The sequence below is a fragment of the Cyprinus carpio genome, chromosome A6 (genome assembly GCF_018340385.1).
Source record: "Cyprinus carpio isolate SPL01 chromosome A6, ASM1834038v1, whole genome shotgun sequence".
Taxonomy (NCBI): Eukaryota; Metazoa; Chordata; class Actinopteri; order Cypriniformes; family Cyprinidae; genus Cyprinus; species Cyprinus carpio.
In genome coordinates, this window is record NC_056577.1 from 13991326 (window position 1) to 14063414 (window position 72089).

Consider the following 72089-nt stretch of genomic DNA (forward strand, 5'->3'; position numbering starts at 1 on the left):
ACTGTGGCCAGGTCATGAGTCTGTCTTTCCATTGAAATGCCTCTGAAGCCACAGAATGGTCCAGGCTTGAGTTTCTGTATCATTTGTCCAGGTGGAGAAAATAGAACCTGTGCCTCCTCTAAATCTGTCACCTCTGGCTCAGAGCCATGAGAGAGGGGGAGCGAAGGACAGATAAAGAGAGATAGAGAGGCAGCAACAAACAAGTGGAAAGAGAGGACTTAAAGACCTCACATGTATACAAACTGATATTCATTAATTATGCCTCAAAACTATCCTGTAGATTCAAGACATGTGATGTGTACTGAGAGAGGCCTAACTGCATAGTCAGCTGTAGTTAGTAACTTCTCATTCTAGCCTGCTCATCTTGATGGTTGAGTGGCAACATAATCCTAAAGAAGGAATCATGTTTTCATGTAAAACATTGTTAAAAGTCCAATCATACCAAGTTTTTGCTTAAGAAGGATTATGGGTAAACAGGTGTCTCTTACCTTCTCCTGACCCCTGAACATTTCTCCAGTTTGTCTCCTGGTTTAACTAAAATGGTCTTGGGAGAGAATGTTTTGATGGTGCTTTAAAGTATAGTGGCCACTTGAGACTTGAGTGGGGAATGACAGATATGCACTTCCTCTTTCACCTACAGTTCTTAGAGAACATTCACAAGTCTGTTCCATTGTGCTGGAAATGACACTATCAAATGAATCTTTGCCTGGATGAATCTTTACATCAACTGACCCTGGTATCAGCTGCAATACAACACAATAATAGACATATTTTAGGTGATTTAAGGACATTGAAATGAAAAGTTAAAATTATGTGGATATGAATTTAATGTGTACATTCTTAATGTAAATTCAGTCACATTTTAGCTTGGGTAACAATTCTCACTCTCAACTAACTATTAACTACAACTTTTGCCTCAGTACACTCCTAATTTCCTGCTTATTAATATTTATATAAATAGTTGCTAGGTTTAGGTATTAAGGGATCTAAAATATGGTCATTCAGAATAAGGCATTAATATGTGCTTTATATGTACTAATAAACAGCCAATATGATAGTATTATGCATGCTAATAGCTAATAATGCAACTAGTTAATAGTGTCGACCCCCATAAGCAGATAATTATTGCAAAATAAACCCTGATAGGCCAATCAGAACTTCAGCATGAAGAGATTTAAATTGCATTTTAAACTCACAGGGTCACTACAAAGTGTTCACTGCTTCTGAAGTTGTGAGCTCCCTAAAATTCACTTCGCATTTTTGGATGCTCCAACACAATCAAATGCAGACAACACATGACTCATACAAATTAGGGGTTTCAATTAGAATGACATATTATATACTTCTGTAAACAACTATGAATCTAATACCAATTACTATACTTTTATATGTAAATGTTTATAATTTGTCTTTGTGAATTTATATGTAATATAACTATTTTAAAATATTTAAATACTATAATTTTACTGAGCATACTATATAAATGTAGTAAATGGCACTGTAAGAGTGACATATTCAGCACTTTATTTCAGCTCGTTATTTCACATGTAAGATTAATTAGGCTGAATAAAAAACACTTTTTCACTGTCTTTATTTTAAACAAAAAATTTATCATGTACTATGTAATGAATGGTAGGTAAATTTCCTTCTCTACTTTCTGAAAAGTGGTGTACTTGTACTGTATCAATGTACAGTTGTTCCTGTGTTGTTTGAAGTGGCTTTCAGACTAAATATAGCTACATTTGCATTTTATGTTTTTATTCAAAGTAATTTACAAATTAGGAACACCACAAGCAATTTGTGACAATCAGTTAATAAATGGACAAATGGACAAAGTAATTAAATTATTTAATTAGGCCTATTTGAGAAACTCAGAATGATACTGGAGGGATGAAACTACAGTTGTACAGAAAATCAGATCAGAGCAATGTAACAACTTGCAGTGTGTAACAAAGTGTAGTTTGTTAAAAGATTAAACAAACAGAACTGATGATATTCTCAGTGTTTGTACTGCTGATGGCAGTGTTGTATCAAATCACGACATATATGTTTAACTAATACAGAGTAATATATTAAAATGATTAAGGTTTTTAAGTTGTAATTAAAAACCTGCATTAAATAACCTCTTTCTCTTGTGAGAGCTAACTGTCCTTGTCCCGCTGACGAGACACTTCGCGCTCTCTCTCTCTTTTTTTTTCACATATTTAAGTAATCATCATAAATTAGATATCATTTGAAAGTTTAAAAACCCAAAATTCTTTGTGTGCAAATCATTTTGAAATCGGACATTACGTTTTCATGGAAATGGTAAAATCTTTAAGCGCGCTCCTCCCCCTTAGTAGGCGGTGTCAAGTGTCATATTACCAAATGTATTCTGATATTTTATAATCAAATCTTTTTTATGATTCTGACAAAATACATATCGTCAGATAGGTCTGAGTCTCAAGATTTCTATATTTGGTGGTTATGTTGTGATAGAAGAAATATTGTGAAAGAAATTTCTAAATTTGTGACAGGAAAATGCATAAAAAAATATGGAGTTTGGGAGTATAATGTCTAAATAAAATCTGTTTTTTATATTTATTATATTTTAAATTAAAACTTTATAGGACAGTACATTTTCTTTACAGTAAACTTAAACTCCTATAACTTTTTCTTACTTTAGTGAAATGATTTTACTTTACTAACAATTATCTACCGATTGTCTTTAGTAGACCAACCTCAGGATTGTATTCCAAAGCGTTCATGAATTACAAGTTTGGATAGTGCGTTTTTATGTCTGTGTACGAATGAAGGTGGGCGTGACAGTTAAGGGGTTAATAGTTAAGGATCTATGTAACACAACGGTTGCATTTCAATGCCAGGTAGAATGACTCCTGAACTTTCTCGTCTCAAATGTTCCTGTGTAAAAGTTTTCCCTAGCAAAAGTGTATTATTTGGATTGAAAGTTTCTTTTTAATAATTAAATAATATGTATAGGTCAATGTGTGTTAAACGTTTTGGAATAGAGTTTTTTAAGCACTGGAAAACAAAACAACGGCAACAGAATATAGCAGGGAAACCAGTATACCCCTGCCAACCACTGTCACAGTTTTTCCAATAATTTTGCCAAAGTTTTTAGTGTATTTCAAAGATTTGGTTACCACTGTATAATGAATAAATAATGTGTTTGTCAATTTTAGACAGCTTTTCAGCCTCAATTTCATCCATAAATTTGATCAGATCTTAAAATTTATACTAGTAAATGAAGTCTTTTTGAAAGCTGCCAAAATATTGGCTGCCTCTCCACATCATTGCCAAGCTTATGTAGGTGTGTTGAGGTAGATCCCATCCTTGCCTGCAGGATCCCGCCACTATGACAAGTTTGAACTGCCGCCCGTGTTTGATGTTGGAGTCTTGTTGGAAGATGATGAGTCATCAAAGCTTGTCTTTGCTCATATCTACTTGCATGTAGACTCCTTGTCTCAGGTTTATATTACTGCTAGTCTCTAAATGTGCATTAGTGTAGTTTTAGCATTGTTGAATGTAGTTTTAGCATTTAGTTTTGTAGATAACTTATCCTCAATTCACTAAAGCACTAAAAAGTTTATTATTATTATTATTATTATCTTTGTCAGTCATAGAGCAAGTACACTATAGCTGTAGTATAGCAAATGCACATGCTATTCAGAGAAAGCATTTCTCTGGGTGCTATATGATAACTAACTCAAAAATGTGTGCTTCGGATTGTTGTGACTCATAGAATGTGTAGTTACCTGTTCACAAAGTCCTGTATTATTTAAATACCTCCACCCTCTTGGAAACTTAAATAATATCCCAAAGAACTGACAATTATATTAAGGCATAATTTTTTCATTGACGCTTTAGAGTTCAACCGCTCAGGATTTCAAAGAATTTTAGATAGATAGTATGTTATGTAAAGCTGCTATAAAGCAATGTATATTGTTAAAATGGTATACAATTTTTTTTTTCAATTTAATTAAATAATAATAACAACTAACAAAAATGAAAGGTTTGTTACATATATTATATTATGGATCTGCATCTTCATTGATACAAATTATCTCATTCAATTGTCTCCGAACAATCAGAACATTTTCAACACACATAATATACTAAGATTTCCTTAGAAAATAATGTATCAGATATATGTGAGATCTTTGGAATTTGCTTTGTAGATGAGAAACTTGACAAACCACAAAACTGGAAAAAGTGAATTAATGAGCACAGCATAGATTACACAAAGAAAAGGTGCTAAAAAAAAAAACTTATTAAATTGTGTACCAGTTTGGTACATTTGTGAATGATTTAAATTCTGGAATGCAGTGAGATGTTTGTATGATGTGTTTGTGGTTATAGGTGGACACTTGGCTTACTGTAACTCCACAGGGAGTTCTAGATGTGGGAGGCATGCCTAGGGGAAGAGAATCCAATTGACCAACTCTTAGTCTGTAATAGTTTAGGTACGTACAGTCATGGCCAAAAGTTTTGCTAGTAACATAAACATGTTTTGCAAAGTTTGCTGCTTCAGTATTTGTAGATTATTTATCTATATGTTTCTATGGTATAATGAAAAACAATGATAATCATATATAATTTTATTGGCAAATAAAAAAAAAATTATATATATATATATATATTATATATATAGCCTATATAATGAGTCAATATTTACAGTGTTGACCCTTGTTCTTCATAACCTCTGCAATTTGCTCTGTCATGCTGTATATTAGCTTCTGGGCCAAATCCTGACTGATGGTGATCTATTCTTACCTTATTAGTTCTCAGAATTTATCATGGGATTGAGATCTGGGGAGTTGCCTGGCCACAGATCCAAAATTTCAATGTAATGATCTTTGAGCCACTTCTTTATCACTCTTGCTTTGTGACATGGTGCTCCATCATGCTGGAAATTGCACTGATCATCACCAAATTGCTCATGGATCATTGGAAGAAGTTGCTCTTGCAGGACGTTACCATTCTTTATTCCTGGTAGTGTTTTTGGGCAGAATTATGAGAGAGTCCACTCCCTTGGTTGAAAAGCAACCCTACACATGGATGTTTTAAGGATGCTTCACTGTTGTACAACACAGGGCTCATGGTAGCGTTCATCTTTTCTTATCTCCGAACAATCGATTTTTAACTTTGCACTAGTCTTCTGCTGTCCAATCCTTGTACTTCCGGCAGAATTTAAATCTGTTCCTTGACGTTTTTCTTGGAGAAAAGTGGTTTCTTTGCTGCCCTTCTTGACACCAGGCCATTGTCCAAAAGTCTTCTCCTCATTGTGCGTGAAGATGGTCTCACACCAACCTGCTACCATTCCTGAGCAAGCTCTGCACTGCTGGTGACATGATTCTGTAGCTGACTCCTCAGGAGGAGATGGTCCTGGCATTTGCTGGACACTCTGGGACGTCCTGAAGACTTCTTCACTGCAGTCGAACCTCTCTCCTTGAAGTTGTTGATGATCCGGTAAATGGTTCTTTCAGGTGCAATATTCTTTATAGCAATTTCCTTGCATGTGAGGCCATTTTGATGCAAAGCGATGATGGCTGCACGTGTTTCTTTTTGAGGTAACCATTGCTAACAAGAACACAATGACTGGAAGTGCTTCTTCAATCCATTTATAGCAATCAGTCTGCTCTTACAATCGGATTAGTGTGATAGTGATTAACCTGACTACTACTCATTTACAGTTTCACATCTGCTGCTGATATGATTAGTAAATTTCTGTTAGCTGGTCATTTTGTGTCAGGATCAAGAACAGTGAAATTTGTTTTGTTTTTTTTTTCCGAAAAGTTCGTTTTTGGGCGAATGAAGATTTTAGCAATTATTTTAAATGCATCTGATCACTCTACACAATAATCTAGAAACAATGTGAATGAACACCACAACAGCTTAAGCAGCAATCTTTGTAAAACACAAAATTAATTTAATTTATGCCAAAACTTTTGGCCATGACTGTATTCCTGACAAGCCTGTGATCTGTTGACCCACTGACATCTCTGTGATTTGGTGGAGATCTGGTCTTAATAGGCATTCTTCTGTTTTTTTGTGGTTTTCAAACCACAGCCAGGATGGCAAAAGACCCCAGCATTGACTCAGATTTGGTTCAATGCTGGTAAGCGTGATTAGTTTCTTGTGTGAGATAAATTAATCTGCTTTGTGTCACATTGAAAGAATTGTTCCTAGATCAGTTATTCATTTGAATAAAAGCTTTTGTTCTTTGATGACTCATGGAGTAGCTGATGTGGTAAATCATTAGGAATATGCACACTGTTGAACCTGGCCCAGTTATTTTGGTTCAGTAGGTTACACAAGTATGCATTCAACATGGAGGAAATATTCTTTGACTTAGTCATTTGTAGAGTCAGCAGGCTATGTTAGTCTGTAACTTCTCTTATCCAAATGTGACTCCTCCTCAGAGCTGGTTATATTATTAGATCTTAAGTGCTCTTTGTCTCACCTAAGAGTAAGGCACAGGTGTTTTCCGATGTTTGAATAGACAAGCACTTCTCTGTCAAGCACTCTTTCCCTTTCACTAATAATACATGACCACACACACAACCCCTGCTCTTTTCTTTCTTCTTTGGCTGTCTCTCTCTCTCCAAGTAGTCTTCCTCAACCTTTTCTCCTGAATGTTGATTGTCTGATGAGTGTTAAAGTGTTGGCCCCCAGTCATTTGTCATGTATTTCAAAAACATGTGACTGTTGGCACTATTATTAGAGACTGGCAAAAACGGCTGCTCCATGCTCCCAGTCAGTGGAAAAAGTGTGTATCTAACTGGTAGAGAGAAGCTGAATGATCCTCAATACCCAGACTAGAGTGTTCAGGGAGGAACGTTGCTAAACAGCACAGCAATAGTGGCAATTTTATGTTCTTATGAAACAGAGTTGTTTCGCAAAGTAGTTCATGACATGGTGTTTGTGTGTGTTTCCAAGAGTCTGGTCATCTGATCAAAGGGATTCTCATATGATATTCTTAGTAGCACTTATGCTTAGTTCCCCCATGAAAATGCTCCTTCAAACACCCACAGCCTTGATTTTGTGCTTGTACAAACTTGTTTCATAAAAAGCTTATTAAAGCCAGAACATAATATTCATATAACATTCTACTTGTGTGTCCATGTCATACATCAGAAAATTGATCAAATAAAGTTTAATGATGTGATGCATATTTTCTTTTGACCAGGATCAATTAATTTATTAAAAATTATGCATGCAGTGACTTAAAGACGCATCTTCTATGATATGATTGTTTTTCATTGCTAAATTAAATTAAGTTTAATATTTTGTTGTGCAAGAAGATAATAATATAGACCCCCTGTGTGTCAAAGTCGATGGCAATGTGTGAAGAAACTTGATGACAACAGCACAACATTTTTATTATTTATTTCATGAGTCAAAATTTTAGTGTAAATAATAATAATAATGATAATAATAATTTAAAAAAAAAACCCTTATGATTATGAAGAGTATATAACTAAGAACTGAGAACTAGTCATTATCCCTTTGACTTTAACATTAAACTAGCACCACATTTTAAATACGAAACTTGTGAATTCTGGTAAACATTTATTATGTTGTATTGTCCCTTGTTTGGAAAAATGACTGCAATATGCCTTTTTGTTTTAAACATTAAGGATGGTTGGATTTGGTTGCATGTTTAAGCTATGAGAAATCTGAACGATCTTCATTCATTTTCTTGATTAAGAAAACAGCAGGGACTCTGTCCTCCACACAGAAGTGCTGAGAATGCACCTCTGATGAGTGTGAAATGTTATACAGTATCTAAGTGAAACTGAGGAATCCACAGACATTAACCTGAAGAGGGTCATGAGTGGGCTGACAGCAGAATGTAGCCTGCTGCACCAAGCTCCCTCCCTTCTAATTTATTAGAGTAAACGTTTTCATTCTTTTTATAATGTAAAACATTGATCATTTATTTCCCCTTGCAAAAAAAACAAAAAAACACTTATGTATACAATTACACAGCTAAAAACAGTCTGATCCAGTCTGATCCACAGACAAAATAATAGTGAAGTGTTGTGATTTATTCATGCTGTAAGCCAGAGATCACTCTCAAAATGCTTGTGTGTGTGTGTGTGTGTGTGTGTGTGTGTGTGTGTGCATGCTCTCTGGCAGCATTTCGCTAGTCCTGAAATATGTTTTCATGAATGTCAAATAAGAAGACAAAAATTTGCTATAGTAGAACAATGAACCATTGTTGGACAGAATCTGCCTTTAATGTGCAAATTGTATTTATATTTGCATTAGGTCTGTCAGTTTAACACTTTAATTAGTACAATTAAATATATAAAAAATAACATTCAAAAATAAATTTTGTACATGAATTCCATAATAAAAAGATTTTCCTATCCATGGTAAAATAGATTTTCCTATCACAGGAACAATTCATTCTTAAAGTCAGTTTTTTATTTATATATATATAAAATGTCTTTTCAGTGATTATTTTACTCTTCACTGGGGGCTTGTCTTAGCAAATGTTTATATATAATGAATTGTATTAATAATTAAGTACATCATGTAATTATTTCTATTAGTTTGACAACACAAGTTTGAATATTAGTAATAGATGCGATCACTGTATTTTTTGTATTGTCTCACTATACGCTAGACATAATTGTGTGCGTCTGATACTCCCAGCTTTGACAGAGAGAATCCAGCAGTCTTTTACATTTCCCCTGCATTACTGAAACAAACTGAGCATGGGTGGCCCTCCACCTTCTAAAAATATGTTAAATCCATTCTTTAAGCTCTGAAAACTCAGCACTATCTCCACTGATCAAGTACAGTCTGTAGTGTGTGATTAAACACAGGGGTTGTAAAGAGGAATTTGCATGTGCCATGTCAGAAATTTCTTTGTGGTCGAATTAACATTTAAATCCTGATCAGCTTTATTGTTGTGTGCAGTTATAGACCAAATATGAGGATGGAAACTACATGAGGATAAGAATGACAAATTTTTACCTTTACTCAATTACATTCAAAATATAAGTCAAAATATATTTCTACATTCCATAGAAACATTGGGTTCCTTGTTATCTGGAAGTAAAGAAATAAATAACATTGAAAATGGAAAAACAGGCACCACTCAGCAAGCTTAGCGATTTTTTCCCATAGCTTTGAAATCTCATTCGCACTTCTGAATATTCAAACATGCTGAGACTCGATCAATCATGAAATAAAACAGCCAGTGGCATTCGGAATCACTGACTTCAAACTTGGTGCAATGCATCTTCACATGGCATATTTGCAATTAATATAACTAAATTTTGAGAGCATTAGTCCAAGGAAATATTTTCAGCGAATCAAGATGTTTTAGTCTATTCCTTACACAGACTTGTAATATAGTGCATCAAGCTTTATAGTACATTTTTTTTTACATTTTTTAGAATGGTCAAATGGTGCTATGCAAAAATACAATATCTATAATAGTATTATTAACTTTACAAATTTTAATGTTCTGCCCCAAGTGAGGCTTGTTTTCTCAAGAATATATATTATGTTTATGCTGCTGTTAAAATACATACACACACGCACACATTATTGTATTATTATTGTATTATAATTATATTCACACACACACACACACACACACACACACACACACACACACACACACACACACACACACACACACACACACATACACACACACACACACACACACACACACACACACACACACACACATTGGTTTTCCATCTTTAATGTGGACTCTCCATAGGTATAATGGTTTTTAAACTGTATTTTCTATCCACTTACCCTAAACCTACCTCTCACACAAAATTTTCTGCATTTGTAAAATTTCAAAAAAAAAGAGAAAAAAAAAAAAGAGAGAAAAAAAAAAGATCATTCTGTACGATGTATAAGCTTGTTTATAAAGGGACAAAAAGATGAATAATAAAGAATAAATAAGACAAAATAAAATATCCCGACAAGGTCAACATTTACTGGTATTAATTGTGTGGACATTACAATACTTGCCCAAGGGCAGACTTCCAGTTTTTTTATTTATTATTATTATTTATTTTTACAGCCATGTTATAAAAATATTATAGACTAATCCACACACACACACACACACACACACACACACACACACACACACACACACACACAAATGTTTTCATTCTTATTTATTTATTTTTTAATACAAATAATATTAATAGTACGTATCAGGATATCTGTAGTAGAGTTTATTTGATTTGGGCTCATTTTACTTGGTCTACACTAATACTTACACACACTGAAAAGAGAACTACAACTGGACAAAGCACATGTTGTTTACAAATTCTGTTCTTTTAGAATATCAGTTTTGCTGGTTTAGAATGATTTTGGGAAATTTTACCATTTTATATGATGGCCAATGATTTCATGTGAATTCTTTGCAACCATTATTTTAACCATTATTTTCTGACATGATGAAGTAAATTTATGAAATGGTTTAGTTAGTTTCTACAGACAGTAACCAATTACAGGAAAACTTCGATAACAAAATCAAGCAAATTCTGATACATTTTATGACACAAAATGTAGCCTATGTAGAATATATTTAAAGCTGTGATTTATGCTGCTACCCATCAAAGAAAGCATTAGCTGTGCAAGTATTTCAAACTGTACACAAGACAGCAAACACCATTTTATTTGATCTCCTCTCTTCATTCTCAACAGAAACGCTTGATTTTAAATGTCTTAGTTTGGCAGTTTTTCAAGTATCAGAGGCAATTTCTGAGAATTAAAGGATCTTGTGATATCAGGTGACGTCATTACATCTTCAATTAAATTTTACATGGTTTCACAGAATGTAGTCATAGAACATTCATTCATAGATCTTTACCCCGGAGCAACATAGATTAATCTGAAATTGATACTGTTTTTATTAACTTCACTTTTATTAACTTTTAAGCTTTATTAACATACAGTGTAAATAGAGTATTTCATTATTATATAAAAGACCAAAGCCACTTGAATATGGTTAATATTACTCTGAATCAACAGTCCGTTCATCTTAGACTGACTATCTGATAAGAGATTTAGCCTCAGGCTTCATGTCATGTGCATGTTCTCTTTAGGACAGAAGATGCGTGTAGAAGACACACACGCACAGAGTGTGTGAGAATGTTAAGCAATGCAACAACTAAGTAAACACATAAGAATTCATATGCAGCTGCCATCATACAAGAAAATGTTAAAGATGTAAAAATAATTTCCTTTTGATCTGCTTACGTCACAGTATACAAAGAATACATTACAAGTTCATATAGACTATTTTTCCAACCGGGTTCTAATTTGTTCATTACTGTTTGTTTGTTTTTGTTTTTTTTTGTGGTTTGAAGAAAGTCCTTTGGGTAGGCTTTTTGTGCACATATGGGTGTGCTGGTGGAGAGAGTGGAAGAGGCATTACATGTATATATATATATATATATATATATATATATATATATATATATATATATATATATATAAATTCCTTTAAATTAATGTGTGCCTGTGTGTGAATATCTAAACGAGTGGGTGAAAGGGTTATGGGTCAAGCATTCTTAGCTTTCAGGAAAACTTCCACTAACCTCACAGGAACAACCAATCCTCACCCACGCAAATTTCAACAAAAAAACCTTTAAGGTCTCAACTGTGAATTTAAAACAAATTCTAACAGGCCTACTAAAGACCTGCTTATTCAAATAGCAAAATTCTTTAAGTCTTTTATTTTGCATAAAAATTTATGTGAACAGATTTGAATAACAGTTTGTATTGCAAATTGTCATTTGGCTAGTTCATTTACATCAGTAAGATGTTTCCCCAAAAATTGCGTTACAGTTTAGTGGAGGTTCGCCTCACGCAGATCTTCGGCGATGGCCATAATTCAGTACTGTTGACTTTTTGTAGGTTCACTGCATGGGCCTGCCATGGTAAACTCACTCTTTGCTTCTCAAGTTGGTGATTCTGGCACAGAACACTCACACCTTAGATGGGGGCCCCATCTGTTCTGAACACAGACAGCATATCAAAATATAACAGTTACAGAACACAGATAATACAATGTCAGACAGGTCCCTCCAGAAATTGAATTAGCCCTTCCATGAGTGCTTTTATTTGATATTAAATTTTAAATTATCTGCTTATGCAATGTTATGATTTTTTATATAAAACCTATGCAAATAGGCAAGATTTTTTGGTATGCAATATGCCTAATTATGGAATATTGTTATTATTATTATTATTATTATTATTATTTTAATTTTAGAGCCTTTGGTAAATTTTTGGAAATTAGGTAGTGGAATAGTTTTTCTTAAATGGACTACTTTTTTTAAAGTATAAATGTCTCCCTCTAATTGAATTCATAGTACTTTTAATAATTAAAAGTAATTGATTCAAATTCAAATTAAGTTAATGTTCATTTATCTTAGTCAATGTTGCCTCTTTCTCATTCAGAACACAGAGGTGTAAAGTATTTGAGTAAATGTACCTTTATCTTTTTGGATACTTGGATAAGATATTAGCAACTTTTACTCTACTTCACTACATTTTTGAAAAAACATCTTTACTCCATTAAATTTGTAACGAGTATTGCAATTACACATGACATTTTGCATGGCACTTAGCTTTTTCTGCAGCAGTTTATTTCTGCTACAGAAGAAGTGATATCACCAACTACAGGGCACTGAAAGTACAATATCTTTTTCGTTTTGCCCTTACTCACCAAAGCTACTTTACATGAATGTTCATCCATTGCAAGGAGGTTTTGACTTTTTAATTTGACTTAACATTACTTTTTCACTCATCTCCTGTTTCTTATTCTGTTATTGTTGTAAAAGTTCAATAAACAAATTAAGCAATAAATAAATAAATAAATAAATAAATAAATAAATTGAAAATTAAAATACTTAAGTACTGTTAAACTGTACTTTTACGGAAGTTGTTTTTAAATTGGTTTTTCGTAACATGTAGTGGAGTCCTTTTTGCTGTAAGGTATGCTGTAAAGTATGAATTTCAGGTACTCTTTACACCTCTGAACATAGAACACAGCGATGAATGCAGAACACAGTAATGTAAGATTTTTGCAAAGATATGTATAAACATTTCCAAGTAAATAAATAATTAAATAAATGCTATAATAAAATTGATCACAAAAAATCTTTGATGAGGAAATAAATTGTGGCAACAGTCATATAGTATCAATTTTCAGTTAACAATGTTAGACAACTATTAAACAATTTTTTTAACTTATTAAAAATAAATCCAGATGTAAAATCAATATATTTAATAACACAATTTGAGGGGTGCTTCAGTGTGTTTATTTCCTCAATGGGTTGCCTGGTAAGGTAAAAGGGGTCTTGTGATGCAATTTCAATTTTTCCTTTCTCTTTGGAGTGTTACAAGCTCTTGGTGCATAAAGATCTGTAAAGTTGCAAAGACTACAGTCTCAAATACAAAGAGATATTCTTTATAAAAGTTAAGAGTCAACACGCCCTCCTAAAACAGCTCATTCTAACACGCCCCCACATGTCTACCTCACGGTGTGGGAAGCTTTGCATAACCCCGACCAAATGTTCACACAAAGAAAGAAGGCATAACTTTTATTTTCGCTGTTGTCGCCGCTGCCATGTTGTGGAGACGCTGTATGTTTCGTTGTGAAAGCGAAATTACTTTGTTTGGCCTTCCAAAAGAGGACACAACTAGAAATCAGTGGTTAAGTTGTATCTACAACACTGTTCCAGAACAGTTTAACCCAAATATTCAGATGTGTGCAGCGCATTTTATGGAGGATGAGGACTGTTTCCCGAACCAGTAGCCTACAATGCATCTGTGGCACAACGGCTGTTTCTATAAAGTGGGGCAATTCTAACTTTGCAAGGACAGTCTGGCGCTTCTGACTCACAGCCTGTAAGTATGTTTTTTTTTTTTTTTTTTTTTTTTTTTAAGAGTTTGCCACTTAATATTGAAACGCGAGTTTTGAGCAGTGTAGAACAGCGCTTGTTGTTTGTTGTTTTTCCAATCACAAATGCAGACATGGTTTTATGTTTACGCGGCGTGATATGCAACTTAACCTGTAAAAAGACAGTATAAGTCATTATAATCATGCAGTAATTATGTCCCCACTGGATGCAACAAATGCCTCATTTGTAATGGGTTTTATTGGTTTTGTCTCATCTTGCCGGGAAACAGCATCACAGTATGGTAAGGGGCGTAACATTTCTGTCACATACTTGAGGCATTCAGCCAATCACAATGCACTGGATAGCTGGCCAATCAGCATATACCTCACTTTTTCAGAACGATGAGCTTTGTAAAAATTGACATGTTTCAGAAAGGCGGGGCATAGAGGAGCAACAATAATGTACATTATATGGAATATGGAGTATATATTATATACTGTACACAGAACCATTATGTTATATTAGTATATTATTAATTTGTTGCATACTTATAATACATAATATTACAACCTAATTTAAGATTCATTGTAAAAAAACAAAAATGTATGAATTGTCTGGATCCAGCTGTCCATTAAGAACATTAATTCCAGGGTACTGCAAGCTTCCTGATGAAACCCCTGCCTCTATCAAGTAATCCATCCACATATCAGCGATATTAAACATAAGTGAATTGCTCTCCTGTGGAATAAGCTTTTCAGGATACAGGTTAAGCCTGATTTAATCATGCAGAAAGTCGTGGCAATTAATTACGAATCACTGTGCATAAACAGCCAAAACCCTACTAACAGTCTTTCATCAAACAATAAAACAGAATCTGACTTTGTTGGTTAAGCCTTTAACAACATGTAATAGATAATAGCAATCTTAAAAAAAAAAAACAACAAAAAACAAAAACAAAGGTGGACATCATTTTAACTCTCTAACATTTAACTTAATGCATATACAGTAACCCTCATGCTGATCATGAATCAAAAATATAATCATGCCAGTTCAAAAAAGTTGTATTTGCCAAGAGCCAGGACTGGGTTTTCAATGAGCTGTTTATTTAACCTTTCCTCCTCCCGAGAAACACTAATGCACAAGACCTTTTATAATGGTAGTACACATCCATATTAGTACTTAATGTCCTAAATTGTTTCATGCTGTTTAAATAGAATTTACTGTTGCATAAATACCAATGACACTAAATGATGTTTAAAAAGGAAGAGAATGCTTATAGTATCATAGTATTATAAATAATACCTTCCAAGCACCCTTTACAAGGACACAGCTAGCACTGACCTCTTATTTGCTGGTTGTTCAACTATGAGTTTTCCAATTTTTATATTGGAAGGTGGCTGCAGAAATCAGGTCGGTTAAGTTTAGCCCGGAGGTGACCAAGGAGTGTTGAGGGTGGGGGAGGTTGCTGCTGTCTTTCTACATTTTGCTTGCACATTGCCTCTCGGTTGTTGTATGTGGACCAGGTTTTTTTTGGATCCCACACCCACATGACTGTGGAACCCAAGGAGATGTTTGAAGTTGACACTTTTAATAGGGTGTGTCCTGTTCCAGTGGTGACTCATCAACCTCCCTGAAATTCACCTGTATACTGATCCTTTACAAACGTGAGAACAGAAACTTATGCTTAGTCTCTTGTGCTCAGCAAGACTGCATTTATATGATCAAATATTATTACAATTTAAAATAACTTATTTTTGTTATAATGTATTCCTGTGATGGCAAATCTGTTTATTTTGCATCTATTACTTTAGTCCAGGGGTGGCCAACCCTGCTCCTGGCGATCGACTGTCCTACAAAGTTCAGCTCCAACCCTAATCAAACACACCTGAAGCAACTAATTAAGGTCTTCAGGCTCACTTAAAAATTAAAGGCAGGTGTGTTTGATTAGGGTTGAAGCTAAACAATGCAGGACAGTCGATCGCCAGGAGCAGGGTTGGGCACCCCTGCTTTAGTCTATAGTGTCACATGATCCTTTAGAAATCATTCTAATATGTTGATTTGGTGCTACATTATTGGTGCTATGCATTATTTGGTGCTAAGTTATTATTGGTGCTCAATTATTAATAATGATTCTTACTATCAATGTCAGTGTTTTGCTGCTTAATATTGTTTTATGGAAACTGTTATAAAAGAACAGCATTTATTTGAAACAAATATTTTTTCCCTTAATACATCTTTACTGTCTCTTTTAATTGCGAGCGTATCACGGATTTCAAAATTGATATTAATGTTTCTAGCACACCAAATCAGCACATTAGGATGGTTTCTGAAGGACCATGTACTGGAGAAATGGTTTCTGAAAATTCAGCTTTTCCATCATATGAATAAATTACATTATATAATAGAAAACAATTTTAAATTGTAATAATGCCTGATGGGGCAGTGGCAACAAGTCAGCTGCCTAGGATTTTGGATGCAGCCAATCACTGTGACAGCAGTTGCTTAATAGTCACTGCAAAAATTGTGAAAATAATTCAGAGAAAAGGTCAAGTAATTTTGTCATACATTCAGTTATACATTCTATGGCTAAATAATTTTTGGAACCACTGTATTTAGGGGGGCATTGGTCTCATAGTATATAAAAACATATGCAGTTCTACTTCAGCCCATCCAACCTGGTCTTATTCGAAGACGTTCAAAAGTTGTGTGTTTTCTTGCCAGTTTCTCCGAAAGGCCAGCAGCTCTCGAGGATCACTGTGCAATGCAATTTGCTGTCCCTGTGGACGCAGGATGTTGCTGGAGACAGACAGAGTAGGCAGTCTTCACTACCTCAGACAGAGTCATGAACAGGCAGGCAGCAGAAAGGAGGAAGAGAGAACCTCGATCCTGTGATAGCCATATGAGATTCCACATGCTCTGATGAGTCATTTCTCCCTCCCTCCCTTCCTCATCCCTCCCTCCCTCCCGACATATGAAGCGTATGAGCCTGAGTCATCAGCTAGCTTTGTTTCTCTTGCTCCAACCATGCCGCCTTGTCTCTTTTCTTTCTTTCCCACCCTTTACTTCTTTCACTATTTCTGTTTCAGTTACGCTGTCGCCACTTTCTACCTGTCATTCTCATTCTCTTTCTCTACCTGTATGAAACTAACAGCAGGAGAACAATCGGTTAGAAATGAACATACTTTCTGAGCAAAGCCACTGGTATTTCCCCATTCACATCAAAAATTCCCCTCACTGTTTGCCTGGGAGACAACGGATGGCCCTATGCCAAGATGTCAAAATGCACCGTGAATGAGAGAAACAGATATTTGACATAAGAGTTACTGATTTGAATGTGCAACAGATCACAAGCATTTGGATCTGGATTTTATGGGAAACATTTTTAGTACCTGAAACATCACCAATTGTAGTAACAAACCTCAGATTCTATAAACACTCTTTTCTAAAGGATGATGTCCATAAGGAAATCACATTTTGGATCTAATCACTATATTATTATTATTATGTGGGAGTGGTTATGTTAGGACTGGTTTAAGAGCAGTTAATCGCTGAGCATTGCAAGAGCAATAAGGATTTTTAGGGGCATTATGACTGGGTCAGTATAACACAGCTGCCCCTAAAAGTCCCTCACTTTTCTTGCTGACATATTCAATTTCTTTTTCTGCCTGCGTTTCAATAAATGTTTAAGGTTTATACCATGGTTCTAAAGACTCAAACTAAAGCCTAAAGTAAAGATCAGTCTGGACTATAAAATCCCTCATCTCCCTGAACAAGTGCAAACAATAATGTCAGACCCTTTTTATTAGAATGCATTAAATGACTAAATGATTTCAAATGATAAACTGTGTTTTTTAACTGAACATAAAGTTTACAGTAACAGTCAAATTACAAACACCTCTTTATCATTCAGGCAGATTTTTCACAGTACAAAACTTTGTGTGCCCTTGCTATTATGCAAATAAAATATTATAATATTAATAGTCAATGCAGGTGCTTAATGCAAACTCCTGAGAAACTGGTAAAACGGTAAAAATGACTTGCTAATCATTGGTAAATGTGAAAATAAGTAAATATGAATTTGTTTTTGTAAAATAATTGGTAAAGAAAATGTATGTTTTAACCTGTATATTAAGACCGCATTATGGGTATTTTTAAATTCACGCTTTTAATCCCTATATTAGGTGCTAAGGTGAAGTATAGCAAATTAGATATTTTATGGTATCTTAATAGGAACTAATCTCCTAACATCTAAAGAAATAACTTTTAAATATACAATTCATTATAATTCCATGCTTTTCATGTGTGGCATTTGAAGAACTGACATACTTTTATTTTCACAGAAACTGTGAAAAATGAAGCTTATCTTTTTGCTTTTTAATAACTTTTTGTTGTCCTTGAACTCAAAATCTTACTTGCGGACACTCGATAACCTGACTTTTTTTTATATAGTGTTTTTTTAAAAACACCAAACTTAATTACTTCATGACAATAAGTTTTTGTGTTAAAAAAGGTGCCATTATTGTGAGTAATGTTTTTAGTAAACAAAAAGGCCTACATTCCTAAATTCCTCTTTGTCTGTATTTATATTTTCTATGTTTTGATTGTAAAAATATATTTAACATACATCTTCAATTTTCACAAATAGTTCTAAATTAAAAAAATAAATAAATAAATAATAAAAATAATAATAATGATATTACACCTATCTAGGTTTTATAGCCTACTGAATAACACTCATAACTACATTTTTAACAAAAGTTTTATATATTTAATTTGAGCATTTATAATACATAATGCAAGTTCACAAATCGGTTAGATAAAGTTAACAGATAGGCCTACTGTAAAACTACTTATGATGACAAAAGATTTTTGTACTATATATATATATATATATATATATGTGTGTGTGTGTGTGTGTGTGTGTGTGTGTGTGTGTGTGTGTGTGTGTGTGTGTGTGTGTGTGTGTGTGTGTGTGTTTTGCTATATTTAAGTATACATTTATCACAATTTTTTCGTATATCAAATAGTTTTAAGTGCGTAAATAATTCTACATTTAAATCATTAAAAAAATGAAAGGTTTACGAAAGTTTAAAAAAGTGTGAAGAACTAATTTAAACGATGATCAATGATCCCATTATCACAGAATCTTTAAGTATTCTATTTTCTTGTGTTCTGTTTTAGTTCTTCATTATTATCGATAGGCTACTGGAGATGAACTCCACTACACACACACACACACACACACACACACACACATTCAATTCAGCACGTTCAACTGATACAGATGGTCACATGGGCCGAAAACTGGGACTTTGTAGGCCAGTTGAATACAAGGAAAACTCACCTTGCCCGCAAAGACCCAGCCTCTGACACACTCTCAGTTGTTGCTGAATTCTGCTTCAGGTTGTGTGATCTTCTGTTAAAAGTGTGTTAGCCTGTGTTAATCTATGACATTTGCAATAGACCATCGGCATAGCCTATCTCGGAAACGCGATCATCCCAGCGCCTATTAACTTACATGAGAAATAATGACACGACGCGTCCGGTGAAGAGCGCGCGAGCCTATCCAACCGCCAGGGTCTCACTTTTTACCTGTCATTTTCACCATGTCCAGCAGCCTTCCACCTTGGAGCTTCTTATAAAGAATGGGCATCGCCTGAAGAAGAACGGAAAATGTTGTCGTGTAGAGAGAAGTTGCTGCCACTCTTGACACATTATCATCACCCGCCCCCTTATTTGCGCTCAACTCCTCATGAAGACACAGAATATCCACAGGGACCGCTTACAACACTCTCCCTTTGCGCAAAAGTGGACGAAGGGAAAAAGTCAATATTACGCGGTGGAACAATGAGCCTCGTTAATGCGCAAGCCTTTTGAAATTCTCCATGTAACGTTATGCTGTTTTAGCCAGAGCGACCCCATGTGCTCGTTATTAATGAATTATCCATCTGGCTGCTCTAGACATATCATATTTGTACATGTTGCGCTGAAGCGCCACCGACTGGTTCCTTCGAACACATGCGAAATGAATTGTGTCTGGGACTAGAATCTGAAAACCTTACTATGGTGAAGGCTTTGCTTATGAATATTAATTAAGCCAGGCTGACGTTACTTAGTAACCCTCTGGGAGTGTCCATTCACGAATTAATTTTTAATCTTTAGTTAAACCGCCTGATGGTTGACCTACCGGGTAGACGTCACTCGACCTAATTAATATTCATAAGCCAATACTTCATCGTAGTAGGACCTTACAGTCTATGAGTAGGACGTGTGTATCCGCGCTCAGGACCTCCCAAAAATGGATCGTTGATGTGACTGTATAGCCAGGCTATTTCAAGATCCTCCTGTAGACCCGATGATAAATGCACTGGACCTGCCATAATAAACCATGTTCTTTATGTGGTATCAAAACACTTACTGATTTAGTGGCATTTTATAAAATAAATAAATAAAACAATAAACAAAAAATAATTAAATGTATTAACACGTTTTGTATAGTGCTTTTACTTAATATATAATTAAAAGAATCCATTATTATTCAATTTATGTCGCATCTAAAGTCTGTTGAGTGTCGTTTAATGTCTGTGTAACACCATTTTAAAAATTTAATTAAATTTAATTTTAATTCTTGTTTTTATATGCCTCTGTTGAAATCTGAAAGTATCCTCTCATTAGGCAACAGACTGTAAATGTATGATTTTTTTGCTTCAATTATTCGGGATTCCCATTCTAAAGGCTTTCATTCAGTGCGGGGTGGAGCGGCCCCCTGTGGTGACATTAATATATACCATTCGTAAATATTGGTATTGTTCTACTTTTTCCACGACTGTAGTTGTATAGGTATTACGTGCCAAAAAATAGAACAAAAAATAAAGAGACCATGAAAACATATAAACATATAAACAAAAATATTTTAAAAGCCAAATTAAATACCAGTATTGTGTTTGTAAATAATTTTTTTTTCGTGTTCACTGTTGGTGATTTTTTTTTTTTTTTTTTTTTATATTTAAAGAGATTTGTCGTTTTGTACACAAGTTGATATAATAAACTGAAATTGCTTCTCAGTGGAAGACACGCCCTTTGCAGTGTCGTCATCACGGCAGCCGCTTCGGACTCGCGGCGGAGGGTAGAGGATTTCTGTCATACGGCCCGGTATATTTTCACAAAATATTCAACTGTACGAATGATCATCCCCGTTGCATTCGTTGTTCAGCTAACATCGGCGATCCTTTGGTGAGTGTTCATCATTGTTGATCACGCTGTTTGTGCGAGCAGGGATGTCAGCTGATTGTTATTCATCTCTCTGACGCCTCTCTCTCATCATTCCCTAAATGCTGTGGGCTTGCTTCTTTCAAAACTGTCTGATACTAACTCACACATAGCACATTTTATTCAGCACGGATGATGCTTTTGCCCATAGGAAGATATACGATGGGCCTATTGAGCTGAGCAGTAAAGGCCTGTAAATAAATGCAAAGTTGTTGTACAGTTTCTCGTGGCCTTCTAAAATTGATGACTGAGTAGGAAGAGGTACGGGCTTTGATTTGTGCTGTTGTTGTGAAGGATGCCATGTCATGCTTATATTACACAACATGTAAACATTAGGAGCTGTGAGTTGTATCTAGGCTCGTTCTGTCAGGAGGGCAGACTGACTGGTCAAAGCAATAAAAAAACGTCACTATTACAAGCAAATACGCTATAATATAAAACCGCATCTCTTTTAGTTTGTATGAAAGCCCCAGAACGTCATACAAACGCCTACATTGTTTTGATTACTTTCCATTTTGAATAATACAGTTATTACTGTAGTGGGATAGTGAAGATGCCTGAACACTTGCTCTGTGTGTTGTCGTGTGTTCCATAATAGGAATTACATATTGCATAATTATGCAAATTCTCCAAAAAAATAAGAGTCAAATAGGAGCTTGTCGTCAGCTGTTGCTCATTTAATGACATTTTACCAAGTGGTCTCATTCCAGAAAGTCATCATCAAAATGTAGACAGGCATAAAGTGCCCTTAGTTTAGTGTGAGGAATCTGTTCAGTGTTGTTCTTTTGTGACGCATAACTGTCCAACCACACATCTGTTCAAGCAGAACTTTATTTAGAGTTTTTGGTCACATGCTCAATGTGATGGCAGTGAAATGCTTTTCACTTGAAATTAAAGGTATAGTTCACCAATAAATAACTTTTTTTTTTTTTTTTTCATTTTTCCACACCTATATGACTTGTTTTCATTTGTGGAACACAAAATAAGATATTTTGAAGAATGTTGGTGACCAAAAAGCTTGGTGGTCATTGACTTCCAATGTATGGACACAATAACAATAACAACAATAATAATAAACTTAATTAATGCATACATAAATACTGAGACATTTCTGCGTCTTCTATGTTCTGCAGAAGAAAGAAAATGGTAAGGAAACAACTTGACAGTGACTAAATGATAACAGAAATTTCATTTTTGGAGAACTATCCCTTTAACATGTTGTAGATTTTATTGTAGAACCAAATAAAGTATGTAGATTATACCCAGACAATGTTACTACTTCAGTTCGAGAGTGTTTTTTAATTTGACCATGCCCCAAGGTGTTTTTCTAAAATAATTAATAAAAGAACCACAACAAAAAAAAAAGAACAAAAGGTCATGCTGGTCAAGCTTTTACTGCCTTCTGTCAATACTATTTGCTCCTCAGGCTTTTGGCATGCTGTACCAATTCTATTCTCTGTCCCATAGTGGGGGTGGGGTGAGTGAGGGCTGCTGTGAGGATCCCACACTGTGGGGCAGCCACACGCTGAATGGTGTCTCCCACAATGAAGGCTTTGGTGGATGCAGTCTGGGTGGTGTGGAGCATCGTGGCCTCAGTCTATGACTACATTCACACCAGTGCCATGGAAGAACGCATTCACTCACTGGAGAGTGCTATAACCATCCACCAGTGTGTCATTGGCCTACTCTCTGCTGGACTTGTGGCCCTCTTCACTTACATTCTGCTAAGGAAGCACTGACCCAAAATTTCAGCCATTTTTTTTGTGTGCAAGACTGCATCAGTGATGTCAGAGGAAACTCTGGAACCATGTTGATGTCAAGCAAGCTATGTTCAGTTACTAAACTTTATTAGTTTCTAATTCTGTTAATGTTTGACTACTGTATAATCAGAGTTGATGTGATTCAAAGTAATCTGGTAAACCAAAATAAGCGTGTCTCTTAATTAAAAATAGTCTTCTACCATGTCCGATAATGGATTTTTAAGGTCATTGTTGGCTACCACAGATGAAAGGATTCAGAGATGCTACCTGCCATGGTTCTTCACACAAGCTTGTTGACAGCCGAACAAACACAAAACAATCACTGGATCACCAGGCTTTTCAACCTGTTTGCTGCTATTGTCAATGGAGTCAGTTTTACGTGTCTTTATTACTTTTAACAAAACATTCAAGTTGCCAATAACTAAGCATAATGTAATTTATTTATTGTTAGACTATGACATCTCATACAGCTTATTTCTTAACTCCATGGTTAATGAGAGGCATCAATGACTGCGATTATATTCTTGATAGAGAACTTGAAGTGTCCTTAAATCACTAAAGATATCAATGTAGTTGATTTTAAATTGATGCTACCTACTTCAATATTTATCTTTGGTTACATGTTTGTATTGAACTTTTGTTTTATTTAGTGTGCTAGTGCAAGTGAGGATCTGTTGAAATAAAGTGTAAAGCATTTCTTTTAACATTAAGACAATTTCATGTCATAATAAAATGTTTATTACTGGAACAGCAGAAAAGCACAAATGTTTATGCATCAGAATGTTTGGAAAAATTCAGAAGGATCAGGGAATGAACTTGAATTCATGAATTTTTTCCCTTAACAGACTGCAACACGAGTATTGGGATTTTCAAAGAGAAATCACTGAAGCCATTCTGTGGTCCATATAGAAACAATACAGAACACACACTGAATATTTATGCTGGTTTTACACATGCCCGGTCTGCAGAAGTGTGTACTGCGTGGTAAAATGCTCAACACTTTCACCCTCCAGAGTCTTAACAGCCCTCCAGTGGAGCTTCCCACAGTTCTCTGGGTTTCCGTGCCTTCCCAACTCTTCCTTGATGTAGTCCATCCAGAGATCTAAAGCATCAAATTATTTTGGTTGATCAGTGAAATACACTACTCAAAGTATGAAAGAGACTTGCCTCTTCAAAGGCTAAAAGCACTGAATCACACTCACCTTCATCTGAGGAACCGAACTCACGAAGCGCTCGCTCATAGTAGTCTCTCAGGTTACTTATCTTTGGTGTCTCCTGGGAGAGTAATACAAATCAGTAATACATTGTATGTGTTTATATACATGTCTGCTGGTTACTAGATATTTTGGACACCTGACAGGTGCTACAACACCTTTACCTGCTCTTTCTCAATCTCAATCATCTTCATGAAGAATGCCTTAGTGAATGGTCTGTGTTCATGCAAGCTGAAATCCAAGAGAAGAGGTTGTTTTGAAATTGCTTATGCCTAATTTCTAGATATACAGTGAAGTCCCAAAAGTCTAAAACCACATTGAAAAAATAGGATTTAAAATTAAAACTGAAAATAACATTTCAGGATTTGGAATTAAAACATCTCTTTTAAATTAGAACAATACAAAATAAATATTTTTACTAGTGGCCTCAGCCTTTCAGGACCCACTGTATATACAGAAAGAAAGAGAACCATAGAGCACAGCTGTATTTGATGTGTACCTTGTGAATGTTTTTCTAGCCCTTTTGTAACCACCAGTTTTATATGACCATTCAAGGTATTTTTCCTTCATGGCAGATGACACTGCAGGTACTAGGGACAGAAGCCCTTTCTGCAAGTAAGATCAGGAGCAATTTAATTACATTATATACATTAACACTGTGGACTACATTGGAATTAAAACTTATGTAATCAAATTAAACATTATGGAATCAGGACTATAAAAGAAATGTCAAATGATCTGGATGCCTTTTTATCCACCATCAATTGGTCTTGGAGGGGTTTTAGTGCAAGCATGTCATGTCCTACCTGAAAAAAGGTCTCAGTGTCCTCTGGTCTCTGCGAGGTCATGCACCAATCTGCCTGCAGCTGCCATAATGGAAGACTTTCCTGTAGAACATATTATAGACTGATTATTAAATATATCATTGGGTTTAAGCTTCTGATAATATAATTAAAGAAAATAAGAGCATTTGCAATACTGCTACAAGGATCATATTACATTTTATTAGTAACGGGTTCCCTCACTTTTCTCCCTTAATATCTCTTAGTTTGCAAGTAACTGAACCATATTGTTTGGGGAAAAAACAAAAACAGAAAAACTAACATATAAAGAAGGACTGAGAAATGAAACAGGATAATTGTGCATGCTGTTATCACTCTATAGCATTATGTTCCCATGTGGATGGATAACGACCTCTATGCAGGGTTATGTAACTACATACAATTATATGTAGGAATTCCTGTAGCTCAAGCAGTAGAGCATGATATTAGCAACACCAAGGTCTGGACTCTGGAGTTCAATTCCCAGGGAATGGATTTACTGATAATCTATGTCTTAAAAGCAATGTTAAGTCGCTTTGGATAAAAGCCAAGAAATACATAAATGTGACTATAGTATTTTGTATATATATATATATATATATATATATATATATATATTATATATATATATATATATATATATATATATATATATATATATATTTTTTTTTTTTTTTTTTTTTTTTAAAGAAAAGCATTTAGAAGTAGTTCATTTGTTCATGTGGACTAATTAGGGCAAATCTGCTGTAAGATGTTGTGTCCCACTTAGAGTCAGCTGTGGCACAACCACTACCTTGGGATTCACGTGTTTCAAGGCTTCCTGGAATAGATGTCCCGCCTCTGTGCTCTCCAGCTGGACCAATGTCTGGAGGCTGAAGCTCCACATCTCAACTGATTGGCTGAAGCACTGGGTGGCTGTAATGGCAATCTGGGTAGCAGATACTGTATCCCCTGACGACAGAAGGACCTTTAGCTGTTTTTTGAGGAGATAGAAAGTGGCCTACATTATACCTGCAGCACCATTTAACCAAGTGCTGCATAACATGTGTAAAGCAGGAAGTTTTGCGATGAGATTCCAATGTTAAGAGTGAACATTACCCAGTTCTTGTAGAATGACTCTTGCAAAAGCTTGGCATCATGAGCACTCTGTAAGACTCGGAGTAATCGTTCCTTTCTCTGAAAAAGTGAACAGCCACACAATGTGTCAAAAAAAAGAAAGAAATGTAAATATGGTTTAATATAATAAATCAAACTTCCCAAATACAGCAAATCCATGTTAATCTGATCAAGATTATCATGAACACTGCAACACCCCCACCACCCCCCAAAAAAAGTTTATTACCTTTTCCTTGAGTTCACTGACATTTGTCTTCCGCTTATATCTCTCAAGACAGAATGTGACATAACATGTCCACATGGCCTCTACAAAAATTCATTACACAAGTAAGCAAATTACATACTGCTAGAACCATGAGAATCCACTCATATTCTACCACTGAATTCTAGTGTTACATCATGATACCTGTATTAAGGCTCTTTAGAGCCTCTTCATAAACGACACAGCAGCGTTCTTCTCTGCGGTCTGTATCAGAAGCTCTTCCTTTCGCGGACTGGAGCTCTGGAGCCCCAGCAGCATCCAGCTCACGCTTAGCCATAAAATCCCACATCATGCAGTCATCGACATACTGACTCTGCAGTCTGAACACAAACAGTATTTAAACATCACCTTTTCAGGACTTCCTGTAAATGGATTTTCCCGAATACTAGTTTTAGCGTTATTCTGTTCATTTACAATAGCTCCTACAGCATTTTTATTCAATAAAAAAAATGATAAATCAGTCAACCTCTAATTAAAGGGACAGTTCACCCAGAAATGAAAATTCTGTCATTAATTACTCACCGCCATTTACGAGAGTACCACAACTCTCACGCAGTGCACGCGTGTTCTATGTTAGCAGCACCACACACATGTTGTGGCATTCTTGTGAATGGCAGCAGATGCTGACACGGAAAAGAATAATTGTTGAATAAAGTCATTATTTCAGTTTTCTTTACACAAAAAAGTATTCTCGTAGCTTCATAAAATTAATGTTGAACCACTGATGTCACATGGACTATCTTAACAATGTCCTTTCTACCTTTCTGGGCCTTGAACGTGTGTAGTTCCACTGCCGTCTATGCAGGGTCAGAAAGCTCTCGGATTTCATCAAAAATATCTTAATTTGTTATGATGATGAACGAAGGTCTTACAGGTTTGGAATGACATGACGGTGAATAATAAATGACAGAATTTTCATTTTTGGGTGAACTATCCCTTTAAGGTGACTAAAAACAAACAAAAACAAAAAAAAACAGCAAGAAATGTGTCTACGTAAATCGTCTGATCTCAGAAATGCTAGGCAAAGGGGAAAAAGACTCTGTACTCTTGCAGGATGGTGTCCTGTAGCTCCTTTGTGAAGTCAAAGATGGCAGCAATCTGTAGCAGCGACAAGATGAATTCAGCCCCTGATAAGACAAGAAAAATAAATGTAAAGCACTCAGTTAATACAATCTGTTGAGTTAAATAGTTCTGAGGAAATTTAGCTGACCTTTAATTTTTTGTGCAGCATCCCTGTACACCACCTCAGCAAGTTTTCCACTCAAGATTTCCGGAGAAAAATTATATTCCCCCTAAATTGAGAAAACATGTTTTGTTACTTGCTTTTTAATTAGCATTTTATTTACCAGAGAAAGGGCTCAGATATACACCTATAACCCTACCACATCTATTTTAGCTTCTTCCAACTCCTGCTGCTGTTTCCTCAGTTTCTCAGCATGCATGAGCTCCATCCGGAAATACTATGCACACACACACAAATTAACACGGTTTTATTATATGAACATCAGTATGGACCTTTTATAATTCAATGTTTTATTAGTTGTTTCAGGCCAATTCAAAGAGATGCCAGTGTCTCCTCACCTCCTGATAGACTTTCTTATTCTCAGGATGAAAGCGCAAGGCACGGAGGAAGAGATGTCGGGCGCTCTCTGAAGAGTTTCTGTCCTCCATCTCACACTTAGCAGCCATTATCCACAAAGCTGCAGGTATTATGATATTATTTTATTTCTGGCCATCTGCTTTGAAATGTCTTACACCTCTAAAGTAAATTAATATGAATACTATATAGAACAATAAATATTTTAGGCAAACCAACTTAAACTAGTTTCTTTTTTAAATAAAAGCTTACCTGGTTTGTCAGGATGGATAGCTAACATGGATGACAACACCTTGCTGAGCTGAGTCTTTGTGCCCTGATATAAGAAGACAAGAACAGAATCAAATAATTGACATAACCATAAAACAGCACAGGCACTTTACCACAGATTTGCTTGTTTTTAATTAATGTTTATTAACAAAATCACATACCCATTTCTTATTAAAGGCAACCTGTGAAAGCCAGAGCTGCACATCCTCCTACAGAAAAAGCATTAATTTGATGCAAGTAAAAAATTGAACATCAAATTACAACATCTAAAGGTTATTGTTTTGTTTTTTTTTCATATCGTCCAACCTTCCATTTTGTTGTAGCCCTTCTGAAAACATGGTTTATGCGATGAATGATGGGATATTCAATTTCCTCCCGTTTAAAATGGTAACCAATTCTCTGTAAACATAACAGTACAGTTCGAGTGCATATATTCACTTTTACCATTAAACAATGCCAGAATTACCCATGACTAAAATATATTTAAATAAAAAAAGTAAACAAAAGCTCTACTCACTGCTCTCCTCTTCTTGATAAGCTCTAGGACGTTTATTTCATACTGATGAACAAAAACACCAAGTTACACGTCTCATATTAAGCTATTTGGATCTTGTAACGGGTTAGAAAGGTCATTTGCAAATGCACAGCCCAACCTATCATGTTAATGTACTAATGATTTTTGTGTGTGTGTGTATATATATATATATATATATATATATATATATATATATATATATATATATATATATATATATATATATATATTAAACAGCCTTTTGTCAATACAGACCTGTATGTATGTGATAAAATCGTCTTTACTCTGAACTGTCCGGTGCAGCTTGTATTCCAGAGCAGTAGATCTTTTTAACATAGACCTGAAACAAAAGCCTTGCTTGAGAAATATGTTTGTTTCAGAGTAGAAGCACTTGTTTCTATCTGTTGTGTTTGCGTGTGCACTGATACTCACTTGACTTCTTTACTAGTGAACAAACCGACTCTTTCCAACTGTTCAAGCGCTGGTATTCTGTCCTCTAATCGTTGTTGCACAATGTCAGCCATTTCTAAGGAGTGTGAGGTAAATCTTCAGATAAATGTGTAAGATTGTCGGAGTTTTAGTGGAATAACGAACCCTGACTTGCTTCACATCCCTACACACGTGGGGACGGGAAATTGTCACGTTGTCTACATCCGGTTGCACGTCAGAAAAAACTCCGACGTGAATTCTGCACTCGATTGATGGATCCTCGGTTATTGTTATTATTATTATTATTATTTTAAAGCTCTTCATTTTAGGAGAACGTCATAATTTAGAACGTTACAAATTAGGTATGTTTTCCTGAATTGCGAAGCTTTGTGGAGTGACGAGGGCCAACGGTTTTCAGCAGTTTTCAATCTATCATTAGATTGAAATGTAGAACACAAATATAATTTCGGTACATACTTTCATTGCCATTTTTATTTGAAATGATCATTTGCAATAGATAAGTAAACAGAGCTCGAGTTATGTGCCGTTCTTCCCCGAGTTCTCTCCCAGAATCAAAACATTCTTGGCGGCAATTTGTCTCCTCTACCAATCTTAATCTCGCGTCTATCAAGGCGAGTCAAGCAAATAGAAATCCTCGATGTCACCAGACGACGTCTCCGATTGGCTGCCACATGGTCATGGGCGGGTTCTCACGGCACTTTTCTCAAGGGCTCGGGCGATACAGTACTGTGTCGATATACATCACTGTATTAAATTTTTCCCATCCAAAATAAACGCAATTTCGGGCGCAAATAAGAGATATTTATATAAACCATAACGTTTATCTAAATCAGTACGTGAACGGCTGCCTGTATGGATGGATAACCAGGTGCAGTTTAACTGTTTTCGTCGCTGTGAAGGACCGCAAACTAACGTGCTAATTTTCATCTTTTGAGGATCAGCGACCAGACTGAGGACGTACATCTATAACATATTTACCACTCATATGTTTTATTCACATGAGTCATATTAAAACATGTACTAGTCACAGAGACTGGTGACCACCGATATCTGATGTTTAGGTGATGGTAGAGAGCTGGCTACAGAAGCAAAGGCAGCTGTCTGTCATTAAAGTGCAAATATTCATTTCTCCTGGTGTTGTTTTGGTGTGAAGTTTCAGTTAGTTGTTAGTTTATAATGGCTCCTCAGAAATACTCGGCTCAGGTGATGAACTGTAAAGCCAATGGTGCTGTATACCCATCCTCTGGCGTGAGCTCCATAAAGAAGCCCAAGATGGAGCAGCTGCAGGCCGACCATGAGCTCTTCCTGCAGGCCTTTGAAAGTGAGTCGATATCTGTCTCATTTAGCACACCATGTAAAATAGATCTCCATTGGGAGATTATATTAACAACACACTTACATCTGTCACAAATCTTTATCATGACAAAGTTTTCTGTTCTGCTATTACTGCCGTTAGATATGTGGAGTCATTGGATTTAGCCTTGTAATGTCCTATAGCTGTTTTTAACATGATGCTGTTTTTCATCACTATCTCTAAGTAATAACTAATTTTGCAGACAGTTACTTAAAACCTTCTAGTTTATTGTTCATGAAGGGTTCAAAAGCGACAGATAGAAGTTGCTTTCACTTTGAAGCTTTAAAATTGTATGTTTTGTTAATACTTCTGCATTTTGTCTTCAGAGCCTACTCAAATATACAGATTCCTACGAACAAGGAACCTAATAGCTGTAAGTATACCTTTATAAATTAATCAAAAGGCATAACACCGAATTTATATTAACATCTGGGCCCATATTCACAAACCATCTTAAGGCTAAAAGTAGCTCATAACACGCCGATTTAGGTCTTAAAAAAATTGGGCTTGTCAATACTAAATTTAGGACTCCTAAATTTTTGCTCTTCGAGTATTTCACAAAGCGTTTTAGCTCTGAAATAAGCTCCTAAATCTGTGAAAGGTTAGGAGTAGTGAAGAGGACTCCTAAGTCACTAAGATCAAACCACAAACTATCTTAAAATGGCTGTTGCCGGTGTTCTGACGGAACACCATACCCATCAGAATGGGATACCTTCGGTTAATGCGCATGGGCAGCAGTGAAATTGGTGGAATTTAATTTAATAAACTGTATTTTTATTAAACCAGGGGCTATCAAAACAGCATACCCCTTTATAAACTGTATTTTTTTTTTATTAAACCAGGGGAAATCAAAACAGCATACCCCTTTATAAACTGCATTTGTATTAAACCAGGGCCTATCAAAACAGCATACCCCTTTATAAACTGTATTTTTTTTTTTTATTAAACCAGGGGAAATCAAAACAGCATACCCATTTATAAACTGTATTTTTTTTTTTATTAAACCAGGGGCTATCAAAACAGCATACCCCTTTATAAACTGTATATTTTTTTTTTTATTAAACCAGGGGAAATCAAAACAGCATACCCCTTTATAAACTGTATTTTTTTTTTTTAAAACCAGGGGCTATCAAAACAGCATACCCCTTTATAAACTGTTAATTTTTTTTTTTATTAAACCAGGGGAAATCAAAACAGCATACCCCTTTATAAACTGTATTTTTTTTTATTAAACCAGGGGCTATCAAAACAGCATACCCCTTTATAAACTGTATTTTTTTTTTTTTATTAAACCAGGGGCTATCAAAACAGCATACCCCTTTATAAACTGTATTTTTTTTTTTATTAAACCAGGGGAAATCAAAACAGCATACCCCTTTATAAACTGTATTTGTATTAAACCAGGGGCTATCAAAACAGCATACCCCTTTATAAACTGCATTTGTATTAAACCAGGGGCTATCAAAACAGCATACCCCTTTATAAACTGTATTTGTATTAAACCAGGGGCTATCAAAACAGCATACCCCTTTATAAACTGTATTTTTATTAAACCAGGGCCTTTCAAATAAAATAAAATTATGTTAAAAATAAACATACGTTGATACAGGTCCTTGACAGTACTTGAATTTATTTTATGCTATAAGTTTTCTGGAAAAATTTCCATATTATTCCCTCTAGTCCGCTAATGTGTTATTTCTCCAACACTTCGTGGCCTATGCGTACTAGCTTGCTTGACTTACATTAGTTAGGCACATTTACGCTTTACGTTAAGTGTTTCCCACGTGAGGTACTTTGTGTTGTACATTGCCATGAGGTTAGAGTGACCATATTTCCTCTTTTTCCCAGACATGTCCTCTTTTTGGACCTAAAAAAATTTAGGTCCAAAATTTGAATCACCCAAAATGTTGGGCATTCTGCTTTTACTTTCTACAGTCGATTGTGTGCATTTTTGTATTAGAGCGCTGCAAGGGACTGTTTTCTTAATCCCGCTCCCACTGAATTTCTGACCATTATTGCCCATTCCCGTGATTTTTGTGTCCAGTCCCGCCTGCTCCCGTAAACATTCTAACATTGCATAATTTTCACGCATCAGGGAGTATCTATCAATATGCAGAGTATTTAAATATCTTTGAATGAGTTCTCGCTGTTCACTTTCACTTCACACCCTGTGTAAAGATCAGATATTTGTCATTAAGCTCAGGATCTGTTGAGCAGCAGATCCTCAAGCATGGTCTATCAGCCATCTTTCTCTTCTCAACACGTGATCAGTCAAATCTGACTCCTGCAGCTCGTGTTGAATGCAGGGTTGGCAAGTTTGCTTTTTATTTTTTTCCTATGGCTACTTTTAAACTGTTAATGAGTTGATTTCCCCCGTGGGTTAAAGGTTTGAAATGTTGCTTAAATTATATTTGACTGAAATGCTTGTATTGAAGCATTTTGCATTCAGCCTATTATAAAACTGTGCTAGATGTTAAGTTTTGTGAAGGAGAGCCACTGGTAGGAAGCTTTTTACCTGTGTTTATGATCAATATGCATAACAGTAACTGTAAAATATTTATTTTAGGTATGGAAATGACATTTTCAGTTTTGATATTTGGGATATGGTCAGTGCACTACTTTGGGCACTACTTTATCCACCAACCAACCACACCCCAGCCTCCCGCCCCACCCGCACCCACTGTCCTCTTTTTGAAATACTAAAATATGGTCATCCTACACGATGTTCATGCGCGCTCAAAACTACTAGGATGGTACCTCAACGTTTCACAGACACACCGTGAAATTAATGTTGAATTGCTTTGCTTGTTAAGATAATGTAAACCCATGAGGTAAGAAAAACTTAAAAGCATATTCATATATCTTAAAACTTCTGGTTACATGAGCCTAAGCTTTTTACAATAAAATTTTAGAATACAGTATAGGATGTACCGAATATTCTTCAGTTTTATGCAAAACAACAAATACAGCAAATAGAATATCAGATCTCTGTCATGGCCAAAAATAAATGCAAAAAAAATAAAATAAAATTGTGTATGAGACACGAAAACTGTAACAACGTATCTTACAAGATAACACAATGTAACCTCGCTCTCACTTGAAATGTGTCCCCACATTAAGTCCTTGAATTGGAGGGTATTGGACCTGGAAAGTCCTTAAAAAGTTGCTTGAATTTGAAATTAAACAAGGTGTGGGAACCCTGGCATGCTGACATGATCCATAGCAATGAGGTCAATTCACAAATGTTTTGTGAATACGGGCCCTGGGCTGGTTGGACTTGGTTTTAACTTTTTTCTTGCTCTTTCACAGCCGATATTACTTCATAGGACCCTCAACTTTATGTCTCATAGAAACTCTCGAACAAATGCCAAAAGGTAGGTCTTCTCTATGTTCTAATAATTGTTATCTGAAAATCTGCTTTGCTTTGCTTACAATGTGTTTAATAAATTAACTGCTGTTTTTCTTCAGGAAAACATTTAAAGTGGATGATTTGCTGTCCAATGTGGATGGAATGAAAGGGGAGCCTGGGTCTCAGAGGTACTGGTCTTCTACAGATGTTTTGCATGCTGTGTTCTTACACAGATATGAGCGTAAATGTTGGAGTACACTACACAACTTTTAATACCTGAATAGATTTTCAAGCAATAGGCAGCATACACTTGACGACCTTGTAACTGGTTACAGAGGAAAAACTGGGCATTATACACTAAACTACTGAGGATCATACAATACCTGACTTTCAAGGTGTTCCCGACACAACAAACTGATGCAGAAATATGTGCCTCGTTGGTAGGAGACACATGACAAATGAAAACAATATTTTTCATGAAATCATCTCAAAATATCAACGTTTGATATTCTCCTACTGAATCGAATCATAGTCTAAAGCTAAATAAGTCTGTGCCCATCACATATAATGCAACTTCCTGTGCAATTTGTCAACTCCAATTGCCCGAAATTTGCAGAGCGGTTCTGATTTTTGGCAACTGGTGTTGACTCTTCTAGTCAACAAAGTGGGGCAAAGATCTGGCCAAAAGTTTTGTAGTCAATTAAATTGCTAGATAGAGAAGGTTTTGGCCCACTGTTTTAAGATTGACTGTGTTTCAAAGTGAGTAACTGAGTGGCTTTCAGTTGTGTTAAATGAAAATGTGATAGGATCATTTGGCTCCAAATGGTGATTTTTAGTAAAGTTTCATTTGTGATTTCAGTTTGACTTCACATCTGCAACTGACATTCACTGGATTTTTTCACAAAAATGGTAAGTCTACATTTACGTGTACAGCACCAATCCGTCTGAATTATCTTATTAATATCTAACCATTATTTTAGGGTTCTGATATAATTTTGTTCTTTAACCAGACAAGCCATGTCAAAACTCAGAAAATGATCAAAACTCAGTTTCACTTGAGGTGCTACTCGTCAAAGTCTGTCATAAAAAGCGTAAGGTGAGCTCCTCTTTCATTTTATTTCATGTTATTTTGGGTTTGGAGCGACGTGGGTAAGTAAATGTTTAGTTTTGATTGAGTTGTCCCTTAAAACATACAAGTGGATAAAACAATTAAAGTATGCTGCTTTAAAGATCTCATTCTTTTTGTTATGATGGTCATTTTGCTCCTTTAGGATGTCAGCTGCCCTATAAAGCAAGTGCCTACGGGGAAAAAGCAGGTGCCTTTGAACCCGAATTTCAGCCAAACCAAGTCTGGTGCCTTCCCTTCCCTGCTGGTGTCCAGCAATGAGTTTGAGCCCAGTAACAGTCACATGGTCAAATCCTATTCTCTTCTCTTCAGAGTGTCTCACACAGGGAAAAGAGACCCCAACGGCTTCATCAACTATGAAGCAGATGAGAATTTTGGTGAGTGGCAGCGTATGTACACAATGTGTGACACCTGTTGACAAGTGTTAAATGCTGTGTAAAGGCTCTGCAGACTCCATCCTCATTTGTTTCATGGCTTTAGTGTGTTAGGTTAAACAGAGTTCACCCAGAAATGAAAATGGTGTCATTATTTACTCATTGTCACTTTTCCAAACCTGTACGATTTTCTTTTGGTCCATACAATGAAAGTCAATGGTGTCCAGTGTTCTTTGGACCCTACTAACTTACATTATGAGCACAAAACTGTTCTTTAGTCGATGCTGATAGCCTTGTGGTTAGTGCGTCGACATACAGCGCAACTGTGCTCACGGCGACCCGAGTACGATTCCCGTCTCGAGGTCCTTTGCCGATCCTGGTCCCCTCTCTCCACCCAATGCTTTCCTGTCATCTCTCTACCATCCTTTCCCAATAAAGGCGTAAAAGACCATTAATGTAACTAAAAAAAACAAAAAAAAAAAAAAAAAACTTGTGTTCCACAGAATAAAGAATATCATACAGGTTGGAACAACATGGGTGATAAAGCTAAGACAGCATTTTAAGTTTTGGGTGAACTAACCCTTAATATCCATTTATCACGAAGATAGATGACGATTTAAGAAGTATCATGTTTTTTCAGAAATTCTGATGGTGTGACTGACTGAAATCGAACCTTTTCTGTCGTCTGTCCATGATGATGTGAAGAGCAATTAAAGTCAGCACCCTACATTTTCAAATATAGTCAATACAGTTAATTGAGCACTGCCTTCTGCAGTTGTTGTAGCCTCAGCCTCACAAATGCTAGACAAATGCTAAAATGGAACAAGACAGTCCAAATGCTTTTATTTGTAGATGTAAAAGAGGAACTCCCATCCAGAAAGAAGAGAAACTCATCCCACAGAGGTGACGGAGAGACCCCAGAAACATTTGTGGCTCAGATGACTGTTTTCGATAAAAACAGGTTAGTAATAGTAGTGCTTTCAGATTGCTTCATTTTACTTAGAGGTCCCAGAAAAATTCCTTATGTGATGGAAAAACTGCACAGTATAGCTGTATAATAATTGTCCTTCAGACGGCTGCAGCTGCTGGATGGAGAGTATGAGGTGTCCATGCAACAGATTGAAGACTGTCCAGTCAGCAAGAAGAGGGCCTCATGGGAGACTATACTGGATGGAAAGGTTGGTTATGTGGTGGAAATCTAGTCATACTTTTTTTATAAAAATTAAATACAAAATAAAAAAAGCTAGCTTTTAAAAACAGAGCTTTATTTCCCAAATTGTAGTAGATGTATGATTTCATTCAGTGGCAATGTAGATTGCAACTGTTGATTCTTGTATTTTGAAAGGTTGCCCCCTTTTGAGACCTTCTCTCAGGGACCCACTTTGCAGTTCACTCTTCGCTGGACAGGTGACCCTTCAACAGCCCCTGTGGCCAAACCTCTCTCCACTCGCAGTTCTGACACCAGCACCACAGAGAGCAGACCCAGCACTCTCCGAAATGCACCTGTTGGTAAGGAAGCAAACTAGCATCTGTTTAAGTTTGTTAGCAATCATGGCCTGCTTTGTCTGTTTAGATTTTGTGAAGTTTCTGATTCCGTAATGTCTGGTCAAGGCTGTTTATCATTTTATTATCTCAGTGGCGAAGGATTTAGTGAGCACCAGCATACAGACCAGGAGAGAACAGTCGCCCTGCGAACCCATACAAAAACTACGCATCTTTTATCAGGTAGGAATTATGAACTCTTTATTATAGTACATTTATGTATTTTGCATTGTTTAAAGTCACTTGTATACTACATCATAGAAAACACAATTTACTCATTAGGTTTACTCCAAAAAACCATCTGCAATGTAAAAACAAATATTCAGAACTTTATGCAACATGCTGGTATTTCTGTTTGTCCACAGTTTCTGTACAACAATAACACTCGACAGCAGACTGAGGCCAGAGATGACCTGCACTGTCCCTGGTGCACGCTCAACTGCCGTAAACTCTACAGCCTGCTGAAACACCTCAAACTCTCCCACAGTAGATTCATCTTTAACTATGTGGTGAGCACAGTAGGACATATTCATAAATCTCTGCCTGTTTAATTTCAACAGATGAATAGAATCAACGTATTAGGTTAAAAATTCTTTATATAGTTATACATGGGGCTGGGTGGTATGATGATATATATTGTGGTAACGATATAAAGTGTTTATACATTGAGATTTTTATCTTGGTATGTAAATTTTTATCTTGGTATGTAAATATATCCATATATCTGTATGCAGTATTATAAGTTATTGATATATTAGAGTGAAGCAACATGCATGAATGAGAAAAACTGTAATAAGTGCAAAAAGCTGTTAACAAGTGAGTTCTTTCTGCTATAAGTATTGTTCTTGAATTTTATGTATTCCAGCCTCATCCTAAAGGTGCTCGGATAGACGTGTCCATAAATGAGTGCTATGATGGCTCATATGTTGGCAATCCGCAAGATATCCACAGCCAGCCTGGCTTTGCCTTTAGCCGCAATGGCCCTGTTAAGAGGACAGCTGTCACTCGCATACTTGTTTGTCGGTATGAAAAAATGCAATTATTGTTGACTAGAGGGACATTTTATTTATTTTTTTAGATTTATGTGTAAACCTACCATTAAATCAAAATGCACATTTCTCAGTTAATAATGGAATGTTGCAGCTTTTATTATAAATGATTTATCCATGCAAAAAAGTATTTTCACAATTTCTGTTTATTTTGAATTTAAACCTTTGTTATAGGCAATAAGTGTTTTTCCATCACTGACATCAATTTAAAATTGGCTCAACTATTTTTTAAATTGGGTTCTCCCCAGGGTTTTGGTGTAAAAATAAATACAGGATGTGCATATCGAATAAGCTGCCAGAATGCCTATAATGATTTCTTTGAAGGACAAAATCAGGGTTATGTGCTAAAGTCTTCGAATTGTGTTTTGCTTAAACCATTATGAGTTTTACTTGATTAAAAAAAAAAAAAAAAAAAAAAAAAAAACTGCTTAGGCTTTTACATGACCTAACTTGTTGGCATATTAAGCATAATCGATTCTAAAAGTACAATACAGATAAATGGCAGAATACTCCTGTTTTATATATGGTTGTGATGCTAGAAATGTTAACCATAGATGTTTAATAATCTCTCACTTTCACATAGGCCAAAGCGAACCAAGCCAAGTCTGTCTGAGTTTTTGGAGTCCGAGGACGGTGAGCCAGAGCAGCAGCGGACGTATGTTAGCGGACATAATCGTCTGTATTTCCACAGCGACAGCTGCATGCCCCTCCGTCCACAGGAGATGGAGGTGGACAGTGAGGATGAGAGGGATCCAGAGTGGCTCAGAGAAAAGACCACCACGGTTAGTCTACTCGTCAAACAAGTACAGTTTTCAACAAGATAGTAATTGATATTTGCATTTGAATCAAACATTTTATGCTCTTTTATGTATTATGAGTCTGACTGAAACTATTCAGTTCATGTGTCATGATTAGTATGTTTTGATTTGCCTGAACAAATTGAAGAATTCACAGATGTGAATGAAGGAGAAAAAGAAGTAATGAAGTTGTGGAATCTTCACGTTATGAAGAATGGGTAAAAATGCATTAATATTGTCTCTCTTTTGCTTATGTTAATTGTATTACCCAAAAGTTTTGAGAATGACACAAACATTAATTTTCACAAAGTCTGCTGCCTCAGTTTTTATGAAGGCAAATTGCATATAGTCCAGAATGTTATGAAGAGTGATCAGATGAATTCCCTCTCTGCCATGAAAATTAACTTAATGCCCCCCCCCCACCCCCCCCCAAAAAAACAAAAAAACATTTCCACTGCATTTGAGCTGCAGGATCGAGGCACCACCAGTGCAGAGCTTGCTTAGGAATGGCAGCAGGCAGGTGTGATTGCATTCACACGCACAGTGAGGTGAAGACTTTTGGAAGGTGGCCTGGTGTCAAGAAGGGCAGCAAAGAAGCAATTTCTTTCTCAAAAAAAAACCTTCAGGGCAGACTGATATTCTGCAAAGGGTACAGGGATTGGACTGCTGTGGACTGGGGTAAAGTAATTTTCTCTGATGAATCCCCTTTCCGATTGTTTGGGGCATCCGGAAAAAAACTTGTCCGCAGAAGAAGAAAAGTTGAGCACTACCATCAGTCCTGTGTCATGCCAACAGTAAAGCATCCTGAGACCATTTGTGTGTGGGGTTGCTTCTTGGCCAAGGAAGTGGGCTCACTCACAATTTTGCCCAAGAATACAGCCATGAATAAAGAATGGTACAAAAACATCCTCTGTGAGCAACTTCTCCCAACCGTCTAAGAACAGTTTGGTGACAAACAATGCCTTTTCCAGCATGATGGAGCACCTTGCCATAAGGCAAAAGTTATAACTAAATGGCTTGAGGAACAAAACATCAAAATTTTGGGTCCATGGCCAGGAAATTCCCCAGACCTTAATCCCATTGAGCACTTGTGGTTAATCCTCAAGAGGCAGGTGGACAAACAAAAACCCACAAATTCTGACAAACTCCAAGCATTGATTATGGAAGAATGGACTGCCATCAGTCAGGATGTGGCCCAGAAGTTGATTGACAGCATGCCAGGGCGAGTTGCAGAGGTCTTGAAAAAGAAGGGTCAACACTGCAAATATTAAGACTAAGATTGGACTAAGATCCAAGATGGTGGCACGGTCAGACGCAGCGTCTACTCCAGGTCCCAAAAACTGTGTTTTTATGTCTGTTAGTCTCGTTCCTCGTCTTGAAACAGTTTGACCTTCGGAAACACATCTGATGGACAGAGCCTTTTGGAAATGTGTGTACAAACAACAGCTTTCGCCGGAGACTACTGAGAAGCTAAGAGGCCTCTGTCTGCTGCTGAAGCCGAAACCCGAGACCGTGGCCTCGCCTACTGATGCTACCCGCACAATACGGCGACGCCGGCAGTGTGAGAGGGGACAGAAGGGCTAACCCCACTTACTTCCATCACTCATGCTCTCAAACGTTCGCTCTCTGGAAAATAAACTGGACTTAATTCAACTCAGTCGGTCTACACGGCATGAGACAAGGGATTGTTGTGTGTTTGTTTCCACTGAAACAAGGCTAAACAACAACTTCCCAGATCTGCTATTCAGCTACATGATGCTATCGAGTGGACAGAGACAAAGAACTGTCTGGTAAGGCTCTCGGGGGTGGTTTATGTGTGTACGTCAACAAAGAGTGGTGTGATAATGCTGTGGTAATGACAAAACACTATGGACTATGGAACAATCGACAGCTCGACTGTGGAGAGAGTCAGCAGCACTAAATTCCTGGGGGTGCACATCACAGAGGATCTCACCTGGACCACCAATATCATGTCACTCTCAAAGAAGGCACAACCGCGCCTACACTTTCTTCGCCGGTTGAAAAGAGCAAGTCTCCCTCTACACATCCTCACCACATTCTACAGAGGAACCATAGAGAGCGTGCTGACCAGCTGCATCACTGTCTGGTATGGGAACTGTAGTGCAGCAGACCGCAAGACCCTCCAACGGACAGTGAACACAGCTGCAAAGATCATCGGTGCCCCCCCATCCTGGACATTTTTCTTACACGATGCTCCAGCAAAACCAACAGTATCGTGAAAGACCCCACCCATCCCTCCCACAGTCTCTTCTATCTCCTAGCATCAGGAAGACGGTACCGGAGCATCAGAGCCCGCTCCACCAGACTGCTCAACAGCTTTTTCCCCCAGGCTGAACTCAAATTACCCCGCCCTCCTCTGAAACCCCCACACAAACCCTCTACCTCCTGAAACACGGACCATCTCCCCTCCTCCACCCCCAAACACCCCCCGCCAACCTTACCACATCACAGAAAAACTTTTAGAAACTTTATTTTTTGTGCAAATCTCCTCTATGCTAACTAGACAATTTTCGCACTCACTGCTGTGTGTACATAATCCCACATAAGAGTCAAATATGTGTTTACATGCTCGTGCACTACAAATCATCTTGCACTATTCCCCAGCCAGTATGTATAGGTAGACATTTATATATAGTATTTAAAGTCAAAATCTGTCAGTAGGTTAGTTGTGTATAGGTTTATACTGCTTTACTTCATTGTTGTATTTCTGTATTTATGTAGCACTGTGGTCCTGTGAGGCTCAACATTTCGTTCCATTGTATGTCCACACATGTAGCGGAATGACAATAAAGCTCAATTTAACTTAATTAATGCACTTGTCAATAAAAGCCTTTGACACTTATGAGTAGCTTTTAATTATACTTCAGTATACCTTAGCAGACTTTGTGAAAATTAATATTCGTGTCATTCTCAAAACTTTTGGCCACGGCTGTAGACTTACAAAAACATCCAACATTGGTGGAATATTGATGTCCTTATTTTGCTGTCCTTTCTCCAGATTCATTTCTGATAATCAGATGAGTCAGGCGAGCATGCTGTTTGTGGAGAACTACGGGCCATATATCATTCGCAGAAATTTGTGTCGGAACTTTCTGCTTCACCTGGTCAATCTGCATGACTTCAACCTAGTCACCACAGCAACCATTGACCGGGCCATGGCCCATATGAAGGAGATGGAGGAGTCACTTCCGGAACTCGAGGAGGGACGGGAATCATCAGATGCCACTTGCAACGGGCATGCTGTGTCCTCGGTTGTTTCATTACATGGCAAACGCTCCAAAAGTGGAGTGTCAGACTGACAACAGTCGGTTATACAAAACAAATTATGAACATAAAGAACGAGCTCTAGTTTGAACTCAAATTCTCAATACTTAAATCTCAATCAACAATAACTGTGGCTTAGAGCATTTGTTCTTTTTCTGATCTGCTCATGTGTTCATTTATTAATAAGGAGCCCATTTGAGACTTGATTATGAGTTAGCTGCTGGTATTACAGACTGACGCAAGTACTGTTGACTGAATTGATGCAATTTTTCAACACGTTTTCCAGTGAAGTGTCATACTTTCAAAACAATATCATTTCTGCAGTCATGTCTAGTATAATCTTCTTATAGTTTTTCTTCTGAAAACCCATTATGCGAAGAAGTGAGTTACTGTAGAATTGGGTGTACTGTTAGTTGACATTTTCTGTATACATTTTATAATTTTGTTTAACCACTGTGCATTCAGTGATTAAGCACATGGTAGCACTTGTGGAACTACTTATTCAGTGCCTGTAGAATCAGAATTGGTGACACGGACACTAATTTGTGATATTCAGGTTTCTCACTTTGGATTTGAAAGCTAAACAACTTTACATTTCCTTTTTTTATTATTACATACAGTTACTCTTTTTATCTGTTTTAGATTGGACCAATCAGTATATATGCTGAAATCTGTTATCAGCTCCTTGTTTGACATGGTGTGTGAAGATCCTTCAATCTTAGAATGGCATCTTCTATGTATATTTTTTAAAATACCAGTTATCTTGTTAATTAGCAATATAAATGCACACACGTGAAAAGAGAACTGTCTATGTTTGAGCCACTAGAAGTCCTCGTTTCATAAGTCTTTGTAAACCAACCTCATTATGCCATTTAAGGTAAGGATCCAGAGCAGTTTTAAATCCAATGTATGTGATGTCAAACTGATGTTAATATTGGATATGTTGTTATAAAATAGTTTGTTGTTATTACAAGGTTCAGATGTTGTACATGCCAAAGTATATCAGAGACAGCATCCTTTGTTTCCTTCGTTTTGTTTCATCTGCAAAATGCACAAGTTTGGTGTACACAAAACTATTTACAAATTAAAGATGTGTAAATGCTTGGTTTAAATGCAGTTTTAATGAATTGTGCTCAAAACTGCTGTTGGTATATCTATTTTCAAAGATACAGTGTTTCATAAGTCATTCTGAATGACGTAATTTCAAAACCTTTTCAGGAAACAAGTGTTTACAATGCTAGAGCAACAATTTGTTTAATATTAAATCTACGTTATTTTTCTTCATCTGTGTATTAAACTTGCAATGGATTTCTACAGGCGAGAAGCCACACCTCCGCAACAATAATATCCAATAGAAGGAGTGAACATCATTTGTAGATGCAACCCACGAGCAAGCGCCCTTCTTCTAAGGGAGATGTTGCCAATTTAGCAATTTTGTTGCTAGAATTAGCAACTTTTCAGACTACCTTAGCAAAAAAAAATTCAAAAAGCACCTAGCAACAAATTAAAAAGTTTTTGGCAACTTTTGTAAAGTGGCTCAACTAATAAAAAAGGGACATATTTTCATCTAAATTACACAAAAAGAGGAAACGTTGATCACCTAGCCAGCCAAGCAGCACTTCAACCTGGAGAGAACTGGAGAAAGATGCCTTACAATACAAACATCAAATGTGCATTAAAGGGTTACTCCATCCCAAAATGAAAAATTTGTCATTAATCACTTACCCCCATGTCGTTCCAAACCTGTAAAAGCGTCGTTCATCTTCGGAACACAATTAAAGATATTTTGGATGAAAACGGAGGTTTGATACTGTCCCATAGACTGGCAAATAAATAACAGTGTCAAGGTCCAGGAAAGTATGAAAAGCATCGTCAGAATAGTCCATCTGCCATCAGTGATTCAACAGTAACATTATGAAGCGACGAGAATACTTTTTGTACACAAAGAAAACAAAAATAACGACTTTATTCAAAAATCCCTCTCCTCTGTGTCTCTCCAAATCAGCCAGATCAGAAAAGCCAGTCAAAGGCGTTATGTTACAGACCTCCACAAATGTACACAAGGTTAGACCAGACTGGCTCTCTAAATGTAGAAACGTGAAAAAAAAAAAAAAAAAAAAAAAAACATTTGTCATCTTGTGAGCCTTGAAAAAAAAACGTTTTCTTACCCACATTCAGCCCCACATCTAAAATTGTTCTCTTTGGATGAATCTTGTAAATCCTCAGTCACTTCAAAGCAAACAAAAAAAATTGGCTTCTGAAACAGATCGATGTCCATGGAAAAGATGAATCAGTCATGCTGGTTTTTCAGCACATGGTGTGTATTGCAAAGTTTTTTGAAAACATGTCTTTTCTGAATGCTTATTTACAAAGTCAGAGAAACTGGACTTTGTAGGTCAGAGCCACTTGGTTGGATGGGTGCCACACTGAAGGACGGCTTATTGGACTTACCAAGAGAGGAGAAGATCGGACAGTGTTTTGAGAATTCATCACAGATATTGGGCCATTGTGGAAGGTTTGGCTTTCTATCAGTGTTGGACTGAACTCTCTAGGATCTGGACAGAAGCTGCAAGACTGAGGAAGGAGTTGTCTTCAGAGAGATGGGAATAAATTATTTGTGTCCCCTCTCTGCCATATGAAAAAAAAAAAAAAAAAAAAAAAAAAAACCCACCTCAGATTGTGTCAGTGCCAATTCTGTGAAGGTGTGTATATTTAAATTAATATTAAGTTTACGTGAAGCTTTAACTTCATCTGTGCTTATTATGTACAGTAATATTTTGTGGTATCTGATTCTGACTTCTTTTACGGAGGTGTCCAGAAGTGCAATGAGATTGTATCCAGTCTGATCTCCAGCAAAAAGTTTAGTTGGCATAGTAGTAAACGTTTTTTTCCATGGACTACCTGCACACTCTGTGCTCAATTTGTAGATCTGAGAGAGATAAAGAACAGCACTGCATAAGGTATTTTGTATTTTGAAAGGAAATTTCTAATGCTTCATAAAAACATCTATACACAGTAATTCTTTAATTCGATGTTTGTTCAATTTAAGTAATGTTATTTAAACATTTATTATTTTTTATGATTAAAGTCCTTCGTGACTTTTAAACTGTTTACTGTATTGTAACATGAGTGTAAATTGTGTTTGTAGATAGTCACAGAAATATATTTGTCTGATAGATCATTTATTCTCGGCGAATAAAGAAAATCTAACTTTTTCTAATTAGCGATGGGAATTTTCACCAGTACCTCAAACGAGCTTTGACATTCTCGCTATGCATTTCAGTACCACTCAAACCATACACAAATATACATATGGTGGCTCCAAAAGGACACGTAAATTTAATTTAAAATGTCTGAACTTCACTGTCACAAAATGTCAATCTGAGTATCATCTGTGAACAAATTATGCTAGCACTTTCTCAGAATTTACTTTAGTTTTCTTAGACCACTTATTTAATTATTTTTAACCAACTGTAAGTCTTCCTTAAAGGGATAGTTCACCCAAGTGATAATTTTGTAATGATATTTGCAAAATGTATACTACAATTGTATACAATTTAGAGATTATAGACAATAAAAAGATAATCACAGCATAATATTCACCCCTATAATAATGAGTGTTCAGATTATTTTGTTCAACCCCTGTATATAAACTCGGCAAAAAAGAAAAAGAAAAATCCTCTTACATGCAACAGCTTTTATTTCCAACTAGTTTCTTAATGAGCAAATATTAACAAAAAAGAACAACCGAGACATAAACTTTAGTTTCATATAAATAAGATGAACAGAAATGGAATAATGAGTCCCTGAAGAAAAGGAGGGAGGATCAATATCAAAAGTAGCAGTCAGTATCTGTTATGGCTGCCAGCTGCTTTAAACACTACAGAGCATCTCATCCAAGTCCTCATGCCTCCCTGCAACAGGACTATGGAATGTTCAGGAAGGTATTGTAACTATAACTGTTAACTAACCTTAATTACCTACTGCCTGTAAAGCGTTAGTGTCTTAAGGACTGTTCCAGGTACATGTGCAATAATTGTTTATGGTTCATTGAACAAGCATAACATTGTTTGTCATAAGAAGAATTACAACAAACCAACATGTCTTTTTAGTAGATACTTTAATTCCAAAGCAACTTTCCCACTTGACAGAAGAGTTCACATTCAAGCAGCAACCTAGGATTAAGTGCTTTGCTCAAGTGCACAATGCTGGCAGATCAGTCTATGTGGGGACTCAACCAACAACTTTGTTTACAAACCTTGGGCTTCCTCTCATGCCAAGGACCTCTTAGTGCAGTGGTTCCCAAACCTGGTCCCTGGAATACCCCTAACAGTACACACTGTGGATGTTGATCAGGTGTGCTTTATTAGGGATACATAAAAATGAGCAGAGTTAAGGGTATCCAGGTCCAAGTTTGGGAACCACTGTAATTAATCAATAGAGAGGTGCAGCAAGGAGGTGCACCAGTTAAACACTTTATAAAATTTTGTCTGGCAGGGATAGTTCACCCACAAAAGAAAGTTTTGCCATCATTTACTCATCCTTGAGTTGTTCCAAACCAGTATAAATTTCTTTCTTCTCCTGAACACAAATGTTTTGAAGAATACTGGTAGCAAAACAGTTGCCAGTAGCCAAGTCAATGGCTACCAGCAACTGTTTGCTTACCCACATTCTTCAAGATATCTTCTTTTGTGTTCAACTGGGGGGGGGGGAAAGAAAGAAAGAAACTCATACAGGATTTGAACAATTTAAGGTGAGTAAATGATGACAGAATTTTCATTTTGGGGGAAACATCCCCCTTTAACATTGCTATGATCATGTGCGTTACTGTAGATTTTATTTAATAATATTTAACCTTTAAATATATAAAGTTTCTCCTCAATACGAACTAGGTTCTAGTTTAACTCACTTAAAGAAATAAATAATAATAATAATAAAATCCTGTATCAGGTTCAAGCAACTTAAATTAACTTTAAAGGCACAATATGCAATTTTCACTGCTGGAGGGCGCATATTCAAAATAAACAGAGACAAATGAGTAGTTTGATGACGCCGTGACTGAGTGTGGAATCATGGGAGTTGTCGTCTTCATCCCCACAGCCGATGCAATCCGATGGGACTCGGGCAGAAATCATGTTCATGGATGAGCTAATGATTTATTAACGTAGTAGAATGAAGCAGGGTGAGGCTGAAAGCCTTCAAAGTGAAACAAGGCCGCTGAATGAGTGCGACACACGGCTCGAAAGCAGCGGAGCCTTTATAATGCCACAGTCGACCCTTTCCGCTCCTTCCGTTCGTCATATGTGGGGAAAAAAGCAGCATTGTTTTATCATACTACTGTAGATACATTTGAAAGTTCTGTTATAAATGCTACTCTGTATGGTCATCACCGGTCTATTAAAACGCACAACATATTAAAGTGTCTTTGGTGTTTCCATGTTTTCTACAAAACAAAACCAGAAATCAAGGGGTTATGACATCATTGGCAGGCGACACAATGACACTATGGACACGGTCCGTGTCACTAGTTAAAATTGCTTATTCCTCTGGTTTTAAACACTCTTTGAAACATTTGGGATAATGTAAATACACAAGTCAGCAAAATATATAACACTGTTCTACAGTGTTTTCTGGATATTTTAATAAAAAAAATCTTACATATTGTGCCTTTAATATGTAGTCTTTGTTTCAGAGAAAGCATTGCATGAAGTTTTACTCAGTGGAAGGGAGAAGGAGCTCCAAAGTCAAACAAATGAGAAATAGTCACTCAGTAGAGATTCACTCCTGCAGGAGTTCGAAAAACGCAACAGCTTGCAGGAGAGCATCACATAGCTCTTCCCCTCTGTTCCTACTGCTCATCTTAAAGGAGTTTCTGTGCTTTAACACCAAGTCATGAGGAAAAAGAACACGTGGGTCTTGCTTCATCACCGACTCCGTCATCATCTTCTTCACTGTCTCAGCTCCACTTGTCCGACAATCTCCCACTATTAGGTTGAAATGGCGGCCGACAGCTGTGCGCATCATGTTAAGGACTTTGGGGGGGCTTGCTGGTTCCCTTGCTGGAGTGAGTAAAGCAAATAGCATGGCCTCTACTGTCCGGAGATGGACCAAGACTGGATAAAGAGAAGTATTCTGGGGAGAGATACTTGGTTTCTCCACCAAAAAAAAGTTGGCAGGAGGGAAGCTTGAAATAACAGTAGAGATCTGGGGTTGACAAAAATATAAATAATTAAATAATTTAAATAAAATAAATAAATTATTATTCACATCCAAATAGGTTATTCCTGTGCAAATTTACTTTCAAATTAGGTGCATTAAAGTAACAATCTCTATACAGAAGGTAAACCAGCAACACTTGACAGGAGAGCTTAAACAGCTAAAACTTTCTTCAAAATCTTCTATTGTGTTCTGCAGAATGAAGAAATGCATACAGATCTGGAACAGCATGAGGTGGGAATAAGGTGGAAGAAAGATGCTTAGAGTCAACATTAAATTCACAAATCTATTTACTAAAAGCATGTTATTGATCTTACTGTGAATAATTAATCTATGCATGCCTCATTTTTAAAAAAATTTTGACCAAATAATTTTTAAGCAAAATGTCAAAACTGGATATTCGATCAGACATCTCTCAATCATTTTATGTTTTAATTGCCCCTTTCTTACTATCGACTCCAAGCTTGCATTCAGATCTGCCTCCATCCAATCAACAAGCAATGCATAGAACTGCACTACATTTTTACATTTTACCATAATCTCTTTCCCTCAGATGTACATCACAGTACTAAAGGAAATTATCTGTCACTACTTCCTTCAGCTTTAAGTTCTTCAAACCACAAGTGTTGCTGGTTTGCTTTCTTAAAAGAATATACAAAAATAGTAATATGAATATAAACCTCGATACTGCTGAATCTAAAAAAAAAATTCATGTCAAAAAACAAATGAGTAACTCACATCTTCCAAATAATCGGATGCCATGTACATTCCTTTCATAAAACTCTTGCACTCTGCTTGCTGCCAGTCTAAGACAGTTCTTGCACGATCCATGTGTGTCCATGCAATTTTATTAGTACCACAAACAATGGACACAATAGAGCTTGCATCCTGCAAGAAATTCACAAATGAAAACTTAGCACAGAATTCCTCATTCACAAAAGCTATTAAATGCAGTGGTTTAGACAGATTTGCCTCACCTCCAACAGAGCTCGGTCAACCTCAGGCCTTATGAATTTAGCCAGATGGACTTTTCCCTTTTTCCTCTCCTTCTTGTCAGTTGGTTTAAGGATGGAGTCAAAGACTATGACAGCACTCTTGTGTTTCAGTAAGGGCACATTCATGACACTCTCCAGACTGTTGAATGGTCCATGTGCAGTTCTGTATTTGACAATGTTAACAGCTTTCCGTCCTCGTAGCAGTTTGACCTGCTCCAGGTCTGACTCTGTGGCTGTATTGAGGCACTGGAGGATGACAGCACGCTGCTCTGTGGTATAACATGAGTCCAGGGGTTTGTCCTTTTCTTGGCATAATTCAGAGGAAACAGGTGCATTCAGTATGTCAAGCCCAGAGATCATGATTTTGCTGCTTCTGCAACAGGTGCAGTGCAAGAATCTGAGCTCATATTCAGACAAGGAGCTTGGGGGGCGACAGAACAGACTGTAATGTCCTGTAACCAATCAATGATTTAGTCAGAAAATAATCATATTATATATTCATTCAAACAAAGTCACATTTTTATTAAAGTCATTGTTGCGAAATTAATCAATCATCAAACGACAATCAATTTTCAATTTCAGCTATAAAGCAGCTCCACAGAAGACAATACTGTCATTATTTAGCTCAATTCGGTTCAAGATTTTGTGTTCTCATTCGATAGTGTCAGTAGTTAGATCTTAGTTCCAAAATTAATTAAACAAACAAACTCTAATAAAAATACATAAAAACATAAATTCAAATAATAAACTCTTTGAACTACATATAACTTTAGACTTTTAATAAAATTATGGCAACTGATAATTCAAGATCTGTGATGGAAGATATTTTATAGTGCTTGTGATTGACAAAGCAAGTTCTAATTAAATGTCGTACCTAATATCTTTACGTTACAAGTGTTGTTATTTATTACCTTTGAGGAATATGGAGGATAATAGGCGTTTTGCGATCCACATGTTTGATAGCCACAGCTCTGTATTTTTCTTACATACGATTGGGCCACATGCATTGCCCTCAGACGTCCGACGTTAAGGACTCGTGAGGAAACAGCGTATGTGACTTTGGTTCCGACTACGAATGGACGCTTTGCTCAAGAAAATAAAGCGATTCGTGGGCCTTTCAGTTTCGATTCCGAAAAACAAAACGTCGTGACATAATGTCGCTATTATATGAGGATATTGTGAAGCTCGTCGCGAATAACCTTAAATGCTCGATATGTATGGAGATTTTCACAAAGCCGGTTACACTAGTTTGTGGGCATAACTATTGTCAGAAGTGCATCAATGGATGTTGGGCAAAGAGCATCGCAAGGAGAGATTGCCCACATTGCCGGGCAGATGTGAGCAGTACTAAACTAGAGATAAATTTCACTCTGTGTCACATACTGGAATTACAGGACCTTGGTGGTCGCGAGAAATGGGAGCAAATTCTGGCAGAAACAGATCAACCAGATCAAACGCAACACGCTCGGAGAACTGTTACAAAAGTGGCAAGTTTACTTATTTTATCAAACAGCTTAATAATACAATATAATAATGAACAAGGGGTAGTTGATTAAAAAGTCTACTTTGAGCTTTTGCTAACTCTTGCTTGCTCTTTAGGATAGTTTAATGAAACGTCTGGATTGGTTAAAAGCTGAGATCAAAAAGACGGAAGATACACTTAAAGCTGAGCTAAATTCAAATCAGGCTTGTGAGGTAATACGTTTAATTGTTAATACTTTTAAATTTGCACATGCATTAGGCCTATGTGAAAAAAAGTATCTTAAGAAATAATGATAATTTTGAACCACACCCAGGATGGCTTTTATGATTCCTCGATTGTTCCAATGGATGTTTCCAGTTCGTCTTTAGACAGTGATGCTTCAAGTTGCTATGCTGACAGAAGTTTTAGTCTGACATCAGGGGATCTACCTTCTCAGTCTGAAGAGGTACAGCATTTTTGGTATCTGATGACAATACTGTTATGACTCTGACTTCTGGTTGACATGCAGAAAGCACCTCAAATGTCCTTTGATCAGCTAAACAACGAATGTGACATTTATTTTGGCAAATTCTAGACATGATCAGTTTTTATGCTTATTGTAGGGCCACTTATTTATCCAGTTTATGAAAATATTAACATGCAATTCGATTCATTATTTTTTATTCAGCAATGGCACATTGAAAATTACAGTATAGACATTTATAACATTTCAAAGATTTAAAAGAAATGCTGTTCAAAAATATTAAACAGCACTGTTTTTAACATTGATAATAATTAGAAATCTAACTCAGTCCCATGAATCTAATGAAATATTTTTACCAAATAAATATAACCTTGTTGAACAAAGGAGACTTTCAAAAAATATTTAAAAAAATTCTTACAACATCCCAAACTGTGAATAGTAGTGCAAACATTTAGATGATTCATGATAAATTATATGTCAGGTCACCTTTATTTATATAGCGCTTTATACTGTGCGGATCATTTCAAAGCAGATATGTGTACAGATGTGAAGTTAATGAGATCCAATACCGTTCTTATGAGATGCCTATATGAGAGGTTTGAGAACCAAAGTGTTTTCATCAAATCACCCCAACAAGTATGTATTCACTAGTGATTCAAGGATCTTAATAAAATTTAAGTAATGAAGAATTTTGAGAAATATATTTACATATATAGTCATTACTTATTGAAAGGAGCTGATTGTTAAACATGATCTTTCTCAGGAGAGTTCACAGGAGTTTGTAGAGGAGGCTCCAGAGAATTCAGAATATCTGTTTGAGGATGCTCATCTCAATCCCAGTGCAGGAGCACAGCAGCGCAACAGAGACATTGCTGAGGGTTATGTTTTTATGTTAACATTGATTTTTATGCATGCTTGAACTAAAAAATGCTAGAGCTATTCATGTTAACTTAAATGTCTTTCTCTCCCTCCCAGCTGGTCTTCATGCAGAGTTCGTTGAGCTTTCTTTTTCTCCCCAGCTGGGAAACAGGCGGCTGGTTTTTCACACGGAGAGCCACAGAGTAGAAACACAACCGGGGCACCAAGCAAGAACTTCACATGGGCGTTTTGATGCTTGTCAGTGGATGGCGGAGCAGGAATTCAGAGGAGGGTGGGTTTACTGGGACGTGGACACCACATTCAGCACTGGATGGGCTGTTGGTGTGGCATATCCCAGTCTGAAGTGCAACGAGAGGTTGGGAAGAACACCCTCATCTTGGTGTTTGGAGTGGAGCAGTGGGCAGCTGAGTGCTTGGCACAATAAAATAAAAACCTCTGTTAAGCATAGTTTCCCTAATGGGATCAGAGTCATTCTGGACATGCCAAAAGGACAGTTGTCCTTTCAGAGTCTGTGCAATAGCCAGCTTGAATTACACAGTTTCCAGGTAGATTCCTCTGGCCCTTTCATACCTGTCTTCTGGCTTTATGGACTTTCACACAATGCCTTAACCTTTCCTATAAATTGAGTTCAGGATAACACAGATCTGTAGCATTTACACTTCATACATTTTGTTTACAGAATATATATTCTATTACTATTACTATATAAAGGAATCTTGTATTTTCTTTTTCTTGTTTTAATTACATATCTGTGTAATCTCATTTGGCTTTCTGGGATTTAACCATTTAGCCACACATCCATATTATTGTAGGACTAAAGAATGTCCATTTTTTACTATCTTGGTTATTTCTACAATTTTAGATTGCGATACTGCTAATGGATCCTTTGTGATGTTTTCTTTTTCTTTATTGTATTTTGGGCGCTTTAGATAAAAGTTAATGTAGGCTATACATATAAAACTGAATGTAAATTGTTCTGCTGAATGATGTAATATACTGTAATCTTAATTGTACAAAATGAATATGTAATGATCCCCGGAATGCAATTTTTTTTTACCGGGGAACCCCCTCGAACCGCTTTTGGGCTAATTTGGAGTAGCTATTGGGCGAAAACCTGGCAACCCTGCTTTAAATTTAGCTGATATACGAAACAAATGTTTGGAGTGGTTGCAGTGTAACATTAAATAAAATCGCTATGTCTGATGACGAGGTTTCCATATTGTCACTGCAGTTTGAGATGTCATAATAATCTGGCCTTCTTGAAATGACAGCGCATTCATAACATTGATATAGATTTTTGTTAGGTTTATTATGACAATATGTTGAGAGGGATAGTGAACTTCCTTTAGTATGTAGTCAACTGTTTTGGCCATCTTTCTGTGTGCGTTTCGAGACTGTTTGGTTCAGTTTGTGTGTGGTGCCCAATAATACTGTCTAGGTAGAGTGCTGTTGTCTAGCAGGCAGCTCAGTATCTTTTGGGAATGCTACGTTGGAAGCCAGTTCATTAGCTTTACAGAATGTTGTCAAGTCCAGTCACCTTTATTTATACAGCACTTTAAACAAAACAGATTGTGTCAAAGCAACTGAACAACAATAATTAGGAAAACAGTGTGTCAATAATGCAAAATGACAGTTAAAGGCAGTTCATCATTGAATTCAGTGATGTCATCATCCAGCTCAGTTCAGTTTAAATAGTATCTTTGCAATCATTTGCAATCAACGATATCGCTGTAAATGAAGTGTCTCCAACTAAGTAAGCCAGAGGCGACAGCGGCAAGGAACCAAAACTCCATCGGTGACAGAATGGAGAAAAAACCTTGGGAGAAACCAGGCTCAGTCAGGGGGCCAGTTCTCCTCTGACCAGACGAAACCAGCAGTTCAATTCCAGGCTGCAGCGATGTCACATTGTGCAGAGGACTCAACAGTTTCCTGTGGTCTTGTCCCTGTGGTCAACTGAGACAAGGTCTTTACAGGGAATCTGTATCTGGGGCTCATCTAGTTGTCCTGGTCTCCGCTGTCTTTCAGGGCTGTAGAGGTCCTTTCTAGGTGCGTAGATGCCATTCTTCTAACGATATAGCAAGTACATCGGGTGTTATGGGAAGTGTTCCTGGTTCCGGTTTACCTAATTAATGCAGTCTAAAAGTCCTTTAACAGATTTGGATATTAGAAGCATATTAGTGTGTTACGTGTAAGCCAGGTTAAAGAGATGGGTCTTTAATCTAGATTTAAACTGCAAGAGTGTGTCTGTCTCCTGAACAATGTTAGGTAGGTTATTCCAGAGTTTAGGCGCTTAATAGGAAAAGGATCTGCCACCCGCAGTTGATTTTGATATTCTAGGTATTATCAAATTGCCAGAGTTTTGATAACGCAGCAGATGTGGAGGACTATAATGTAACAAGAGCTTGTTCAAAAACTGAGGTGCTAAACCATTCAGGGCTTTATAAGTAATAAGCAAGATTTTAAAATCTATACGATTTTTAATAGGTAGCCAGTGGAGTGTTGACAGAAATGGGCTAATATGGTCACACTTCCTGGTTCTAGTAAGAACTCTAGCTGCTGCATTTTATACCAGCTGGAGTTTGTTTATTAAAGCGTGAAGAGTAACAACCCTTGAGGTACTCCATACTGCACTTGTGATCGATATTATACCTCTTCATTCACAGCTACGAATTTATGGCGGTCACATAAGTACGAAAAGAATGTTGTGGTCAATAGTGTCGAACACAGCACTAAGATCCAATAGCACTAATAGAGAGATTCAACCACAATCAGATGATAAGAGCAGGTCATTTGTAACTCTAATTAGAGCAGTCTCAGTACTATGATACGGTCTAAATCAAATCCTGATCCTCACAGATACCATTTTTCTCTAAGAAGGAATATAATTGTGAGGATACTACCTTTTCTAGTATCTAGTTGTCTAGGCAGGCAGCATTTGCAAATTACAACGTGTAAATAAATTAAATATTAACTTGAGGGTCTTGATCTGTTGTGGTTCATAAAGACCTGTGAAAAAAAGGAAAAGGAGGTTCTTCTGTGACAATCAATTATTATTATTATTTATGCAAAAGGGTTGGTAAACATTACAGTTTGCCAAACTTAAATGTGTTTGCCTATCTATGCGCTGCAAAGACATAAAACATATTTCAGTCAGGACCACTCTATTTGATTAAGATTACTGTAGAGGTCCTGAACATTATTTTGATGGCAGGCTGCTTTGCTCTGTGGGATTCAGATTCTGAGCTGTCCACAAGCAACAGTTACTGAGGATTGAAACCCCCAAAGCCATGCAATTACTAGAAATTTTTAATGCAACAGATATAAAATTCCATGCAGAAGTGATACAGGTCTGTAAATAAGACTGGACAAGATTAAGCAACGATTGGCTGATAGATTATTTCGGTGGACAAGACGCTAAATGATCATGTGTCTGTATAAGTTGAGTATGAGTTGGGGATGGAGGAGGGTATAAGTGCATGTCTGTGCAACAGACTAAGGCAAGTGTGAGTACAGATTAACTTATACATCTTATTTAATTGTAGTGGGAGGAGTTACAATCAACTGATGCTGGCAGTCACACTGGGGTCTGCCTGAACTACGCTTGAGCTCCATTTGTCACTTAAACCACATTTCTAAGTTTTATGACCAAGAGGGCTTCACTCTAGACCTGGTAGCCTTTAACATATTATAAAAGCTCTTTCCCACTAAAATATAAATTAAAATTGCTTGAGAAATTCTCATGTCTAGATTAAGGATTTCAAAGTTGATCAGATTGATGTGTGGAGTTAAGGAATCCGTTAATGCTCTTATATTTGCCTGTGTGTAAACACCCAAAGGTGTGGTATGTATTATTATTAATATTGCAATCTCTGTAATTATTATTGTTCTCACTGACTTTATTATTTGCAACAGTGCCTGTGTTTATTGTCACAATGGATGTTTTTGTCATAATAGGTTCCTTACAGAGCTGAGAAGATCACTATACCAGCAGATGTCACACCAGAGAGAGTCCCCACTCATATAGTGGACTACTCGTGTATTAAACAAGAAATTCAAATATAGTGGTTACTTATTACAGTTCTATGTATGACACTTAATTTAAAATATCTGCCTTTTTTATTTATTTATTTTTTTAAATACACAATATTTACTCAAAATGCACGAAAAAAAAAAGACATTTTTTATGATTTATTGGAGAGGATAACTATTTTTATACACAGAAGCTAAACAGACAGATGAACAGCTGTATCAAGAGATATCAAAGATAAGAATGATACACAAAATTACACACACACACACACACACACACACACACACACACACACACACACACACACACACACACACACACACATTGATTTCCTCAGAGAAATTATATTTGCATTCCTTTTTAGGCCAATGTTATATGTATAGTCTACTCAGTGAACAACAAGAAGTCTATTGAGAAGGTGAGAGAACTTGATCATACAATACTCTTCATGAAATCAGTCAGAATAACTTCACTATTAATTAGAATACTCAGTGGTTTGATCCACGATTTTCATGTCTGACTGATTATACACTATACATATATTTTGCTTACTCTTACATTACACGTGTAAAAGCCAGTTCACATCAAGAACAATTACTATGAAGATAACTAGAACAGTAAATATTAGCATCAACACTCACAATAAATGAATGAGCAACTCTCAATAATGTTCTGTTTACTATAAGAGAGCGCTGCAGTTGTTGTCTACTGCTTTAAATGTCAAATCAAGTACTTTTATTGATGTGATTTATGCAGTGTTGATTGTTTCAAAGCAGCTTCACAGTAATAAATGGAAATAACAGAATCAAGGATGCAAACTTCAAATATTAGACAAATTCAAATTCTTCTGTAAACCTGCTATAAAAAGACAATAGTGTTCAGCTCAACTTAGTTATAAAGCAGCTGTACAGAAAATAATGTCATCCAGCTCAAATCAGTTTCAGGTTTGTTCTCATTTGATAGTGGCAGTGCAGTCAAAATTGTAATAGTAATGAATATTAAGTGTCTTTTAATCCCCAGGTAAGCAAGCCAAAGGCGACAATGGCAAGGAACCCAAACTCCATTAGGTGACTAAAATGGAGAAAAGGAAAAAAAAAAAACTTTGGAGAAACCAGGATCAGTCATGATACAGTATGTACACTGCTCAAAAAAATTAAAGGAACACTTTGAAAACACATTAGATCTCAATGGGGAAAAATACCATGCAGGATATCTATACTGATATGGACTGGGTAATTTGTTAGGAATGAAAAGATGCCACATTGTTTAATGAAAATTTAAATTATCAACCTACAGAGGGCTGAATTCAAAGACCCAGATCTGGTCCAGGGCATCACTGAGCTCGTGGACAGTCTGAGGTGCAACCTGGCGAAGTCAGATGGACTGAAACATAATTACCCAGAGGTGTTCTATTGGATTTAGGTTAGGCGAGCATGGGGGACATTCAATGGTATCAATTCCTTCATCCTCCTGGAACTGACTGCATACTCTCGCCACATGAGGCCAGGCATTGTCATGCACCAGGAGGAACAAGGACCCAATGCACCAGCGTAGTAGCTAATGGCAGTAAGTGTGCCATTGTCTAGCCTGTAGAGGTCTCTATGTTCCTCCATGGATATGCCTTCCCAGACCATCAATGACCCACCACCAAACCGGTCATGCTGAACAATGTTACAGGCAGCATAACATTCTCCATCGCTTTTCCAGACCCTTTTACATCTGTCACTCGTGCTCAGGGTGAACCTGCTCTCATCTGTGAAAAGCACAGAGCACCAGAGGCGCACCTGCCAATTCTGGTGTTCAATGGCAAATGCCAATCAAGCTACACGGTGCCAGGCAGTGAGCACATAGCCCACTAGAGGACGTCAGGCCCTCAGGCCACCCTCATGAAGTCTGATTCTGATTGTTTTCTCAGAGGCATTCACACCAGTGGACACACAGAAAACATTCTACCAACTCCTTGAATCTCCTACATGCTCTTGAGACTGTGCTGGGAGACACAGCAAACCTTCTACCAATGGCACATATTGATGCGCCATCCTGGAGGAGTTGGACTGCCTGTGCAACCTTTGTAGGGTCCAGGTATCGCCTCATGCTACTAGTAGTGACACTTACCCTAGCCAAATGCAAAACTAGTGAAAAACAATCAGAAAAGAGGAGTAGGGAAAAAATGTCAGTGGCCTCCACCTGTAAAACCATTCCTGTTTTGGGGGTTTTCTAATGGTTGCCCATCTAGTGCACCTGTTGTTAATTTTATTAACACCAAAGCAGCTGAAATGAATTAACAACCCTCCCTGCTACATAACTGACCAGATCAATATCCCAGAAGTTTAATTTACTTGATGCTATACTCTGATTAAAAAGTGTTCCTTTAATTTTTTTGAGCAGTGTATATGAACTAAATGCTCAAGCTCTTTATGAGTGGATTCTGATTGACTCACAACATTTTTATCATTCATCACTTATTCATCACTAATTTTATCATTAATCATCACGTTTCCAACAATGTCTCTCTTCTGTGTTAATTAGATGAATTAGAATGATTAGTTAAACTTTATAGTTATTATTATGGTTATAGTTAAAGTCCTTGGTGTGAACGGGTCTTAAAACATATTTCTATAGCTTTCAGATTTTGAAAATAATGTCATTGTCACAGGTGACAAGCCATTGGATTCCACTGATAAATGAGAGAACTGACAAAGACAGCAGGTAGGTAACTAAAGGAATTTGTGGTTTAGTGTGCTGCATTAGTTCTCTGTGTGTCATTCTCACAAATACACAATTGCATGTTCATATTTGAAGGTAAATTGTATTTTAAGGGGGCCATATCATACATAATATCATATATGACCCAAATTTTTCATCACAACCATATTACCCTGCAGCCCAAGACTGGTTGCCCACTGAAGCCAACAAGAGTTAATAACCCTCAGTACCTTGATGGGAGACCTCCTGGGAAAACAAGGTTTCTGCTGGAAGAGGTGTTAGTGAGGCCATCAGGAGGTGCTCACCCTGTGGTCTGTGTGGGTCCTAATGCCCCAGTATAGTGATGGGGACACTATACTGTTAAAAATGCACCATCCTTTAGATGAGACGTTAAACCGAGGTCCTGACCCTCTGTGGCCCCTCTGACCCTCTGTGGCACTTCTCGTAAATAGTAGGGGTGTAACCCCGGTATCCTGGCCAAATTCCCTCCACTGGCCCTTGTCAATCATGGTCTCCTAATAATCCCCATCCATTGAATTGGCTCTATCTTTCTCTCTCCTTTCCACCTGTAGCTGGTTTGGTGAGTGCACTGACGCCATTGTACTGTAGCTGCCATTGCATCATCCAGGTGGATGCTGCACATTAGTGGTGGTTGCTAGCATGTTGATGCTTAGCCTAAATAACAAATATTTTATCGGGAGCATTTATGTTGGGATGTTATGGATCTTAGAAGATGTTACAGAACCATTTAATGTAAATTTCTTTAATGTGTTGAAAAAAAAATCTATAAAGATTACTTTTATGTAGGCTTTTGCAGGCGGGAGCGGGACAAAACATGAATGTCGCGGGCCCAGATAAGATATTTTTCTGCGGGAGTGGGCGGGCAGGGGACAGAATCTTGTGGGAGCGGGACTGAAAAATCCTTCAGGTCTCTACCCTTCAGCGCCACTGATCTCGCTATGCGAGCTACTAAATCAACAGCCAATCCACTGGCCGCATGATGGGGAGCCTTGTTGTGCTGAACTGCCACCTCTGGCTGACACTGCCTGATATGAAAGATGCAGAGAAGACGGTCCTCCTTAACACCCCATCATCCCCTCTGGCCTGTTTGGCAGCTTTGTGGACTCCTTCTCGGAATGCTTTACAGAGGCCCAGAAACAATCCAGAGCTATATAGCATTTTATGCCAAAGCTCACAAGAGCCCCACCTCACGCGCACTCTCTCTCATCCTCGGCACAGCGCTAATCATCCAGATCATGGCCTGTCCCCACCTCTAGACCACGAGTGGAACTGGAGCCTTCAGTCAGAACCAAGGTCCAAAGTGTTCTGAATTATTCTGTTGTTTGTTGTGCAATAAAAACAAAACAACCTCACAAAAATAGCTGTTTTCCTCTTCCAATTACCACTTGCTCGCTGTGTGGATGGTTCTCTGCCCCCCACCAACGAGCTATCACATCATATAACAATGACATCTCTCGCACTCTATGCAGAAAAATGGAGGGCACTGCCAAGTGCATCAAGTTGGGTTATGAGTATTATAGAAAAAAGATACACATTGCAGTTGCCCGCAGACCACCCCGCTTCAACGGCGTGATGTCTGCAGTTCATGCTCAAAACGCCCCATTTCTGAGAGCAGAAATTCACAACCTGCTGGCAAAAGGAGCACTAGAGATTCATCCTGAAGAGCGTGAGAGTGGTTTTACAGTCGCTATTTTCTGGTTCTCAAGAAAGACAGTGGCCTTCACCCTATCCTGGACCTACTGAATCGAGCCCTGGCAAAGTGCTCATTCAGGATGATAACTTTAAAACAAATCCTCTTGCTAGCTTGGTCAGTGGACTGGTTCATTTCTGTGGCTCTCAAAGACACGTACTTCTATATTCAGAAAGTATTAGCAATGTATAGCGATTTATTTCATTCCAGGGTGTGAGTCTTGACTCTCTCTCTGCCAGAACACATGCAGACGGTTATGAACTCTCTTGCAGTGTTCGAGGAGTGAAGTCATTACTGTTAAAACATTTTAAAAAAGCACTTTGTCTGATGACGGCAGCCTTGGTGGTGTGTCGCCTGGGTATGCTCCACATGCACCTGCTCCAGCTTTGGTTGAAAGCCTGATTCCCGGTGCACACCTAGCATTTGGGATTGATGTGCGTGCTGGTAACTTGAAGATGTCTGGAAGTGATGTTCCCTTTGATGAGCGCCGCACTGTACAGACGGAGCATGATGATAGGACAGATAAGCAGACGCAAAACTGTCACAACAGACGCATCATGCAAAGGCTGCGGAGCCCAGCTTTCGGTTTTTGGATGTACACGGAGAAGACGTGGCACATAAATTGCCTGGAATTGAAGGCAGTTCATCTAGCCCTCAAGCAAAAGTTCACCACCAGCATGTTTTCATTCATTTGGACAACCTGTCAGTGGTAGCGTACATAAATCTCAAAGGGGGCATCAACTCACACTCCCTCTTGAGGCTCACGACAACTCTCCTGTTGTGGGCAGATCAGTTTCATCTATCTATTTGAGCTGTCCATGTCCCCGGCCACTTGAACTGCGGAGAGGAAATCTTGTCAAGAGAGGGAATACTCCAAGGAGAATGGAGGTTACACCCTCAAGCAGTCAGTATTATTTGGAACAAATTGAGGCCAGTGGAGATAGACCTCTTTGCATCAGCAGAGAACACTCACTGCCCGTTATTCATTTCCCTAATGGAACAATCGACTCTGTGAGTGGATGCACTTGCCCACCACTGTCCGAGAGCATGCAAATATGTGTTTCCGCCAGTAAAACCCACCCATCAAGATCAGGGAGGAGAAGAAGACAGTGCTGCTGGTCTCGCTGAAATGGCCCACATAGCCCTGGTTTCCTGACCTGCCAGAACTGCTGACGGGGCCACCCTGGACAGTCCCATTGAGGAAAGATCTCCTGTCTCAAGCTAGAAGCTCAATCTGGCACCCCAATCCGGAGCTATGGGATCTGCACGTCTGGCCACTCAGTGGAGTTCGCCAGTAGCTACACTCCCTCGGTGCATGCTGAATACTTTTGCTGAAGTGAGAGTCCCTTCTACAAGTTTGCAACTCTAGGTCAGAAGACCTGGTGAATTGCCTGGTTGCAGTTATTCTATCCTTTTTTTGCAAAAGGAGTGCTGGGACGATGGATGCGCACCTTCCATGCTCAAGGTATACGTCATCGCTATATCAGCATTTCATAAGGAGATTAACAGGTGGCCAGTTGGCAGGAATGAGCTAGTGGTCAAATTTCTATGGAGGTCTAGAAGGATGAACCCGTCTCGCCCACACACTATCATGTATGAAGCACGTGGGTGGCATACATTCTGTCACCGATGGAGTTTTGATTCCTTGCCACTGTCGCCTCTGGCTTGCTTAGTTGGTGACACTTCATTTCCAGCGATATCGTTGACTTGATTGCACAGATACTATTTAAACTAAACTGAGCTGGATGATGACATCACTGCATTCAGTGATGAACTGCCTTTAACTGAAAAATGAGTTAAATGATGATGGGTAGGCAATCTAGGTGTGAGTTTTTCAGTTTGTTACTTTATTTTATTAGTGTTCATTTTATTAAACTGGATAAATTGTTACACCTTTTTATGTTATGTCGTGTCATGATTTAATTTTGATAAAAACAAAGGTTCATTATTGTATGTTTGTTTGGCATTTCATTTATTGTATATCCTTTAAATTTGCTTATTGAAAGAATAACAGCAGCAGCAGCAGCATGGTGTAACATTTATTTGAAACACATGTATTTGGTAGTTGCTACCTTATATCTTTACTCTTTCCTTTCATTCTTTTCATGGCTTTGGAAAACTGGTTTCGGATGTTTCTTTGCTTTGCTTTTTGCATAACTCTGGATCGTCGACACCAAGCTTCGTTGCAATTTCTTTCTAAGAATTAAATGCTTTCTCTGAAACTTTAAAGTCTGTCCGCGTGCGATCGTATGGGTGTGGATATATTTGTGCCAGCTCAGCTATTCGACACTCCAGTCTATTCATGTTGCTAGTGACTAGGAGATCTTGTTCTCCTGCCGCCTGGCCTCCGCTGGATGAGAAACGACCCGGAAAAAAAGAATTGCAAGTCAAAGAAGGTGGAGTTTCAGGACACACCCACCGATTGCGTAACCACCATGGACCATTGGAAGCTCAAAGGTGTCAAAACAACTCCCCCAGAAATGTCGCTTTGGTCAGCGGTTTCGAACTGCCGAAACAAACTCAAAACGAGCTTCGTTTTGGCCTGATTTTTTTTTTCGAAATGATGTCATATCAGTTTGTTCTTTGATTTGGTTGGATGAATATCGTGGCCTTAAGGTATGTAGCCCATTAAGTTTGCTATCTGCAGTTATACAACTAATAAGTATGCTTCTTCACTTACAATACATGGCCCTGTACTTGGGTGCGGTGTTTCAACTAGGTCTGCTAGGCTGCTTAAAGTATATTTCTGTGCTCTATTAATGAACCGGGGCTAGCCTTATAGCTGTGCACACTGCATTTGTCAGTCATGTTAGACCCATAAGTGGCATTCGTCACCTTTCTATCACTTTTTATCACGGCCTCCTCGTGGCACCTTTCGTCAGCAAGTTATGGTTACAACATTCACAGGCGCTGGGCTCGCCACCTCGCTTCCCTTGTACTGCTCAATGAACACACTAGAGCGGCTGAGTAAGAGCCCCTTCCCGCTTGGTGCATGTTTCAGCTAGGTCCGATAGCATAAACAAGTCATATGCTGAACCTCTGAGATGATGGTGCTCATATAGGTCCGGTATCCTATGCCTATGTGTGCCTAATGCAAAAGAATAACTTGAATACATACGCTTATGTAACTCTGTCATATGACATAGTACTGTGCAAGCATTTTAGGGCTATCCACTCACCTTACACAGCCCAGAACAATACTTATTAGAGGACAGAAAAAACATAAATGTTTGAGTTATTCCACAATGAACAAACTGAAATTGTAGCCTATAGTTTGTGCAATTACATTTAGTTAAATTTAACGTTAAAAGTTCATATTGATCATGTTTTATTCTGTAATGTTAAAATAAATCATACATGGTCCAAATAAAAAGTTGCATTTTATGCATGCAACAGCCTTTCAGTGGCAGTCCCTTATGAAGATGAACCATGTTTTTACTAAAGTGACCTAGTTCAACTATTATTATATTAACTATATAATTTTTTTCATATTACCACCATGAAAAGCATCTTACACATTACTGATTAACAGACACAATTCACACAGCACTGGCAAAAATATACATACATGGTTGTTAGGTATATTCCCTGTAGTAAATTAGCTCAAAACGGAAATGTACTGTATATAAATAATTACAATTAACTATGATTAATTACAATTATTTATATGAGCTGCCAGTAGTAACTGTAGCAGAATTAAAATGCCATCAACTTAAGTATCTGTTCGTCCAGCAAACATTTAGTGTAATTTCATATCAACTCTAAGAAAGGATATTTTCGTGGCCACAGAAAACAACCTTCTTACAAAAGCCTAATAATGCATTAGAGCATGTAGCAAGGATCAGAATCGTAAAGGGACAATTAATTTGCAAGGCAGAATCAGAAACTCATGTAATTTGAGCACAAGAGTTTTATTAACTAAACACTAACAAAAACTAGTCTAACAAACATACATACAATCATACAAGGGAAAGGGCAAATGAGATTTGATGGATAATACCATCAGGAAAAACCAGAGTATGAAGCTATGTAAAGAGTCAATTAACCACCTGAGTAAAACCATCAGTGCCATTTTAGAACAGGGCCTACAGCTTATACTAAACTATTGTTTCATTTAGTTAAATGTACTTGCATTGCCTTGGCCTGGAACGAGCATTGGGATGCAGTCTCAGATGAAAGTTTTGTTGGTTTGGAGGTTCGGTGGTGTAGGAGTCGCGATCACCTACTTCTGGGTTTGAAAAGTGATGAATTCCAAAGATGTTCTGACTCGATGGTGATTGGGAGTTTCTTCCAAGTGGAAAGTGAAAAAGAGCTAAGAGTGGTGTCAGCTGAAATCCTAGGATCTTTGGTGAATAGAAAGTGAAGGCACGAGGCCTGAAACAAACTTAGGGTGTCCTTAGAAACGTTCTAGCTCACATCCTCATCTTCTCAGAATCTAACAGAACCGCAGACTGAAGGCGGGTCACTGATATGAAGCCTTTAAGGTCTGAGAAAATTGACGTATCTCAGGATGGGCTTGTCCAATGAGAAATTCCAAGCGGGAGGTTGGAAATACTGGAGAGTTTTATGGCCCTTTGTCTTAGAGCATAGTAATTTGCATATGGAACTCGATTGCATGTTGATGCAAAATTACTAAAGATTCTTAGAACACTAATAAAATTAATATATACCAAAAAATAAAATACAACATAATATATAACAACAAAACAAAAAAACATATACAAAAAACATTAAAATAACATAAAATAACGAGTGGTTCTATCATAAGCATGCATAAAACAGTATACAATACAAAAGACAATATACAAGAACAGTAATAACATCAGGGACCTGGGAAGATGTTTTAGGTTGGGGGTGCTGTACACGCGCGCGGGGTGGGGTTCACGTGATAGAGCCTATTTTCACTAAGTGCAAATAGCTAGATACTATTTATACTATGTTAAAATAGCAGGATATTCTGCTAATTACTTCTTGCAAATAGTGGCAATTATCTGCACCTCAGCATTGTAATACTGTCATGGCTCTGCCCTGGCAGCTTTGTCTGTGTTGTCTTTGTTTCTTTGTTTGTCTTGTGTCTTCAGTCATTGCCTTGTCTTTGTTTCTGCCTGCCATTTGTTCCTGTGGTCCCACCTCCTTGTTTCCCTGGGTCACGCCCTCTTGTTTAGGTCTTGTCTTGTCCTCGTTTCTGTAATTGTGCTCACCTGGTCCTCGTGTACTTGCCTCCCTTTATATTGTGCTGTTTTTCCTCTTGTGGTTGCTGGTTTGTCTTGTGTCATAGAGACACAAGTTGCTGCTCTATATTCCAGTCTTGCTCTGTTAGGCTGGGCAAGGGCAAGGGCAAGGGCAAGGGCAAGGGCAAGGGCAAGGGCAAGGGCAAGGGCAAGGGCAAGGCAAGTTTATTTATATAGCACATTTCATACACAATGGTAATTCAAAGTGCTTTACATAAAAGAAAGTAAAATAATCATAAAAAATTATAAAAGTAAAACAAGGAATTTAAAGACTTTGAAAATGATTGAAACATTGATTTAAAATGAATTTAAAACAGTTAAAAATAGAAAATGATTTTACATAAAATACAGTGAATACATAAAATACAGTGCAATCAGTTCAGACATCGCACAGTGCTCATTCAATAAATGCTAAACTAAACTAAACAGATGAATCTTGAGTCTAGATTTAAAATCTGATCTCTTCTGAAAGCTGATTCCAACGGCGGGTGGCATAACTAAAAGCAGACTCCCCTTGTTTTGTGTGAACTGTTGGTATTTCTAATTGACTCGATCCTAATGATCTGAGTGCTCTGTTAGGTTTATATTCAGTGAGCATATCTGCAATGTATTTAGGTCCTAGGCAATTGAGTGATTTATAAACGAGTAAAAGTACTTTAAAATCAATCCTAAATCCTGTTACTGTGTATCCTTGTTGTAGTTTTTGCTCCTGATTTTCTATTTTCTGATTTTGGTTTTGTTCTTTAGTAATCTTGTTTATTTAATTGTAATATCATATTTAGTTATTCATCAGTCTTGTTTCTATTCTTGAACTGTTTATATTTTATTCTTTAGATATTTTTCAGTATAAACATGGATATTTACATTATATTTTTTTGTTTTACTTTTTTAAATTGTTTCTCCTGTGTGTTGCGCTGGGTAGTGTTGTTGTTGTGTCGTTGTGACCAATGTCTACCTCTCAGGGCATTGATCTCTCCCTGCTGGTTGGAGCTGTCCCAAGATTGTCCACCCCTGTGCTGTGAACTTGTGTTTTCAATAAATCTTGTTTTACTCACTCTGCATTTGGGTCCCTTCCTGTTGACCGTGACAAATACATTCTAAAACAGTATGCAATAATAACTTATAAATATATTGATTTCATTCAAATTATTAAATGGATGTCACCTAATTGAGACAAAAGCCCTAGACCTAACCTAACCCTACCTGATACTTTATTTTCAACTTTTTGATTCTTTCCTTTATTTTTATTAAAAATAAATGCTTTTCTGATGTGATTTGAAATTTGAAAAGGGAAAAATAAAGTTTGCCATAAGGCAACTAGAGCCCTGAATGGGCCTCAAATATAGGCCCTGCCTGGCCAGAGTCTGACAGATCATCAGAATTCTTGACCCGAGTTCTACCCGAGCACATCTTTTTTCCATAATGCCCATAAAAATGGGCTCTTTTCTAATTAATTCATAGGAAAACCTTTCTTTGAATGAACACACATATACTTCAGGTCATTGTGTATGTTGTTACTGTCCTTGTATATTGTCTTTTGTATTGTTTTAATGTGTGAGCTAGAACGCTTCTGCAACCCTAAAGTCTACACCAGGCTTCGGCCTTGTCTTTACATTCACCAACGATCCTTGGATGTCAGCTGACCTCTCTCTTAGCTCTTCATCATCTTCATCTGGGAGAAAACTCTCCCGACCACCACAGAGTCAGAATAACATCTTTTTGGTGTTCATCACTCTTCAAACCAGAAGGTGATTGCGACTCCTACACCACCGAACCTCCAAACCATCAAGACTCTCATCCGAGACTGCATCCCGACACTCGTTCCAGGCTAAGGCAATGCAATTATCGTACATTTAACTGAACAAAACAGAGGTTTAGTATAAGCTATAGACCCCATTATAAACGGCGCTGATGGTTTTTCTCAGGTGGTTAACTGACTCCCCTTACCAAAAAGTAGTATACTTCAAGTTTATTTTATTGAGTGTACTTAAGTAAAGTTCAAGTATATTTTCAAGTATACTTGATGTAGCAAGTATACAAATATCAGTGTTTTAGTAGTATACTTGTAAGTATACTGTTTCAGTACTCCTTGGGACTAAATTGGCCCACTTTCTAGTGTATAAAAGTATACTTTTAAGTATACTGTAAGTATAACAGTAGCAAACTTTGAGGACACAACTAGTTTACCTCTATGTTTGTAGTTTGCACTGCAATTATTGATAGTTTACTAATTAAATACTTTGTACACTTTGAAGTATAGTCTCAGTAAACTACTATTTTAGTAGTTTTATACTGCAAGTATACTCATAAGTTTACCTTAAGTGAACTTTAAATCATACTTTAAGTATACTACTATGTCCCTGTTTAGGTTTTAATTTGTAGATATTTTGTTACATGAATATCTGAACACACAAAACATCCAAAGAAAGAACAGGGTATCAGCTTGTAAACAAAAACATTTTATTCTAGCTTCATGCATTCTTTTTTTTAAAACACTTTAATGTGGGTAAGTTTCATTAAAAAATAAAGAAATAACATTTTGAACAAAAAGCTGAAAAAAAAAAAGACTATGAATTGGATTCAGAATGATAATCAAAACGTAAATGGAGTCGATCAACACCCCAAAGCTTGACAGTCATTATGACCTCTTCATCGTCAACATTTTATTCCATAATGTTACAGTTTTTTCTTCTTCACTTTTTTTTTTTTGCAAATTCTGTGCAGAAGATGTGTACTAGCGCCCTCTACCGTATATAAAGAAAACACGGATTCTAGGAGCACAAGTATAGCTCAAATATATTTAGACTTTTTGTAAGTATAAGTCAAGTATACTTAAATGTCATATTAAGTATATTTCTAAAGAGTACATAAAGCACATTTCTGAGAAGTACATAAAAAGTGAACTAAAAGCATACTTTCCTGTTTTTAGTTTAAAAGAAGTATACTAATAGCACACTTGAATAAACTTCTTTTTCGTAAGGGAAGTCAAGTCACCTTTATTTGTATAGCGCTTTATACAATACTGGGTGTGTCAAAGTAGCTTTACAGAGTCAAACAGGACAATAATGCAAGAGGACAATAACAAAGTAAATTTTTTAGTTAAAGTCAGTTCATCGATTCAGTGATGTCATCTTCCAGTTCTGTTCAGCTCTCTTCAAATAGTATCTGTACAATCAAGCTGACAGTGTTGCCAGAAATTAAGTGTCCCCAACTAAGCAAGCCACATGTGATAGTGGCAAGGAACCAAAATTCCATCGGTGACAGAAATGGAGAAAAAAACTTGGGAGAAACCAGGCTCAGTCAAGGGGCGAGTTTTCCTCTGGCCAGATAAAAACAGCTTGGTGTGGTTTAATTCCAGGCTGCAACACAGGTCAGATTGAGCAGAGGAATCGTCTGGTTTCTGTGGTCTTGTCCCGATGGCCGTCTATTTGATGAGGTCTTCGCAGAGGATCTATCTCTGGGGTGCAGGTTCATCACACTGCGTGTAATACAGAAAGGCATCTCGAAACACCTGACCGCTGCATGAGCATATGAAACTATTTGTATGATAATCAAATACAGATTTTTATCTGAATATTTAAAAATGATCATGTACTGTGCAAATACAGAATGCATATAAAAATGTTACTGGCACATTGATTAACCAGAAAAATAAAAAAGTGACACTTCATGAATCAAAAGGTTTCTGACCCCTGCTTCATATAATCTATTCATAGGTCATTGAATTCATTCTATTCATAAGTACATTATGAACTTTTTCATGTGTGTTTTGTTTATAGTTCTTAAAGTGGTCCTGACTGAATGTATTTGCACATGTTAGTGACCCATAATAAGAATCTCGACCTTAAGAAAAAAACAGATGCAACGGAATGTATTTCGCTGTCATGTGTTCGGAATAACTGGAAGTGGAAAAACTGGTTTCCTGCTGGGCTTCCTTGGCAGAAACCTTGTGGTCAGTTGCGACAAAAAAAAAAAAAAAAAAAAAAAAAAAACATACAAAAAAACACCATAAACCACGAAAAACTTTAAACAATACAGACCTTTTAACTTAAGTCAATTGTGACTTTATTTTTTCCACTGTATGAAATAAGCAGATTAACACTACAATAAAGTTCAGTTTGTTAAAGTGTTCTAATGCATTAGGGATTATCAGTGCCGTCCCTAGCTGACACGGGGCTCAGTGCGAGGTAGAGAGCCCCCTCGGTCCATTCTTGATTGCCTTTCCGGTAGACAATCTGTTCGCGATTGCATTCTTTTCATTCATAGTACATTAAAATTCTAAATTATATACTTTAAATATTAAAAATGTATAAGCGTAAAAAATGTGAAATAAACATTCTATTAATAAATACTTTAAAATTATAGTTCATTGTTCATTTATGAACTAATGTAAAGTATTGCAGATGCACTTTTATAAGGCCTTGGGCAGTGTTTTCATCAGATTTCATCAGAGCTATTGTTTGTTCAGAGCAAAACCCAACAATAATTTTAAAAACCAAGGCAGTTTACAATCTTATCTGTGCTATTTCTGATATCACTTGTGCTCCATTCATCAAAAATAATTGTTAAAAAAAAATAGAAATGTTAATTTCAGATGTGACATTGTCATAATTGCTGATTCTCTAAGATTTTTATTTGTTGTCTTTACCTCAGCGTCAGGGAGCCATAAAAGAAGAACACAAATCATATTATGCAATTAGCACTGCACATGTGTACGGACAAGAGAAGTACTTGTTGGAAAATAGTTATTTGGTTTTCAGGAACTTACACTTTAGTTTTTTTTCTGTCTGTGGAACTAGGCTATAGTAATTCTGAGCACTTTCTTAGTTAGAAAATTATATTGCGTTTTTTGCATTATTACATTGACCCCTGTTTCTCAGTTACTTTAAGGGTGTCACAATTCAAATGATTATTTTTTTTAATTTTATGTAGTCTTTTGTATTCTCTCTGTTTTTAATTGACCACTCTTGTTTATCTCTCAGGTTATTTCCACATACTGATAACAATAAAAACAACACATGGTTAGGTGCTTTACTCAGAATAAATGATTTCACTAAAAACAGAAAATTCTCCAAGCTCTCTGGCAGCAGAGCATCTTATGAGTCAGATGATGGTTTTCTGTTCTTCAATTGCAGTTTCATCATAAAATCATACCGTAAACAGTACATATGCATTTGAATTCAGTACAGTTAGCAAAATCTCCAAGCATTTGATATAAAATATATTTTTCCCAATTGCTCCCCTTATTGTGTAAGACTAGAGGCAATATGGACAGAAACACTAGAGAATGTTACACTGGTTTGAAAAAACTTGAGGGAACATTCAAACTAACAATGTGTATTTAATTCTTTCACTTCTCTGTTTCAAGATTTTCCTCTGTCTGTTTACTCAAAAGTACACTGTGTTATATCCTGTTTTCTTAGTGACTCATTTCTGCCGTTTGTCTGTATCTTTCTCTGTCTGTTGGCAGCCATGCGCGTCTGCGTTGCATGTGTACCTGTAACAGGTGTACCTTCTATCTGTGTCAGAACTTTCTTCAACTCTGAGCTCGTGCAGACGGTTCAGACCAAACTCTACACGGTCATCTTTAGCAACTTCTCAGGTTGGCTTTATCTTGGTTTATCACCTTTCCTCTTTACTTATCTCTTTTGCTTTTATCGAAATTCATCCTTTTTTTTTCTCTATTTACTTATTCTCATTCCGATTCACATTAGTTTGGCAAAGTGCACCTGGCTTAACATGCTCATAAACCTTTGACCATATACTACATGAAAATATTTGACAGCCCTAGGTAGCATTGTTGCAGTTATGATGTTCTGTGGACTGACACCTTATATCAGCGCTGGGCTGTAGATTTTTGTGGATCACTACGCATTTTTGGATACTTTTTCAATTCACTCCAGTTTAGTTGTATGGCACTTTTCACAAACATGTAGATCCAAAAGGAGCTTTAGAAAGTGTAGTGCCACACAAATCCCCCCAGTGAACAAGTCAAATGACAAGCGAGAAATTCCCAAAGATATTTAAGTAGATAAGAAAAATCCTTTGATGGAACCAAGAATGTAGGGACTTTTTTTGCTGGGGAAGCCCCCTTTTCTTGTACTTTATACAAACATGTATGTCTGCATATAGACACGTGTTAATCTGTGTGTTAGTAGTTCTAATGGTAATATTGACTAACTTGTTAAATTATAAATAATGACTACACTGACTTCTAATAAAATAATAATTAATATGATATGCAAATAGAAGGGATACACCCTCATATACATCCTTGCATATACTACTTACAACAAAAACAGTG

General features: G+C 37.0%; 4 protein-coding genes and 2 long non-coding RNA genes across 8 annotated transcripts in view; 4 read left to right on the forward strand and 2 right to left on the reverse strand.

Moving 5' to 3' along the window:
- The first annotated feature begins 20923 nt into the window (after nt 1-20923).
- LOC122145293 lies at nt 20924-24756 on the forward strand. Its single transcript, XR_006160238.1, has 2 exons — nt 20924-21134; nt 22638-24756. It is a non-coding gene; the product is annotated as an uncharacterized LOC122145293 (long non-coding RNA).
- On the reverse strand, nt 23653-29446 carry utp6 (UTP6 small subunit processome component). Its single transcript, XM_042758137.1, has 19 exons — nt 29178-29446; nt 29001-29085; nt 28728-28769; nt 28517-28609; nt 28372-28419; nt 28193-28256; nt 27925-28043; nt 27726-27803; nt 27554-27635; nt 27389-27470; nt 26488-26663; nt 26308-26387; nt 26064-26141; nt 25759-25938; nt 24951-25031; nt 24644-24753; nt 24309-24375; nt 24133-24205; nt 23653-24032 (listed from the first exon to the last, which is right to left on the reverse strand). Exons 1-19 carry the CDS (start codon nt 29267-29269, stop codon nt 23878-23880), a joined length of 1785 nt encoding a protein of 594 aa, XP_042614071.1. The 5' UTR covers nt 29270-29446; the 3' UTR covers nt 23653-23877.
- A 342-nt stretch (nt 29447-29788) lies between these two features.
- LOC109084002 (polycomb protein suz12-B-like) lies at nt 29789-43183 on the forward strand. 3 transcript variants are annotated; one of them, XM_042758136.1, is made up of 16 exons: nt 29789-30516; nt 30876-30922; nt 33859-33923; nt 34018-34086; nt 34758-34807; nt 34909-34994; nt 35170-35401; nt 36251-36359; nt 36471-36576; nt 36760-36907; nt 37035-37123; nt 37306-37449; nt 37806-37963; nt 38573-38771; nt 38925-39004; nt 41806-43183. In XM_042758136.1, the coding sequence occupies exons 1-16, from the start codon at nt 30372-30374 to the stop codon at nt 42104-42106; spliced, it is 2028 nt and encodes a 675-aa protein (XP_042614070.1). In that variant the 5' UTR covers nt 29789-30371; the 3' UTR covers nt 42107-43183. The 3 variants fall into 3 exon arrangements, 2 of the variants coding, with proteins under 2 accessions (XP_042614070.1, XP_018954272.1); XR_006160237.1 differs by having other exon boundaries at nt 29801-30516; nt 36742-36907; nt 38905-39004; nt 41806-41943; XM_019098727.2 differs by having other exon boundaries at nt 29807-30516; nt 36742-36907.
- A 4438-nt stretch (nt 43184-47621) lies between these two features.
- LOC109084008 (transcription elongation factor, mitochondrial-like) lies at nt 47622-50333 on the reverse strand. The gene is made up of 4 exons (XM_042758138.1): nt 50194-50333; nt 49265-49734; nt 49026-49175; nt 47622-48275 (listed from the first exon to the last, which is right to left on the reverse strand). Exons 1-4 carry the CDS (start codon nt 50234-50236, stop codon nt 47850-47852), a joined length of 1089 nt encoding a protein of 362 aa, XP_042614072.1. The 5' UTR covers nt 50237-50333; the 3' UTR covers nt 47622-47849.
- A 92-nt stretch (nt 50334-50425) lies between these two features.
- Nucleotides 50426-53313, forward strand: LOC109084007 (E3 ubiquitin/ISG15 ligase TRIM25). Its single transcript, XM_019098733.2, has 5 exons — nt 50426-50769; nt 50882-50977; nt 51079-51210; nt 51992-52106; nt 52204-53313. The coding sequence occupies exons 1-5, from the start codon at nt 50437-50439 to the stop codon at nt 52731-52733; spliced, it is 1206 nt and encodes a 401-aa protein (XP_018954278.1). The 5' UTR covers nt 50426-50436; the 3' UTR covers nt 52734-53313.
- A 17865-nt stretch (nt 53314-71178) lies between these two features.
- Nucleotides 71179-72089, forward strand: part of LOC109092319 — a 2169-nt gene continuing 1258 nt past the window's right edge. Inside the window, exon 1 of the long non-coding RNA XR_002018210.2 lies at nt 71179-71387. This is a non-coding gene — a long non-coding RNA (uncharacterized LOC109092319). The remainder of the gene's footprint in view (nt 71388-72089) is intronic.

Excerpts from the sequence above, each read along its gene's own strand:
- LOC109084008 (XM_042758138.1), bottom strand. The coding sequence starts at position 50,236 with ATGTGGATCGCAAAACGCCTATTATCCTCCATATTCCTCAAAG. Across the intron at positions 49,176-49,264 it reads TTGACCGAGCTCTGTTGGAG|GATGCAAGCTCTATTGTGTC; the intron begins GTGAGGCAAATC and ends AATTTCTTGCAG. Across the intron at positions 48,276-49,025 it reads CATCCGATTATTTGGAAGAT|ATCTCTACTGTTATTTCAAG; the intron begins GTGAGTTACTCA and ends TGTCAACCCCAG.
- utp6 (XM_042758137.1), bottom strand. The coding sequence starts at position 29,269 with ATGGCTGACATTGTGCAACAACGATTAGAGGACAGAATACCAGCGCTT. Across the intron at positions 26,664-27,388 it reads CAGGACACCATCCTGCAAGA|ACTGCAGAGTCAGTATGTCG; the intron begins GTACAGAGTCTT and ends GTTTGTGTTCAG. Across the intron at positions 26,142-26,307 it reads TCAGTGAACTCAAGGAAAAG|AGAAAGGAACGATTACTCCG; the intron begins GTAATAAACTTT and ends TCACTTTTTCAG.
- LOC109084007 (XM_019098733.2), top strand. The coding sequence starts at position 50,437 with ATGTCGCTATTATATGAGGATATTGTGAAGCTCGTCGCGAATAACCTT. Across the intron at positions 50,978-51,078 it reads ATTCAAATCAGGCTTGTGAG|GATGGCTTTTATGATTCCTC; the intron begins GTAATACGTTTA and ends AACCACACCCAG. Across the intron at positions 52,107-52,203 it reads CAACAGAGACATTGCTGAGG|CTGGTCTTCATGCAGAGTTC; the intron begins GTTATGTTTTTA and ends TCTCCCTCCCAG.
- LOC109084002 (XM_019098727.2), top strand. The coding sequence starts at position 30,372 with ATGGCTCCTCAGAAATACTCGGCTCAGGTGATGAACTGTAAAGCCAAT. Across the intron at positions 34,087-34,757 it reads GGGGAGCCTGGGTCTCAGAG|TTTGACTTCACATCTGCAAC; the intron begins GTACTGGTCTTC and ends TTGTGATTTCAG. Across the intron at positions 38,772-38,924 it reads TCAGAGAAAAGACCACCACG|CAAATTGAAGAATTCACAGA; the intron begins GTTAGTCTACTC and ends GATTTGCCTGAA.